Source organism: Camelus bactrianus, chromosome 3 (assembly GCF_048773025.1).
Source record: "Camelus bactrianus isolate YW-2024 breed Bactrian camel chromosome 3, ASM4877302v1, whole genome shotgun sequence".
Lineage (NCBI taxonomy): Eukaryota > Metazoa > Chordata > Mammalia > Artiodactyla > Camelidae > Camelus > Camelus bactrianus.
Genome location: NC_133541.1, coordinates 27,918,993 through 27,991,081, shown reverse-complemented (window position 1 = coordinate 27,991,081; position 72,089 = coordinate 27,918,993). Strand labels below are relative to the sequence as shown.

The 72,089-nt window shown below is 45.8% G+C and overlaps 1 protein-coding gene across 4 annotated transcripts; it reads left to right on the top strand.

Annotated features, from left to right (window-relative positions):
• Window positions 1-27,705: 27,705 nt before the first annotated feature.
• Window positions 27,706-53,674, top strand: GDNF (glial cell derived neurotrophic factor). 4 transcript variants are annotated; one of them, XM_074357243.1, is made up of 3 exons: window positions 27,706-28,167; window positions 32,825-32,923; window positions 50,509-53,674. In XM_074357243.1, the coding sequence occupies exons 2-3, from the start codon at window positions 32,851-32,853 to the stop codon at window positions 50,991-50,993; spliced, it is 558 nt and encodes a 185-aa protein (XP_074213344.1). In that variant the 5' UTR covers window positions 27,706-28,167; window positions 32,825-32,850; the 3' UTR covers window positions 50,994-53,674. The 4 variants fall into 4 exon arrangements, with proteins under 4 accessions (XP_074213344.1, XP_010955355.2, XP_074213341.1 ...); XM_010957053.2 differs by having other exon boundaries at window positions 32,825-33,001; XM_074357240.1 differs by lacking the exon at window positions 27,706-28,167 and adding an exon at window positions 35,095-35,204 and having other exon boundaries at window positions 32,862-33,001.
• The last annotated feature ends 18,415 nt before the right edge of the window (window positions 53,675-72,089 follow it).

The window sequence follows — 72,089 nt, the reverse complement described above, 5'->3', positions numbered from 1 at the left end:
TGTGTGACTCCGGGCAAGGGACTTAACCTCTCTGTGTCTCTGAGAATAGTCCCTACTCCATAAAGTCATGCTGAGGGCTAAATAAGTTAACAGCATAAAACACCTGAACCTGGCACATAGTAGTCACTTCAATAAGTATTATGGTTATTATGATAAAACAGAATGTGAAATATAAAAAAAGACAAGGCTTTTCTTCTCAGGGTCATCATCATAAACACTAAGCAAAATACTGTACAATATGTACATACTGTATATTATATATTAATAACACCCAGTCTCACCAAATATATACAAATATACACACATGCATGCATATAAAAATAAATAAAATCATGCCTTCACCACCCACTGGAATAGATTAGGAAGACAATACTTACCCTAAAAGACCTCAGAAGCTGGTAAATGCCTTGTATTGGCCTTTTTTAGACATCCTAGCCTCCCCTCTCATGGGTCTAACTGCTACCAGTGATGTCTGGCTGTCTCTGAGTGTCTTCTCCCTCTAAGTTGCCCTTCTATTCTCCCATGACTGGGAAATCTGATTACAGCGCTTGCTAAAGCTGTGTCTAAAATAAAAGCACCAAGATCTGAATGAGAGTCTCATAGGCTCCTTCAGGAACTAACTGCAGAGGCTCACATATCTGGGCTTTGTGTCAACTATTCTGATTGACCAGAGAACAACGTTTCACTTGCTTTCTAGATCTTGAACATACATGGTTCAGATCTAAATGAGGTTTTCAGCTATGTTCACAGGGTGTGTGAGCACATCTCAGGGGTCCCCATGGTGGAAACTGGAAAGAGAAAGGTTTATCCAGGAAGGCTCCAAGCCCTCCACTTTCACTTTAACCAGAAAAGCTCTGATGTTTTATAGAGTGGGGTTCTACATACAATGCCATCTGAAAAATGATTCTACTGCTAAATCTATAGATAAAATCGACAGCTACTGTTCTACAGAGTCATATTTGCCTAAAACTGCTCTTAAAAAATAAGATACTAATTTGAAAAAGCAACATGCAAAATGACAATCAACCTCATTAGAGCCATATAAATTCTAATAAAAATAATGAGATATTATTTCCCAATATACTAACTTTTTAAATTAGAATAATAAGGTGCTCACATATAGCAGGCAAGGGTGTATATTGGCATGTTCCTCTGGACAGTAATTTATATACAGTAAGATGTATAAATGAGCCTTTTGAAGAGTTCATGACCATGTATACATAAACATTTCCAAAAGATTATACAGTAATGTGTTAATTTGTTTAAAAAAAATCATTAGTTGCTGTGTAGATAGCTTCAACGTAAAATGTAACAAGATGAGGTCAAATTCAAAATCCATGTCAAAGAAAGAACTTTTCCATCACCCAGGAGGAGGGCTTGCCCTGTGTGGCCTGAGCATCACTGAGTAGGGAGTGTCACAGAGTTGCATCAGCTGCTCCCCACAACCCAAAATACCCCCTCTCTTATTTGTACCCACTCCCAACACTCCTGTATTACTGACCCTTTTAGATAAATTTGCTGAGGCTGGACTGTCCTCTGGGGAAAGAAAGCAAAAAATTCAACTGGCCAACCTTACCCAGAGCACCTTGAAGGACTGGTGTAAGGTAACCCCATGGGGTGGGTCTGCATGGTCACTGTGGACCTGGCAGGGGTGTGACAAAGGACAATGTGAGATGCATGAGGCAACGACAATAAACTTTGGTTATGGGACATTTTCTCAAGAGCCAGTCCTTCTTATAAAGAACTAATCTGGAGTGAAGCGATGAATTATTCCACACAAAATCACCTAATCTTAATTTTCAAATGTTCATGTGTTCTTATAGATCCATGATTCGAAATGCTCCTTTTGCTTTTACTCAGTCCTCTCATAAAAGCAGACTTGCTTTCTTCATTAAGCCCAATTTATTGGCATTCAAAATGTACTGACTTACTGGTATGTGATTGCCCTGATTACACTGGGACTTCCAAAGCCGAGGAACTCTGCTGATGAAAATAACCCCTCCCCAGTATCTCCCTTCTGACTGGGCACCTCTGTGCATTTTATCACAAACTAGAAGGGGCTATCCTCGTTTTTTATCACATTAATCTTGTGGTTTTCACTTTTCTACTGGAAATTCGGTCTCTTCCAGAGGCCCTTTTCTTAAATCGTTTGGGGATAGCCTGAGATACCTCATCCATGAGAAAGCCCAGAGCAGACATGGGAGGAAGGAGAGGAACCAGTGACAATCGCCAACATTTGTTCTGTAATGACAAGCAGCTTGACCCGTCTGCAGACAACATTTGAGTAAATTACTCACTCCTGAAGCTGACGGGAATAATTCTGTCTGAAACAGAAGCCCTCATTATGAGCCGATTTTCTGGGGGAAGAAGGGGAAAGTTAGGGACAGGAAGATGTTAAAATATGGCGATCAAAACCTAACACCACAGAGCCTACAAAACACTCATAGCTACAAATTGGAGTCAGCCCCATTTCCAGTGTGTCACAGAGACATTTCACAGCATTTACACCATCGCCTCCCAGGCACGACTACAGCTTGCTCTGTGCCCTTAGGCAAGTCCTTCCTTGCCTCTGAGTCTCATTTCTCATCCATACAAAGACAGGGCTGGACTAGGGGACTCTCCAATCCATCGTGACCTATCCTCTTCTAGAATCCTGTCCATGGAATTACGCTGATACTCCCTTCGTGCCCATGCTCTGTCTTGGCACCTTCATTCTTTATGACATCACTCTTTCCAAGACTCCTCAAGGAAGTGAACGCTAATTTTTTTAAACACCATGTCCAAAATGCCAAGAGAACCTCTTCAGGGGCGTGTTACGAGTGGTTCATGGAGAACAGTTGGTAAAGGCCTGATGTTGGTTGAATGGACCTTCTAAACTCCATCTATGCAGAATGACCCAGAGCTGCAGGTTGATGTTGCCCCTCGGGGTACATCTGGCAGTGTCAGGAGATACTATTGTCATAACTTATGGGGGCACAGCATCTAGTAGGTAGAAGCCAAAGATGCTGCTAAACGTCCTACAACGTGCAGGACAGCTTCTAACAACAAAGAACCATCCAGCCCAAAGTGTCAGGAATACCGAGCCTGAGAACGCCTGGCCGAGTCCACAGAATAACTGGGAGGGTGCAGCCAGCTGCCCCGGGCTCCCTGGAGTCGAATGTGGGCATCTCTTTCAAATTCCACCTTCATAAATTCACCTTGATAGCTAGAAATTGGCCACTATGGGAGTATTTACACCACAGAAGTTGGCACACTCTACAAATCAAGGCAATTTTATTTCCGAGGGCTCACTGTTAAACATTTACCAACACACTACTAATCAGAACCAACACCTAAAATAACTGATTCAAAACTCGAAAGTGCTTTTAGCAAGAAGGCTGGACTGCAGGAAAACTAAGATGATTCTGCCAATGGGCAAGGAGTCTGATGTCACAGCAGCACCATGACAGTGATGACAAAGAGGGACACTGTGGGCAGATACTTGAAGACTCTCGTGTCTTGTTTTGTTTGCTTACTCATACGTACCCTGCCTTCTTCCAAAGAGCATTTGAGGGGTCATCTTAGGAAATAAACAACAAGCTTGTTTATGAAACTCCTCAGAGGAAAAGCATGAAGGAATAATGATAATTCAACGCATTTAATTTTAAAAACCTGACATATAAAAATAAAGATCAACAATCGACAGGTGCAAAGCCCGAGGAGCAACGCTGAGCAGTCAGCCTTTCGGCACGTGGCCCGGCCACCCGGGAGATGCGCTTCCCAGAAGCGCACGCATCCTGGAAGTCAGCAGAGCTGGAATCCACTACGTCTCCCACAAGGGACTGCGGGGTCAGCTCTTTCCAGGGCTTCACACAGACAATGGACGCCCTACAGAAACTCAAGCCACATTGGAGGGAAACCCTTTCCCCAAGTGTGCTCTTCATTGCTGTCTTGATATTTGCCTCTGGTTGCTATAACAAAATCTGGCCTTGGAATTTTTCTGGGAACAAATAGGAAATACTTGTGGGGGGAAGTTCAAGACCCTACGCACATTTAGGTTTGGTTATAAACACTCATAGTAAAATAAAGCACTGACTCATTAAAACCAAAAAATATTTTTTTAATCCCCATTCAAAAACTTACTCTGTTCCAGAAGTGACCAGCTAGAAAGCTATTTATTCTCGCAGACAAGGTCACCAGCAAAATGAACCAACAGGGTGGAGTACTGACCAGTTGGGGTACTGATCACCCTGTGCCAAGACACACTCTGCTTCTAGTGTGTTTGATTTCTGGAGCTGGAAGGGCTAACCCCAAACAGCAGAAATTTTCCATTTGCTAGAGTTGATTCTTTTGTCCAGTGATTATTTTTCACTGAAGAGAAAACCAGGGCTCCAGCCATGCAAACTCCAGCACCAAGGGTCTGGAAAATCTGACAAGGGCATTGAGGCCTATGACACACCTCAGACCCAGATAGGCTGGGTGTCTCTTTGTTTTTGTCTTTCTTTAAGGTTTCTATATCTGAAATTTTATTCCTGAATCTTCACCTTTCACCTCAGCCTGAATTAATCTCTCAATTCACATCCAGGGACTTGTCTTCAAGAACCAGAAGCAGCTGCCACCCTGACAGAGTGATGTGGAGAGTGGAAAAGCCTCTCCACCCTACATGGGCTTCCCAGTGTCACTGGGGACCAGCTGCTGTCAAACACAAAGGCTACAAGGTGATGCACTGGAGAAACCTCTTACCGATCCTTCAAATGGTCATCTGGCTCCCACCTATTTTTTCCCCATCTTACCCCTCATGCTCCCCAGCAAACCTCCTCCGCTCTCATCAAGCTCATATCTCACTATCTCTTGCATCCACCATAGATGCCTCAGAAATTATGATAAAAATACATTACACGTAGAGCAATTTTCTCTCTCATTATTGCTCAAAAGAGAGAACAGATTTGTTTGGAGGAAATATTCAGGTAAGCCACTCAGGGAGGAGAGGCAAGATCTCAGGGGGTGTTCAATAGCACACAGTGGTCACTGAACTAGTCTTCATAAAGTAAAGAAGGAAAAAGAGACAGGCAATAGGAGGCAGGGCCTGTGTGGGAGGAGACTAAAGAGGCAGTAACTGTAAGAGTAGCTCCTTATCTAGTAGTTACCACTTGCCAGCCACGTTCCAATCGCTTTATATATATCAATTCATTTAACACAACAACTCTCTGAAGGGGTCAGTGATATTATCCCCATTTCACAGACAGGGAAACAAAGGCCCAGGGTGGCTCAGTAAGTTGCTCGAGGTCACCGGCTAGTGAGCGGCAAAGCTAGTGAGCAACGGTCTGCCTCTAGAATCTACACTTTGCACCGGCCTCCTCAGCTCCCTCAGTGGGTAACCCTCTGGGAGTAGCTGAGGAAGGACAAAGCAAAGCCGAAGGCTACAAGGATTTTACCAAATATAGGAAGGCGCCAATGTCAGACACACCGTAATCTTATGGATTGCTACAAAAATGCTGCCACTCATACTATTGTGACGAACCATGAGACAGATCTTGGTTTCAGGGATATCAAATATTCCAACATGAAAAAGGCACATCTTAGAAGTGATGGAATACAGCACTGCGGTGGGCTGTGCCCTGAAACCTCACCTCCACTTTGAAATCCTCAGTGAGTCGACATTCCTCACGGATGCCTTTGTGAGTACAGATTCTTGGGGGGAAGTGGTGGCAGGGGAAAACCTATAGAAGTGCCATTTGTGTGTGTGTGTGTGTGTGCGCACGTGCACTCGTGCACACTCATCCATGCAGGCAAGGATGAACAGGTGCAGGGCAAAGACAATTTTAGCAAGTGCAAAATTCCCCTATACTGAGTTACACAAAGGAAGTGTAGCTTTATTATTTTCTATAATTGACCTACTCTTTCTCCTGATCATTTTACCTTGCTGTACAGAGAAAATTAAACGTCATCCCATCCAATCATTTAAACAGTGTCTCTTGGATATTTCAACCTTGCAGTATTCCTCCCCGACTTTCCCATTCTTCTCAAAGATGGCCTCTCGGGGAAGAGTCTGCTCTACCTGGTGATGGCACGAAAGGGGAGGGAGGTCCTCAGTCCACAGGATTCATATGCGCAGGTCCTCGTACCATCCTCCAGGTCCTCTGGGTCCTCCCTGGAAGGCCTCCATGCTGATGTCTGTGGCTGATCAAGATCTGCAATGAGCTCTCGGTTTGGCCAGGGGCCCACTGACTGAGGTCCACTTAGGTCCTCCTTGAAGTCAAGTACCTCTGAGGTCTGATTATGTGTCTCCATCCTGGGCAGTCCCCAGGGGCAACTCCCTAGTAGGTTCATGAGCAGGGGTTCCTTATGGCACTCATAGAACTTTTGCCCAGTAAGCCAGGGTGTGACTGCAGAATCCTGCCCATCTCAGTGCCCAGCCAGCCACTGCACTGAAGGTGGCATATTAAATAAGCTCTTGCCAGCCTAGGTCTCTTAGTGATTCCCTAAGCGGCACACCTGCTGGTAGTTACCTGTGCCAGAAGATAATAACTACCTGAAGAGGAAACACAAACATTATATAGACCTGCAGTTAGCACTGGCTGAATTAATAAAGATCATCATCGCCTACTGAACACAGTAGCGTGTGTTCCAGTCCTAATTCTGGTCAATACTGAACCATCTGTCTTCCCCTGGGGAGAGAGGGGAACACACACGAGCATGAACGTGTGCTGCTCAGGTCTACCTGACTCCCCCAGGATCAGCTGACCCAGTACAGACACGCATTGCACGTGTACATGTTTCGGGAGTTTACCCAGAACTTTGGGTTGTGATGGCTGGAACAGTGAACAGGCTGGAGAGCTGACCCTGCGGAAATCTCATCCACTTGCAGAAGTCTGGAGTGAAGCCGTCCCATCTCCAGACAGAGGGCCAGGCTGTCTAAACTTCCTCCTCTACAGACTAGAGCAGCTGAACGTGAAGTCTGTCAAGGCCCAGCGAGCAAGGCCAGCGGACCTCAGTCCACAATCCTACTCTCCCTCCTCCCAAACAGCTACCATCTGTCCACCTCGACTGACCCTCCCTCTGTTCAACAAGTGCAGTGCTTGAATTCCATATTTTCTTTTAAAAACAATCCTCAGAAGGGCAAATTAAAAAAAAAAAAAAAACCCAGCATGTGAGACTGGGCTTTAGAAGAGAGACCAGAACAGGGAGGGGCAGAACTGCCCTTAGGCCCAGAAAAAGGGCCCCCCCCCATACTCGGCACTTCTGGTCCTTCACTGACTGTGCCCCATTCCATGGAGACGTGCCCCCTGCAGGGAGCCTGCGTCTCCTTTTCCAGATCATGCCTTGGGTACCAGAGACCCCAGAATTCCCTGCCTGAGTGGCCTCAAGCCCACTTCCACGGCCTTCCGGGGACCGGTTCTCTCAAGGGCAGGCCACACCTCCAGTAATCACACCTCTAAGCCCAAGAAGTGGCCACCGGGTGGCCGAATGCAGGGCTGGAGCAAGGATATGCAGGCCGGATTGCCAGAGGAGGAAGAGATGACGGGGGCAGGGGGGGCAGGCAGCAGGCTTGGGGGCCAGGGGCCCCGACTCCTTGGGCCACCACATTCCCGCATGGCACTCTAGGAGTGCACAGGTTTTAATCCCAGCCTGGACTCTGTGCAGGTATATTTGTTAAGGCAAGAGGATGGAACATTTTTTATTTAACAGCTGGTCAGCTTGATTTATAACTTTTAAATATTTAGACATGGAACATGAGCCTCCATTTTTACACTTGCCAGGGCCCCACAAAAATTAGGGGAGGGCCTGGGGAAGGGAAAATGGTTTTTAAGGGAGGGATGGGAAGACTCTCCGGTTAAAAAAGGACCAAAGTTGTTTCTTTGCTGTATGGTGCTTAAAACAGTGTCTGGCATATAGTAAGGACTCAAAACAGTTGTCGAAAGAGAAAAGAAGAGAGACAGGGGAGAAGGGAAGGAAAGAGAAAGGGGAGGATTTGTGTTAAACCTCTCATGCTTTCAGGAGTTTCTGATACGAAGTCAAAAAAGTCAGAATTCACATCCTATCTCTGGACAAGTTACTCAACATCTTTAATCCTCAGTTTCCTCATCTGGAAAATGGGGAAGCCATGCCTATCGTATGGTGAGAACAGATAAAAAATAAGTAACAATAACTTACAGTATTCTCATTATCTTATCACTTTCATTACATACCCTACCCCTCAATCCCATTTAACTTATAAATCACATTCTGAGGACCAGTTTGTTTCAAACAGTCTCAGGAAGGCTATGGCTACCAATGTGCCTGATGCAGACAGAGAAATATTTCATGAGCCCCATTTCAGCCCACCAACAGCCTCAAATGTCCACCTACCACTGTAGCAGGTACAGCTGGCGTACCACCCACACCCCTGGGCACACACCATTTCAATACTCAGCAGCCTGACATCCAATGGCCCACATCAGCATTGCTTTGCATAAGGGCATCCTCAGGTCCTGCAGACCCCACTTTGCCACTTGAATGGCAGGGTAGAAATGCCAGAGAATTAAGGCAAGAAGCAGCCTTCAACTGATGTCAAATGGGAGTGGGTATAAATACCCCAGCTCTCTCACTCCTAGGGCTAGATAACTCTGAGAGGCATGTTCTATACTGAATCCCAGCAGGATCATGGTCCAGTTACCCTCAGTAATAACTTGCTGGGTAATGAATCCTTTGCTTGCTACACAAGGATGTATGAGTATGACCACGCCAGTTACCATGGCCAGCAAGTGTTCCTTTTAACTGCTCAGCGTTCATACCTACTCGTTAACTATTCTGAAAACCACCTCTTCACATTCAACCAGTAAGTTGCTACCACAAGTGCTTCTTGAGAAATGTCAATGTTCTATAAAACTAGATCCAATAGCAACTTCACCTAGTAAAATAATAAGTATTTATTATTTTCCCCTCCTTCCTATAACGGCATTAAAATTCAATAGTTAAGTGGTAGAGAAGAGACAATAAAAGATCATTCAGCACTTCTACTCACATACGAAAGCCAGCAAATACCAAGGATTTTTTGTTGTGGTTGTGGTTGGAAAATTTCCCACATGTTTAAGTGAGGTCCCATGACCCTACACAGTGTATCAGATAGGGTATCTGCCCTCAAATACTTTTGCACTTGGCAGTGACCTCAGGGTTTAACAAATACGTTGTCTCCATATTTTTATTTATTATCTCATAATCCTTTGAATGGTGACACATTCTGAGATTACAACAAACATATTAAGATCCCAATATGAATATAATGTCACCAAAAAGATGACCTAGATCTAGAGTGAGTGAAAGCCAACCCAAACAGTGGCTAAACTGGGCAGCTGTTTGCAATTAGGTCCAATTAACACATTTTTAAACACAGCATTACTGGGAACCTCTTTGAAGTGCGTTGCTCCCGGAAGGTTCTTTTTCTTGAAAGGGGTTTCCTAATGGGAAGCAGTCAAAATCCACAGCTGAACAACTCAACTTCCTATTTTGACTTACGTGCCACATAGAGTTCACAGTTTCAATTCATTTTCCCCAGTTATGTGTATAAATATTTCAAACATGTAACGAAATGTCTGGGAGAGCATCTTTGCTGAAAAAAAGAACATTTGTAAAGGCAGAGAGAGGAAAGCAAGGAGCTGGGCTCCTCTGCTGTAATTTGCATGCTGTTGAATTGCCAAACTCTACTAGACACGTAAATTGTAAAATCCTATTTATTTATTTATTAAGCACATAAAAGCATTGTCTACTCTGAAATAAAAAGCTCCATGAGAACAAGAACTTTGTCTCGTTTATCACTGCATCCCTGCTACCTAGACTGGCACACAGCCGACCTACAATAGATATTAGTTGAATGAATGAATGAATGAATGAATGTTTACTAAATAACCAAATGCATGAATGAAGTTATGAAATGAATAAATTATACATATATGTTTGGAAAACACAAGTCCCTAAGCCACATATGTGTGTGAGACACCAAAGCTCACACACACTCAGAGGAAGGGAGAGAATTGTCTCAATTCTCCTAATTATTTTGCTGCCTATTGGGGGTAGTTTGGGACTTAAACCTCAGCTCTGCTTTTCACATCTGACAAAAGTGAGGAATGCAAAGTTTGGTGAAAGCATCTAGAATCCTATGTGGGCCCTGGTAAACCCTAAATAAATATGTGAGGACTAATGAGTGAATAATGAGTGTAAAAGCTACATGGTGCTCAGTTCCATGATCCCTGACCAGAAGAGGCTCTGACATCTGTATTTCACTCCTTGAGGATTCCCGAGGTATTATTCACTGACCTTCCTATTCGCAGACACTGGGCCCCACCACATGGGAGAGTTTTGGAAGAAGAGGCCAGACGTCTCCCCTCCCTCCAGTCTATGAGACAAAAGGGTCCGCCGCTTTGTTGCCGGGGCAGCAGGGAGGAGATGCTCCAAGTTAGCGGAAGATCCTGAAACTGGGCTGTCGGTCAAAATGCAGATTCCTGGCTCCTATCCCCATCCACAAAGTTCTGACTCGGTGGATCCGGGATGACCCGGGAATCTGCACAGTAACCACCACCCTGGTGACTCTGATGCAGATGATAAACTGTTGGAGACACAGGCTAAAAGGAAAGCATTCTGGAAGGAGAAAAAGTTTCATCTCTGAGTGCCTCCAGGAAAGTAATTCCCACTTCTGGATGCTTGATGCCATCGTGGAACATCTCTTCCTGGAAAATAAAGCAACTTTTCTCTAAACAAGACTTTAATTTAATTTAAAAGTGAAAGCTATAACACTTTTGTGTTATAAACTATAAACAGAATATAAACTATTCTGTCTTTTCTGTGTGTCTCTCACACACACACACACACACACACACACGCACACACAAGCTGACAATCGAAGGGTTTTGGTGGCTCCCCAAAAGTCTGAAAACTAAAGAAAGAGCCCTTGAGCACAATTTGGGAAGCCATGCACTTCTGGATAGAAGACCCACTTTTTCCTCCAGGGAAAAGCTGAGGTTTGGATATACCACAAACACAAAAAGAAAGAGAACTAGAAAAAGAATAGTTGAAAATGTCGATGCCAAAGAAGCAAGTGGGAGGAGCAGTGGCTCTGACACTGGCCAGGCGACAGCAGCTCAGGACAGAAGGGACGGCTGAACCAGAGCTAGACTCCGTCAGAGCACTGGGCTGACAAGTTCCTGCAACCTGGTAATTTAGGGACTCGTAATGTATCTATCCACACAACAGCTTATTTCCGAGCCAACGGCATACTCCTTGAAGACAACCTGGAAACCTGGAAAAGCCAAGATGAACGGTCTGTTAGCTTAAAGGATCTCAATGGTTTAAATCCTCCATATATCACGCCTGCATGAAAGGCTTCCTCTGTAAACAGAGGAGCAAGACCACACTGCCTTGTATCAAGACTTGCTCAGCCTGCTTAAAAGGGGCATTATTTTCCACTGCACATGTGGTTTCTTCACAATTTCACACACACACATACACATGCAGTCACACAAACACACAACCTATCTGTACACAGGGCACAAGACTCTGGGCAGATTCTTGAGCAATAAAGGGTTTAGCCTTTTCCTACTACCTTGGGAAGCTTAAAGCTACAGATGAGACGATGCTTCTATAGTACCACCTGGTCAGGTTCCGTCTCTCTCTGAGCTGGCCATCAGTCTCTCTCCCCTCCCTACTGCCCCTCACCCTGCAGCCATCAGTCTATTTGTTCTTGAACTTCTCTGAGTAAACAAAGTAGCTTATTTTTTGTTTACTTGCCATTAAATAAGGTTTTTAAAAATTACATGGTAATTGAATATAGGCATTTTATGTCAATTATGCAACACAGGAGATTCAAATCTCTTTCTATTGACTCTCAACCCTTAGGCTCATGGCAAAAGTTTTATGACTGCATGATGGATATGAGTGAGTTACAAATGGAAGAAGAGAGGGAGGAGAAGGTATCACATTCAAAACAGGCTAGGTTATGCTGTGGTAGCAACACTACTAAAATCTCAAAGGCAAAGAATAGGCATCCTTCTCACTCCACTACGTCCCCATCCTAGGCAGCCAGGCACCTGGGAGAGAAAAGGTCTGCACAACCTCATGCCAGCAATGACATGCTTGAGCTAAAGGTGACACAGATCACCTCCACTCGCATCTTATAGCCCAGAGCTAGTCATGTGACCCAACCACTGCCACCCAACCACAAGGGGGCCAGGAAGTGAAATCCAACCCTGTGTCTGGAAGACAAAGAGCCAGAAAGATTTGGGGAACAGCACTAAGGAACACCAAGGCAGAAGGAAGGGAGAAGAAGCCAGCAACTGACTGCTGCTGAGAAAGACATGCTGAGAAATCTTACTTACTGTCATCGACTGTACCCTCGTCCTGACACAACATCTACCACTGCGTATAAAATCCTGCAAAGCAGAGAGGATATCTGCAAACTTATTCCAGCCTTCATTCCAACATTCAAAGAAACAACCACGCACTTCTGTAAGACTGAGGTTTTGGTAGCAGAGAGACGTTGCTTTGTAATTAAAACACAAAAGTGTGTTTTAAAAGTATTTGCCATGAAATAGGCATTCTCATATATTAATTTTGGTAACAAAGTTGGTTGGTTTTTCTGGAAAATTATGTTTTATATGTAAAAAGAACATTTTAAGAGGTTCATTTCCCTTTGACTCTGTAATGCTGCATCTAGAAATTAATCCTTAAGATATAAGCAGAAATGCAGATAAGGATTAAGTAAAAAGCTATTTTCTATAGCATTGTTATTAATGGCCCAAACGGAAAATTCCATAAATGCCCCAGTGAAAGGGGATTGGGCCAATAAATTCTGCAACATCCATTTGCTGGAATACTGTGTAGCTGCTAGATGAAATGGCTCAGCAGGCTGGTGTGTTAATACAGTGGACTACTGACACTAGGAATCACAAATACTAAGGTTATCTAGAAATATGGAAACAACAGCATAAAGTAATAACAGGATAAAATAGAACTCTTAATAATATACACATTAAAATTATATATGGGGAGAGGGGATAGCTCAGTGGTAGAGTGCATGCCTAGCATGCACTAGGTCCTGGGTTCAATCCCCAGTACCTTCAATAAGATAAATAAATTCAATTACCTCCCTACACCAAAATAATAATAATAAAATTAAAAATAATAATAATATATGAAATAAATCAGGTCTGTATTAAATTCAGAAGGGATTTAGGGCATCCACATGATATTTCAGGGATTTGAGTTTTTCTGGTGATTTCAAATTTGTGTTCAGGTATTTTTTGTTCAAGAATTGTTCAGTTGATGAAAGGAGAATAAACAAGGAGGAAGAGGAGAAATGGAAGACAGAGGAGAGGAAAAAGGGGAGAGAGAAGGAAGAAGGGGAGACAGTAGAAATAGAAGGTGCCGGTAGGAAGGGGAGCAGAGGGAGAGGAAGATGATTTAGAAAGCTCACTGCAGCCACCACCAGAGCATCCTGTGTTCTCCACTCCCGCCCCCAGGAAAAAGTGTGGATTTTTGCTGTTCATTAAATACATAGGAGGTATAGAAGAGACCTTCAGTACCACCACATCACACTCAAAGTCACACCTGCTACTTAGGAGAAGGAGTTTTGGCATCTAAACAGTGTGGCCACTTGGAAGGTTCACTAACTACCCAGTGAACTGGCTGAGTGTTTCTGGGGTATGTGGTACTTGGTCTGGCCAAACCCCAGTTGGTAGTGTCAGTGAGGAAGGTTGAGGGACAAGTCTGGGTCTGGTCTTAGTCAGGTTTTTTGAGCTCCATCCTTGAGAATGAAACAGAGGACACAGAAGTTAGTGTTAGAAGAAGTCTTCAAACAAGCCAGAAACTTTTCTCAACTCAGTAGTTGAGAAACAATGAGATACCATCACATACCTATGAGGGTGGCTACAATTAAAGAACGACAATATCAAGTGTTGGTGAGGATGTAGGTCAACTGGAAGTCTGACATTGCCAGTGAGAGTGTAAAATGGTACAACCACTTTGGAAAACTGTTTGCCTGCTTTTAATGTAATTCCACTCCTAAGTACATATTTCAAAGAAATAAATGCAGATGCCCACAAAAAGATCATACAAGAATGTGCATAGTGACATTAGTCATAATGGTTCAGATATGTTCCATCTGTCTCCTTTCTCTTGGATGCCAGATGGCCCAGGACATGGTTTTTTTCATAGTAGAGTCCAGGGGCACAAAGGAAGTGAAGTCCCACTCACAATGGACCCATGGTCACTTTTGTCCTTTTTCTGTTGGCAAAGCAGGACCCACGGCAAAGCACTGACTGAGCATTGACTGCAGGCTCTACTCTTCTCAGGTGTTCTCATCTTCACAACAACGCAGTGAGGTGGGTACAATTATTACCCTTTTTCATAGCTGAAGAAAATGAGACTTAGGGAAGTTCATTTCTCCAAGGTCACAAGGCTGGTAAAGAGCAAGGATCTGAGTGTAACCTCTAAAGCCCCTCACACTGGACCAAGGATTTGAAGACCCCAGATCCAGCCTGTCCTCTGACTTGCACAGCCTGAGTATCCTGTGTTCTCCGCCTGGGGAGTGAGCTGGCATAACAATTTTTAAGTGGCTTCAAAAAGTCACTTAACCTATCTGGCTTTCAATTTCTTCTAATGTAAAATGAGAGTTATATTGGATCTCTAAGCTCATTCCAGGTAGAAATTTAATGCCCAAGTTCTGTGAACTCAGTAGAACATTGACCATTAACCTGACAACAGCTGTAAATGGATAATTTGCTAATCACTAAAATCTGGCCCACAAACTTCCCCTGATTTCAGTACAGGCAACCATTCTTAAAGGTTACAAGGAGATGGTAAAAATCTTTTTATGTAAAACAGATACCAATTTAATTCCCATTTTTTTAACATTGAATTTTGCTTTCTGGCTGATCCTAAAAGCACTGGGGAAAAGTAATTCCTTATAAAATTAGATAAATTCCCTTGTTAATGCAGGATTTTGCTTCAATTTTTAACTGCAAATTGCAGTTCCCATGGAAGCAGTGCTAGGCTGCTGTCACATGGGTTTCACCCTCTGCACCTTCTCCATGGGGGAAAAGCAGAGTGTGGTCCATATCTGGCAGAGCTGCCTCTAGGTGTTCACGCATGCAAATCCCATTCCAGGAAGAGCAAGAGGAAGGGCTGAAATTGTCTCACATCTACTGTTATTTAAAATAACCTCCTAATGTTTTGAGGATTTTTTTAAAATATACTCCTCTGATCTGCCAAATGGACTTACAGACTTAGAAAACTGAGTTGATTTCTACTTGTGTACAACCCTATGATCACTTGTTACTGTATTGTATTATAGAATAGGATGATGAATGGATGGATGGATGACTCAGTGGGTGGATGGATGGACATACTGGACAGATGGACACGCCAACACACATGCTGCACCTCCAGCAGGAATGCTTTTTCCATCCCACTCTACCTCGTTCACCTAATTAACTACTACTCACATGTCGGTTCTCAGATTAAGCATTGCTTCCTCAAAGAAGCCTTCCCTGATCCCCAGTCAAGGTCAAGTTCCTTCATTGTCCTTTCACATGCAGTGTTCCTTTCTTCAGAGCACTCATCTGCATGTAGTTATGCACTGATCAGTATAATAAGATAGATATTTAATGTTGATCTCCCCATCTAGGCTATAAACTCCATGAAAGCAGGGAGCATGTGTGAACATAAAAAAAAAAGTGAACAAATTAGATCAAAGGACAATGGGCTATGAGCTTGGAACTTAATTCTAAAGAGGTTTCCACTGTAATCACAGAATTGCAGTGTTTAAGAAAAGCAGAAACCTTCGAGGTCAAATGGTACTCATAGAACGAAAGAGTCTCAGGGTTTTGAGGGAAGCTTTGTTTCAGCCTTCCACACAATATAGAAATCTCTGCACTGTTTTGAGATTTGACCTGTATGAACAAAGTGTTTAATCTGTATAAGACTTTCTTTTTGGAGTAGGCATTTAATTCCTTGAGAAACATCATTTGTTCTGGTTACTCTGAAATCCTGAGACAATGAATTTAGATCATATCAGTGACAATTTTATTCTAAATGGTTGTTTTACTCATGCTTTTTCAATCAATTAATAATTCTACCTAGCTCAGTGCAAGGCAAAAGGAGAGTGTGTGTGTGTGTGTGTGTGTGTGTGTGCGTGTGCGCATGTGTGTGCGTGCACTCAGATATTAATTATATGGAAATCGTATTTTCACCAACAAAATTATTTAAAGTGCACCAGAGTACTTCACATTTAAAGGATTTCTAAGGTAAATTCTTCTATAAGATGAAGGCTATTTTAAATTTTAGGTTATCTGACCCCTGACTTGTATATTGTGTGAATCAAGATTTTTAATCCAAGCTTTCCAAAAATGAGACACACCTGCAAAGTTACCTCCAGCACTGGATTTTACAATTAAGAGGATCCTCAGGAAAATGATTGGGGAGCATTTTATCATAATACATAATAGATGGGGTTTAAAATTGTCATCTCTAGTATGTTCCAGAAGCCATATGGAGATGACTCTCAGCTTCCTCCTTTCTGCTTCTGTCTCATGTCAGTGATGTGACGATTCCATTCTCAACTCACAGATTGACCCTGCTCCCTAACTACCATGGTCGCCATCTGTAGATGCCTTTGAAGACAAGCTTATATGGCCCCTGGAGGACTCATCTCCGAGTGTTCCCAGGGGATGAGCTCATGGGCTCCCCCAACCTGATGCCAGCCACATAACTGGAACAGGGGAGAAAACAATGTGGTAGACAGTATTAGTTGCTCCCTCACCTTCCTTGCTGGCAGAACCCTGACTGTTTAGGCAGCCCTGTACTCAATTCCCAAAGCAGGAATGATTGGTGGTTGGTCTACAAGCTAAGCACATCAGTCCTCTTCTCCTTTGCCAGTGGCTGGGCTGGGGCTGGACCTGGGAGCCAGTTCTAACCAATGAGATGTGAAGGGAAGGCTACTGGGGAAGTGCTAGGAAAGATTTTCCTCCTTGATCAAAGGAGAAATGGCTGGAAAGAGATGCCCTTCCTCTCCATCCCCTTCTTCCTTCTTGTTTGGAACACTGTCATGGGAAAGCATGACTTCTGGAGTGATGACATCCATCCTGCACTGTGAAGGGAGGTATTACTGACACTTGGACCTGAGCAGAACGTAGAGCGCAAACATCAGGTGTCAAATAACATCTTGGAGCCACTGCACCAATCCTGGGGCCCTGCATGTCCACGTAAGTGAACATTAAGTGTCTTCATGGTTTAAGCCACTATTAATCTAGTTCTCAGCCACTTGTAACCAAATGCATTACTGATACAAATCATAGCATAGTCAATATTTTACATCAGCATGGCTCGTCACATTCTTCAAAATAATTTCACATCCATTACTCACTCAATCCCATCAACAACCCTGGGAAGAAATACTGCAACTACCATTATCCCTCATTTTACAAATACAGAAACTAAAATTTTAAAAGAATTGGTCTTGCATGTAAAAACAAAAAGAACCCAGACTAAAACGGATTCAACACTCTTTGCTTTAGACCAAAGGTTAGCAAACCATGGTCAAGTATACAGCTGGTAAACTAAGAATTTTTTTTTGCATTTTTAAATGGCTGGAAAAATGTGAAAAAAAACATAATATTTCGGGACGTGAAAATTATGTGAAATTCAAATTTTAATACCCATAAGTAAAGACTGGGATACAGGCACGCTCGTCTGTGTATACATCATCGAGGACTGCTTCAGCACTTCAGTTGCAGAGTTGTTGTGTCAGACTCTATGGCCCACAAAGCCTAAAATATTTACTACCTGGCCCTTTACAGAAAAAGCATGCTCGCCCCTGGGTTAGTCCCAACATACCCATTCAAAAAACCTGTTTCAATAAAAACCATGTCAAGAATTTAGGACACCATATTTTACAGTGATCTGAGGTTTAGTTTGCTTTGGTTTGCTGTTTGTCATTTTTTTCATCATCTGAATATAACCTACTGACAGCTTCATAATCCCCAGGCTCCTCAGATAGGAGCAGGGAAACGTCTTGACTAACTGCTAATTAATCAGTCTGGCTTAAATTCTCCCCTCAGTAAACACCAGAACACATCTGTTTAAAACAATGTTTTGATGAAACAGTCCCTCAATCATAAAGAAAAAACTAACATCCCCGTCATGCCAGGCTGCAGGAGTTTTTCTCCTCCGAGAGTGGCCATCACTTCCATCATGTGAGCGTCAATGAATCACGCTAAATCTGGTGTTAAACATACAGAAGTCTTCCTCTATAGAGAGATTATGGGCAACCATGTTATGTAAACCAAGATTATGTAAACCATAACCAGCAGATATCAAACAAACACGTTATATTATTTCTTGTTTTCTTCTTTGGGTCTTTGTAACATAATATTTAATGAATGATATATTTCACTATGTGAGGAAATATACACATAAACATGTGATACAATACCCAGTACATATTTTGTGCTCAAAGATCAGTTGAACCTGAAATTCCATGAATCATGAGGAGGAAAGTTTGTAAACCATTTAATTGTTAAAGCAGATTTTTTTTAAAGTATGCATCTTTAGCACATAAGTGCTAGGAGTTGGCAGTCTACTAAAACCCATCTGAAAATAAATTTTTTCTTGTGGCTTTGGTTTAAACCACTTCATAGAACCCCCAAAACATGCCTTAAAAGACACAATGCCAGCTTTATTCCAGCCAACATGATTATACTAACATGATTTTGCCATGTTTATAAATCTCTGCATTGTTATAAAACAGAGGCAACAGGCTGGTGTGTAAAAGATTCCTTCAAGAGTTTTACATTAAAATTAGACTCGCTCCACTGTCATCATCAAATATAGGACTACAGAATCCCTGGTTCCCTGTCACCCAGAGAACTCAATGTTTTGAGTTTATCTGCTCCCTCTGCTGCCTGGTTCTGTGGTAATTACCAGGCTCCTGGAGTTGAGCTGACAACTCATGTGATAGAAATATACAAGCAAAGAAGTAAACACAAACAGCTGTGTTAATTCCAGCAATGTCAAACTTTAAACAAGCTAAGGGAAAGGTTGCTGAATCAGAAAGGAACAAACCCGGCGGTAACAGCTCTTTCAACTTTCTAACAGAGAACCCAAGGGCTACATCCATTAGGCCCAACCACCCAAAAGTAAAGGGACTGTAAAATGTGCAGACTTTTAAAATATAATGGTTGAAAATGTTCTTTCTTTCCCAGACAAAAGCTTTATTTTAATGACTGCAAGTTCTCTGGAAGAACTGATAAGAATCCAATAATTGTGTTCTCAGGGAAGTGGGTGGCTTAAAGTGGCATGTGAGAAAGAATCAGTTATCAATGAAAATACTTTTGCACCTTTTGACAGGTGTAGCATATGCATGTATAATCTAGTCAAGTAACTGCATTAATTAATTATACACCAAACACGTGTCCTAAATATATTCAAGTTACCAAAAGCATACAATGTAAGTTATGACTTCTAATGAAATTCTTTCCATCATTTAACAAATATCATTTATGTGCTGGATACTAAGGATGCAAAAATAGAAGATGTGGTTCCTACCCCTGCAGAACATTTGGTCTAATGGAGCATGGATATGCATACAAGCAATTGCATACAATAGGTTCAAAGTACAGTAGATACAGAGGAAGGATGCTCAAGAAACACTGGGACATATATTCCCAAATGTATGTTACAGCCTCCTAGAAGTCACGTGGAGACACCACTTAATCCAGGAACATTGTTGTTCTTGTTCAACATTGTGAGTTCCTCTTTTGGAATCAGTTTGCAAGCTGTATCAGTTACCTATTGCCATAACAATGCTGTGTAAAAACTACAAAATCCCAGTAGCATACAACAAGAAGAATTTATTGCCCATCTCTTTGGAGTGATCAGGTGCTGATCTTTACTAGGCTCATTTATATGGGTGGAGGCAGTGCAGGGGGTAGGGGTCAGCTGGCTCTCAGTTGATCTAAACTGACCTTGACTACGACAAATAGAGTGACACTACTCTGTTCCAAGTGTCTCTCACTCTTCATCAGGATAGCCCAAGCATGGTCTCATGGTAATAGCAAAGGTTTGAGAGCATAAATGGAAACATGTTAACCTCTTTGGTCCTAGGCTCAAAAGTGGTACACCTTCACCACCATTGCATTCCACTGGCCAAAACAAGTCATAATGCCAGTTCAGATTCAAGGGATAGGGCCACCTTTATAGTAAGAGCATCTGCAAAGTCACATGACAAAGAGCATGGATACAGAGAAGGGTGAAGAACTGAGACCATCATTGCAAATTACCACCAAGCCATAACAGGAGAGCCATCTCTAAATCACCTTCTCTTGGTTTTAACCCACCTCTATCACTATAATTTATTTCAGATGGTTTGGTCTTTGCCCCCAGATTAAACTCATCCTCAAAATCCAGTTAATTGCCACCACTGAATATGGGGATGTTATCTCATGCCTTTTTTGCCCAAGTGCCAACACAAGGCCTTATGAAAGGAGGAACCCAAATGATATTTGGTGGATGAATGAACAAATACATTCACACGTCATAAAAGTGTTTTGAGCAATAGCTGCATGTTAAGATATGCAGTCTCCTCACATGACCATTCTGAAATGGATGCCACATTCTAATATGTCAGTCCTGTGTTTGTATAAAAAGGTGACCCATTACATTTAGGTCATATACCTACTACTCAACATGGTAAAGCAGATACTTTATTACATTTACCTTACTTTTACCTTCTGTTTTTTATTCAAGATGTCCAAGATGCGCTTCCCAGCCTTTCATCCATCATTTTTCAAATAGTGAAGTCATTCTACAAACACGTTAACCACTAACCTCATGTTGGGTATATTACACACTGATCTGGCATTGGCTAGAGAGCGCCTCTGGGAGGGATAATAATGACCTACCTCACAGGACTGTTCTGTGAGAAGTTACATGATGGATTCCTCGAAAAACAGTCTGCAAATGTGCTTTTTGTAATATTAATTCTTTACGTTTCTAGAGTTGACTTCCTCCCAAAGAACGCCAAGCACTTCACATATGGTCGGCCAGATCCTCTCAGAGTGTAAATTATGCCCCAGGAGTAGAGTGAATTGCTTGGAGGGAGGCGTTAACTCTTTCAGGTCACCAGGGTTCCACTTAGAGCACTGCAGGAGGGCAGTCATTTACCAAATAGCACCCCGGTGCCTGGAAAGTATACGTGCAAAGAAAAAATTATTCCCAGGGGGGTAATTTATGAACTCAGAAAATCTGGTTGAGTATCTCATCTAGTCACACAGCATCCCAGTGAAGGAGAAAACAAGCAAGAAGGGAAAAATAGGTGAGGCTGGAGATGCTAGAAGTTTCCGAAGTTCCTGCAGCTAGTCAGGGGCAGAGCTGCAACTCAAACTGCCTGATCATTGACATGACTTCCTCCGAACTAGGCCTCAGGATTCAGGGCTGCCAAAGTGCAGTTTCTGCTAATGAACCAGGAGGAGGACGAGGCGAGTCAGGTGCCTAGGATGCAAAATGAGAAGCTTCAGCCCCTCACCGTAGACTCAGCCCCTCACCATAGACTGAGCTCTGCTGCTAATTCAACGAGGGATATTTGGGTAGTTGCTTGAAACACCTAAGAAACCACAAAAGTCACACTGACATTTACTACTTACTTCTATTGAATCTGTAAATATTGATGAGGATTCATTAGTTAATTAATTTGTTTTCCCACCCTGAGGGAAAGTGAAGGCAAATGGGGTGGGGGTATGATGGCAGAGGAGAGGGGCCATCTTCTTGTTTTGTTGTGGAAGTTGGAAACAGTCAAATAGTTGGTCTATTTTAGATAAATCTAGAAGATTTATTTTAGAAGAATCTAGATTGAAGTCTGAAAAGAATATGAAAATGAACATATGTATGTATACACATGACTGGGACACTGTGCTGTACACAAGAAATTGACACATTGTAACTGACTGTACTTTAATTTAAAAAATAATAAAAATAAAATATATAACATTAGACTGAAGTCTGTGCTATACAATTAATATATGGCAAAGCGGTCCCTTGGGATGTTTTGGGTTGACAGTCCAAGTGCTGAGTCCTTGTCCCAGAGTCAACCATCCTCTATGGCAGTACCTCTAGTTACCGCCCCGTGATTTTAATCCTTTAGGAAGCCCCCAGAAGCTCTGCAATAAGCACCAGGTGGTCAACAAAGGAACGAGGATGCAGGTGTCTTGTTTCCCTACTCAGATCGCTCTCTCTCTCCACACATCTCTCTGCCCTTGTGCTGAGATCCTGTGTATCCACTGCAGAAATATAATGGCCTTTTCAGGAGAAAAATCTACTTAGCACTGTGCTCTGCCTGGGAGCTCTGCTATGCTCTAAAAGGTAGCAGTCACCAGACATCAACTCCTACCGCCAATGAAGTCCAGTTGTTTTCTCTGTATTTTGACTCATTTCTTGCCTCAACAAAAAATACTAAATCCTAATTTGAAAGATAAATGATACAACACAATCCCTGTGTATCCCCCCATTGCTGCCACTGGAGCACACGTGCACGCACACACACGCCAGGGAAGTCGATTGATCTCATGTTTTCTTGATAATAAGGGTGTGTCATTCACTCAAAGAGTCACCTTGGGTAAGTCATGTAACCACTCTCTGCTCGCAGTTTTCTCTCCCAGTAAAATGAGATTACACTGGAAGCCTCAAGTGCCTTCCAGCTCTGGAATTTCATAATTCTAGAGGTGACGCATTTCCTCAAAGTTATAACTGTAACCCAACTGGAGTCAGCAAACTTCAGCCCTCAGGCCAAATCCTGCCTGCCACTTGCTTTTGTACAATCTGAGAGCTCAGGATAGTTTTCACATTATTAATGGCTGAGGGAAAAAAAATCAAAAGAACAGTATTTCATGACATGTGAAAATTATATAAAATTCAAATCTCAGTGCCCATAAATAAAGCTGTATGGGAACACAGCTGGGCCCATTTATTTATACATTATCTATGGCTGCCTTTGCAACACAAGGGTCGAGTTGAGTTGAAACGGTTGCCTGCAAAGCCTAAGATATTTACTATATGTATAGAAAACGCTTGCCCTTTACAGAAAAAGTTTGCCAACTCCAGGTCTAAGCCACTAGACCATGTTCATAGTAACAAAGTCTGCTGAAACCCTCTTACCTGACTGAAGTTTTATTACTGGAAAAGAGGAGTCCTATAAAGTAACCCTAAGAACCAAAAAGAAAGCTATGCCTAATTAGACAATCTGATCCCTCTAAAAGAAACGGCTGGAAATCATTGATAAATCTACCATGTCAATGTCAGAACTGATTTTTTATGAGAAACAGTTTACTCCAAAGAATTTATCTCTTACTACTACTTTACAAAGAGGCCATTACAGCCATATTTCCCATTCTTTTTTTTTTCTTTTCTCTTTTTTTAAGTGGGCTGAAAAATAACACATTTATCTTTCCTTTATGTGTAATCATATTATTGGTGAAAATGACTGTTAAAGAGTGAGGCAGCATGAAACAAACCCCTGCCCAATAAACTGGTGACTTTGAAAAGGAAATTGCCCTGCTCAAGTGATGGATTCTGTTTCAGCCGTCATGACCCACGTTATGAGGGAGTCCAGGGACCCGGGTCCTGGCCCTTACAGGCAAAGCAGCTGCAAACGTCCACTGGGAGCTCGCCCGCCGAGGGCGTGCAGTAAATGGCCAAAGGCTGACCCGCCACCCCACCGCCACTCCAGGCTGAGCACTCAGCCCTGGGTCTCACCTAGCCTGGAATGCCCCCCATCTCCCCCTCCTCTCTGCTTACCTACCCCTATCAAGGCCCAGTTTGAGTTCCAAATATGGCCATACTCGAGGCCCATAGCCTCAGGACCCCCTGTATTACTTTTTATCAGTTTATGTTTGTGTGTTCTCTTCCCCCGGACTGCAAGATCCTCGGGCACAGAGAGCACCCTCGTTTTGACATCTTTCAGTTAAAGATTTACAATAAGTTATGATTAAGATGACGCGATCGTGTTAAAATGGGAAAATAGTAACATTTTAGATCTTTTCTCGAAGAGAAGATGAGATACTTGAACAATACTTGCTTCCCTCTTACTGATTCTCAGGCAGGGTTTTTCCAGTGAGGCACTGATACCTGGGGACACTGTGGGAATTCTCAGCAGTGTGTTGCTGTTACTTTATCAAGGGGAAATCTACCCATTCAGAGCAAAAGGGGTCCTCTTCTGGACAATAAATGGTTCTTTTCAGAATTTTGTTGAGCTTCAAGTCAAACATAACTTTGTTTCCTTGAGAAAGAAGATGGGGCCACAGAGCTATTGGGGGTCCCTACTTTCAGTATTTGGGGGCTTTGAGATGGGGACACCAGGCCATCTCTTTGTCTCAAGACATCAAATGCTTGCTTCTTGGCAGTCACTTTGGAAGCAGCTTTGCTCTTCATTGTCTGTAAAGGTGAATCTGAGGTTTTTCTCAGTATCAGTTAAAATACTTTTAAATGTTGGGCTTTGCAGCAGGGGATCTTGGAAAATTTTAGTCTTTTTTACCTTTTCTGCTGTCATCTGAATGTTGTAATCATGCAAATAAATGTTCTTTCAAAACTAGAAGTATTTGCTTTAACTCTAAACTAATTTTACATTTTTCCTTTATACTACTGTTTAAGGTAATTAGCAGTATTTCAAAAGGATTTAGTATTTTGGAAGAGTCTTAGTCCTAGAGCCTATCAAAAGGTGTGCCTTTTAGTTTTACTCTCAGAAAGAATCATAAAATGATTGTAATCATTTTTTAAAAAGATTTATTTGATATCTTAGCCCTGGCTACACTTAGAACAACACAGAACAAAATATCAACTCCTGGGCTCCACCACCCAAGAAATTCTCATTTAATTGCCCAGGGATAGTGCCTAGGCATGAGTGTGTGCTTGCAATCCCCTCCAGGGCTTCACTGGCCATGTAAAGATCAGACATGAGCACCTCATACATACCTCGGTTACAGCTTTTATTACTTTGTACTACGCTTATGTGCACTCCTTAGAGATGGCAAGCTTATGTAGAGCCAGGAGTTGTATCTCACTCATCCTTGGGTCTTACAGTAGACAGACATTTGTTAAACCACAAGTGCCTGACATTAACACAACTCTTTCTTGGGGGCTCAAATCCCGCAGAGAGAAAGCAAGGATGAACTCTAGGAAGTTTCTTAAGCAAAGGTGACCAGTCTCTGAACCATGTGACCCAACAAGATGGACATGGGTGATTAGCCCAGGAATAAGCACTTAACCAAGGTCTGCTGAGCTACGGGGTGTCCAGTAATCTAAAAGAGGTCCTGACACAAAAGCTCAATTCAACTCTAGCACCTAGTTAGTCCCCAGCGGGGCCAATTAGATCCTTTCACTAAAGGAGTTTAAATGTTAGATCAACAGAGAGCTGAGCAGTTGGTAGCAAGAGGAGAAGCCAAGAGACACCCGGAGAAAAACAGAGAGAGAAAGAGGAGCTGAATCACCTTGGCGGCTAAGCCTGTTAGAAGGCATCGCAGATGCCTGTGGCTCAGGGGGCAGCGAGATAACCCAGTCACAGAGCCGGATCCTGAATGACCTTCCAGTTCCTGAACTTCAATCCAGTTTTCGTGAGGCCTGGCTGGGTGGCCTTTCCGGAAGGCTTTTCGGAGACACGTGGCTGAGTGGTGGAGATTCCGGTCAGCCTTCCTTCCACAGTGAACTCCCATTACTTAGGGTAAACTCAGTGGTATCTGTTCTCTGCAACCCCCGAAAGCCCAGTCAGCACAACTCCCAGGGTCTAGCACTTTGCCTGGCACATAATGAACGCTAAATCATTGCAGGTGCTTGGACCGATGGGCCATTCCCTGTGAAAAAGCCTTCTAAAAATGAAGAATTCGTTCACAGCTGTGTAGAACACTGATAGGATCGCCGTCAAATTCCAAAAACAATGCTAAACTAGAATAAATCTGTTGAGTTTATTCTGCCCCCCCCATTTCCAAATCTATCTACACTTCTACCATAATCTATCAAAGAAGGAAACGTCAAATTCTGCAGAACTACAGTAAGCATCCTAATTTCAGCTAAGGGACATTTGGATGACTTGATTTTCACTCTGCTTAATATTAAATCACAGTAATGTTAGTAAGAGCAATTTTCCTCCCACACTAGCTTCAGTGACAAACCTCCAAAGTAGCTGATCTTTGACTTTTAAGCAGTTTAATGATATGAGATCTTCCCCCCACATTGCCACACACATTTCCCCTGTCTATTGTCTGTATTAGCTACTTGACGAACACATACTCCCCAACAACCGGATGAGTCATAAAATAAGAGGTACATGGATGTAAACTGAGCCTGTTTATGCTCTCCCTACCCCCAGCTAATAAAATAAAAGAGGTCCCACTGAATTCACGTCCAGTGGCTTCTGGAAAGCAGCTTTCTGCTTAGCAAAGACATATCTTAGTTAGTACATTATTTTAAAGGTAGAGCTAATTTTATGCCCTGTGTGAATGAAACGGATTTCTGGGGAGAGTCATGTGCAGGGTGTGTAAGGACTTGCCCTCCTCACGTCCTCTGCAAAAGGCTCTGGCTCTTCTGGTGGTAAGCAAACCAACAAAAGGAATGCCTACGAGGTCTCACAGAGATCAGAAGTGGGAGCTGGGTCCCTGCTCACGGAAACTCAGCACCCAAGGGAGTGCTTGCTTAGGTCCCCCATCTGCATTTTCAAAACTCTGGATAAAAGCAGATTTAGCCCAGCCTCCACTGACCTGTTCCTGATAAAGTGATCTTACGTCTCTGGAATTGGGATTCTGAATGTATGTGCCTACCCCACGTCTGGTATTATATTACAACAGCATGAAAATGGAGCCTAGGACCGAGGAGCGGGCCAGCCTCAGAAGCCTTCTTCATTGCCTGCCATGTAATACATGATATGCAAAGCCTCTGACTTCAGCCAGCAGATATTTGGAGACCGTGTTGGCCCTAGCATGGGGACTAAACTAATGTGTGTTTAGGTCAGAAAGCGAATCAGAAAAGCCACTGGAGGGCACGTCACGGAGTGAGAGCCCTATAAATTCTTCCCCACGCTCAGCGTCCCCTGGCAAACACTCGGCTTCCCTCCCCGGGCCGCTCCACATCTCTCCTCCGTAGTGCTAGGAGAACTCTGGCCAGCAGCTAGCTGCTCTCCTCGCCACTGCCTTCTGCCCTGCAGCAAAGCGAACGGGCTAGAAGACACCCGAGGAGGGAGGAACGCCTTCGACAGGCGCGAGGAAAGCCCAGTGTAGCCCTGTAGCCCGACAGAGCCCGAGCTCAGAAAGCCAGGCGCCAGGGAGAAGCCGGGCGCGGGCGCCGCGGTCAAGTTGGGATTGCCCCCTCCGGCTGGTCTGCGCCGAGCTCCTCACATTCCTCCGGATCTACCCGGCGAGGAGGAGGCACGAGCCCGGCAGCGTCTCCACACGCTGAGCGCTCTCTCCCTGCACCTCCGGGAGGGGCGCCTCGCGTCACCCACTCGCACCCCGAGCCCCCGCCTCGGGAGCTCGGGCGTCTCCTGGCTGCTCTCCTTTCCCTCCTTCACCGCCGCCTCCCGACCCCTCCCCTCCCCGGGCCCCGCGCCTCCCTTCCCCCATCCCGGCCCCCCGACCCGGGCTCTCAAGGACCAGCCTGCGCTCCTGGCGCCCTCATGTCTTCACGGGACTCTCGGCGCCGGTTGACGTGGTGTCTCGTTCGGATTTCCAGGCAATACCTCAGCTCCGGCGGCAGCATCAGCCCGGCCCGTCTCGTGCTCCCAAGCGCTGCGCCCCGAGAAGGCGCAGAGCGCGGCGGCCGCCACTGAGCAGCCCGGGGAACCCCGCGCCCGCGCAGCCCCGGACAAGAGCGCGGGGCGCGCAGCCGTGTCACCTCCGACCCAAGACAGCGGCGGCTGCTCGGACATCGGCTTCTCGGGGTGCAAGAAGCCGGCGGGGGAGCTGTCGGCATTCCTCGCCCTTCTCGTGGCGGCGGCGGCGGGAGCCTTGGCCGCCGCCTCCTGCGTGCCCTCGCCGCCCCGAGCTGCCCCAGGATTGCGAACTCTTGCCCCTGACCTGTTGGGCGGGGCTCCGCGCTCCTGCCCTCGGCCCGGATGGGTCTTCTGGCTGGGACTTGGGGCTCCTGGAGTTAATGTCCAGCTGGGGGTCTGCGGAGACCAGATCCGAGGTAAGAGGGGGAACGGGCCTGGGTGGAGGAAGCGGGTGGCGCCTGAGTAGCCAGCGGGCGCGGCGAGCTGTGTGGCGTTGGAGACAGGGGGGCGCGGCTGGACCCAAAGCAGGAGACTAGAAAGAGGAGAGACTAGAGGGAACCGAGGTGCGGGAAGGACAGAGGAGAGAGGGAAGAAGTTGAACGCTAGAGAGGCTGGCCTTGCGGAGAGGCAAGCTGCCTATCCACGTGGGCAAAGATCTCTGGCGCCCCTGATGCCTCTGGACCCCCGCACGTCCCACAGGGGCAGTTTCCCTCCCCGACTCGGCGGGGCGCTCTTCCATCAAGCCCCAGAAAGGTGCAGGGCTGGAGTCATCTTTGAACCCACCACGACCAAAATTGGGTCCTCTGTGGACGTGCAGCTGCAGAGATACCATTGTTGGAAGTGTAATCTGTTTTGGTCTGTTCCGAGGGAAAGTGCAGGCCCGGGAAGGGACTGCTGCAAAGGTGCTGAGAACCTAAAAATAGAGTGCTCACCTCCTCCAGGCGCTTCTTGCAAATCTACATTCCTCGCCCTTTTCGGAACCCGATCGCTTGCACTTTCCTAATGCCCACAACCCCAACTAACCATCCCTGTCGAAGTTAAGAGAGGGGCTTCCTGGACAGTCCAGGACTCAGGTCTCCGCCTCAAATAGACTCTTAAACCTCCTCAAGGTTTCCGCTATGCCATCGAAGTGATTATTTTAATGACCTCTTTTCTCCTGTACTCTGTGCCAGCTCCCCAATAACACCCTCTACCACTACCTCGCACCACCTCTGGGCTAATTTCTTTGCCATTTGGTTTCCATCCCCACCCGGTGAAAACGAATCCTTACCGGGGCGGGGAGTAACTTTCGCCGGAACCCCCCAGCCTCCTGGCGGCTCCCTAGTTTCGCTGGTGGCAAACCCGCCCGCCGAGCCGGCAGGCGCGCCCCGGGAGGGGTGGGGGCTGCCCACCCCCATGCTCCCAACATTTTTGCTCATTGGTGGGGAAAAACAACTCTTCCGGGCCCTGCGGCGAGTATGTTACAGCGCACTCGACGACTCCTCAGTATTCAATGAATACACAAATAAGTGTTCCAAGTAAGAGATACTCCTTCCAACCTCATGCACGCACCTCTTCCCGCAAAGCCCTCCAAGTGGGAGCCGCTGGGCTTCCGCTCCACCACGACCAGGTCTCGCCCTCACACTTTCGCCACGTCTTCGCTTTGACAACAGTGAAGTACCATGTGGCCTTTTCAACGAATGTCAGGTGTCTGGGGAGCCCGCAGCGTCCCTAGCCCACTATCCCTAGGGGTTCAGGTGCCCCTAGATCTGGAACCCAGTCTCCGGGCCCTTTAACAAACAGGCTCCTTCCTAGACTGCAGAAAGCGTCCCTCATTTTTTTTTTTTTTTTACCCTGGTCTTGGGCCTAACAGTTAGAATGAGTGCAGGACATGAGGCACAGTTAAGAAAAGCAGTACATCTTTCAGCAATTTCTGTCTCTACCCGAAAAGCAAGCCCCCGAGTTACAGCACACCCTCAAACCCCTACCCCCGCCTCCCTTTTCTCTTCCTGAGACCTGGATCTCGAAGGCAAAGCCCAAACAAATCTCCTAAGCTGCCAGACACGAGAAGGTGTGGGGGCACTGGCGGCAGGAGCACTCACCCGCGGTGAAGCTGTCACAGTGATGCTGGCAATCGGGGGAGGGGGTTAGTTCATAAAGCAGGTCGCTGAGGAACCACATTAAATGAGGTGGGTAGAGAGAAAAGAGGGAGAGAGGATAAAGAAGGGTAGGAGTCAAAAGCCAGGATGTTGGTGGACATTCAGGAGTTGCAAGGATAGCGGGGAGTAATTTGGATATGGGGAAGATTGTAGGGCAACGCTTGTTCATCGGTTTTATACTTAAAATGACAACGCGGCCTCTCGGCCGCGTGGGCGCCACAGGACTCTGGCGGTTTCTGGTGCCCCCTGGTGCTGGAAACCCAGAAGCGCTTCGCGCCGAGCAGCAGCTTCTGCCGCCACCGCGTCACTGCGGCGTTCTTTCTACCCCGGGGCCCGGGGACCACCAAGTGCCGGCGCTCGCGACGCTCCCCTTTTGCGTTGCCGGGGGCGTAGGTCCCCGGCGCAGATGGGGACGAGCCTGTGGGGTACGAAAACGGGTGCGGAGGCACTTGGCGGAGCTGACTTCGGGAGGAGAACTTGGTTACCGCACGAGGCAGCGCGTTCAGCAATGCGCGCGCGTAACCAAGGCGGATGGTTGCGGGAGAAACACTTTGGACCCATGTGCTTTGAGAAAGCGATAAAGAGACAAACAGGGAAGACGCGGGGCGGGAGTGGGGGCGACCCAGTTGGGCTCTGGAGAAAACGTCCCTATAGATCCCTGTGAATGCTCAGCCCCCAGACCTCCTCTCGGTCCTCAGCCCTACAAATACCGGGAACTAAAGAGCCGCTCAGACTAAGCCTGCCCCGGCTGTGCTCAGAGCGAGGTAATGCGCCCTTCCCGTCCCGGGGCCTAGGCCGCACTCCGCGGAGGGCGGGAAAGGGAGCCGGGAGCCTCCGCTGCCGAGGCGGGGAGTTTCCCGATGTTTCCTCTTTTGCCAGCTTCGCCACACTTCTAATTGAGGATCTCCACGTCCAATTCAAAAAGCCCTCCGTTGGCCAAGCAGGAAAAAAAGGAAAAACCCTCTTAATGCGGAAGGGAAATCTGGTGCCTCTGTCTCTTCCTGCTGGCGGGCACAGCGATTTGGATGGCATATTAACCCCGCGCCTCCCTGCCCCTCTGGGCTGCCAGCCAGTTCGCACGCACCCTCGAGTTGGCACCGGGACGAGGGGCGGGCAGCCTCGCGTTCCCCCATCCTCTCTGCTCCCCGCACGCACCCTTTCTCGATCTCTGCTCAAGCGCCTTGCCAGGCTCATTTTGCACGGCCTTGATAAGGTGTTGCTTCTGCCCGTGTGCCCCAACCCTAAGCCTTTCCTTTTCCCCGGGTTTGTAAACCAGCCAGCGCGGCATGGGGAGCCGGGGTTTCTGGGCCCTACAGACTCCCCGAGCCCAGCAGCTCCGTAGAGCGCAGAAGCCCAAGGAATGGAAAATGCAGTCGTCTCTGCAGCGTTGGGAGGTGGAAGTCGAATTAAGCGCTTCCCAGTGTGGCCTACATTGGAAATCCGGGAAGGAGTTCTAGGTGGAGAAAAGGGTGGGGAGCAGTTGCTGGAAGGGAAGTGGGCGCTCCTGGCATCTAATGGAGAGGAAAGGTGCCGAGGTTTTTGCTTTTATCTGGAAACTCTTACACTCCCATGGGTAAAGTTCAAGATGTTCCTAAGAATCCCTGTTCTTTGGAGGAGAGAGGATAATCAACTGCATGAATCTTGTAGTTTCCCACTTGAGAATGCCCCTTGAAAACTGCAACACTGGCATTGGGAAGGCACTGGGTAACACCCGGGTCTCCTCCCTACCTCTTAATTGTGTGAGACTTGGCCCAGAGTTGAGGGTGCCTTTTTCTCGTCCTACCCCGGCTGCGAGGCCCTTCATTCTAGGGGTGTGAGACCTGAGAAACCAGGCGGAGCCTCCTCACTGCGCGAAGCTGAGCCTCCCCGTACGCACCCTTTCTCGATCTCGGCCTTCCGGTGCCCGTGCTCCTCCGCAGAGTCCGGGACAGTGTTAGTCGTCCGGGACTGGCTGAGGCCGGGCGCGCGGAGCGCCAAACTTCTCTACAAGGGGAAGGGATTTAAAGCCAGAATCTCGCAAAACTGCAAAAATAAAAAGAGGATGTTCGGATACACCACGAACATTGTCAAGACAAATGCAATCCCTACCCAACAGCGATACTAAAGCATTTATTTAGCGCTACGTTATGCTCGGCTCGGCCTTTCCATGTTAATATTTATAACCGTAAGAAATGGAGGTAATACGTTAAACCGAGTTGATGCTTTGAGACGTTAAGTAACCTAACGCAGATATTCCCAGACAGGTCCTAAGTCTCCAGGTACCTACTAACTTCTTGTTCCTGCCACAAATTACTTATTTAAGTGAGAGGAATGAAGAATGGGCGGGGCTAATGGTGCCACTGAGCCTGCCCCCGCCTAGCTCAGAGGAGGATCAGGACCCCGGCACTTGATTTTATATCTAAAATAAAAGGCTTGACTCTTGCTTGGGTCCAGGGCTGGTTCCCGGAGCCTGTGGGGGCTACTGGACCGGGCGGGGAGGCTCTGCTGGGGCAGGGCACAGGATGAGAGTTGCCGGGTCGCCCCCCAGGAATGGGGGTGGGATTTCGTGCCAGTACTGGTGTCGTCGTCGCGTTGGCCAGATTTCCTGGTGTCATCGTAATGGTACCGGCAGGGGCAGGGGCAGCGGCCCTGCTGGAACATCCACCCTTGGAATCAGGTGGCGGAAGACAAGGGTAGTTGTGGATTGGACACCGAGAGCAGGGCAGCGCGGGAGGTGCACCCGGGAGGGCGACCGAGCAGGGTGCTTAATTAAAAGGAGGGCGAGGGATGCTTGGGGAACGGCTGGGCTGCAGCGGTCTGGGACGAGGGCGGTGCGGAGTTCGGAGGGGGCCCCCTGCGGGACCCTCGAGGATGAGGCGCCAAGGGCAGCGCGGGGGCTTTTGGCATCCGAGCCTAACATACTCTCTCTGGTTCCCTCCCCCGCCCGCCCGCACAGGTGCCGCGGCCGGACTGGACTCTAAGATGAAGTTATGGGATGTTGTGGCTGTCTGCCTGGTGCTGCTCCACACCGCGTCCGCCTTCCCGCTGCCCGCCGGTAAGAGGCCTCCCGAGGCGCCCTCCGAAGACCGCTCCCTTGGCCGCCGCCGCGCACCCTTCGCTCTGAGCAGTGACTGTAAGAACCGTTCCCTCCCCGAGGGGGTCACCCCACGCGCCGCTCGCACGCACCCCAAGTCCGCCTGGACCGCAGTGTGGCCTCCTGAACTCAGGGCAGAGCCGTGCTGGCACTCGAGCCCCCCACCCCACCCCGCGCCATGCGTAGCTACCTGCTGGTGCCCAAAGGCCCCAACACCTAGTCTGTATATGGCACGTGCTGGTTTTGCCCAGCACGGAGCGTAGCACATTTTTCTGCCCATCGTTTAGCATTCTGATGAACAGATGTTTCCCCACCGCTACCACCACCATAGGAAAAACCACAGTTGTCCCCTTTTCTTTGCTTCCCCATCACACATGTACACCCCGTTTTTTCTTCCAAAGCCCTCTTTATCTGTTTGGGTGTGCCTGGCTCTGCTGAGTTCTGAAAACAGTTGCATTTCCATCCTAAACCGCCCCTGCATAGAAAGAGGCTGAGGTTTCACAAAACCAAGCCAGAATCAGAGAAAACACAGAAGGGCCTTATTTCCAGAACAAGCATCTGGGCAGTGTCAAATCTGTTCAGAAAAGTTCCGGTTCTAGAAAGACAATGGTAAATAGTGCTAGCTGGGACAGGGGGAAAAAGCTGGAGTTCACTCTCCATGTGAGATTGTTAACTTAAAGGCCAGGTTATTCATATTAGAAAACAAGTCTGTGATCTGCCTCTCAAAAATGTCTTTGATGGCAGTTTATGAGGGCATGTCAACTCTGATTTGATATAATTTATCCTCAGAAGTGTATCTATTGCATAAAGCGAAGTATGCTACATCTCAAGTTACAGATTATCAGGGAGGTAAGTGGCTAACAAAGGTAGCAATAGAAAATTTGACACAGCCACAAACTAAAGCAGTAGTGAGCCGGATCCAGGATGTCATCCTGGCTACTCCCCACTCCTCTAGTTATTTTGCATTTAAACCCACTGTGCTCATAGGCACAGTAGAAAGGGTCCCACAAGTCAACTATATGCTAAGAGTCCCTCAAACCCTGTGGCCTTGGGCTAAAAGCAGCCCAGGAAATGTGATGTGTTTATTCTGCGCTAAATTACAACAATAAAAGCATCTTCTTCCGGAAATCCCAAGAAAAAGTGCATTTTTCTAAGGCAAATTAAGGCTTCAAGAGTGACTTAGAACATGGTTGATCCCTGAAATTAAAGTAACTGTTCCAAGAGTTTCTGTCAATTAGTTGTATAAATCTGTTTTTAAGGGCTTTGGTTTGTTGAAATCGAATTTCCATCTTAGTGTATATTAAATGTTTTCCCAATAGAAACTTATATTTTAAGTGCCCCTTTGTGCCATTGTCTTCAAAACAGTACCCATAAGAGCTGAGCCAGTGGCTTTTCATTCATTCAGGCAGCTTAGGCCAGAGGAACAGGAACACAGTGGGAGGTAATAGTTTTCTGGAGAGAAAAATGACTGTGCCTGATTATGATGCTGATTAAATCATGGAGATTTCATTAGCATATTAGTATCCTGTCTACCTAGGCTTATTTAATGCTGGCTCCTGGTTCTGGCTCTGCTTTCAGCTAACTCTGTGGCTTTGGACAAGTTACTTACTCACTATAGAACTCAATGACTAGTTTTCAACTGTACAGTAAAGAGGAGGCCTTTCCACTCCAAAATGCCAATCACTATGAGATTTGCCCCACCCCCGGGCTTCACGCTCCTACCCTAACCATCCTTTGAGAAGAGACTCATAAGAAAAGACCCCTACTCACTGGACTCACCTGGGGAACGTTAACGAACACTGACTTTGGGCTTCATGTCGAGATTCAGATCTAATTGGTTTGGGATGTGCCCTGGCACCGGGGTGGTGGTGGGGTGATGTAGACGGTCCCCAGGTGAATCTAATATGCAGTCAGGGTTGAATCACTATGACCTGATAATACCCTAAGAAAATCTGTGCCTCATATAAGGTACAGTCAGTCACAAAGCCAGCAAGGTAGCATTAATCCTACTGACTGGGGGTGGGGGAGGGGGCATGTTGTGGGGGAAGGGAGATTACTTCCCTTTTCCAAAATGGATGTTCAGTCATCAATGGACAAGATTCTGACTATTCTATTTACATTTGAACCAGCAGAACACACCCGATTCTGTTTTATCTATGGGAAGACCCAATAGATCCTTGAAAGAGAAATGTTCCCAAAGAGAAAGTGAGCTGCATTCTAAGCCAAATTGACTTCTTTCCAGGTATGTTCAATTCGGTAGCAAGCTGTCAGTGCGGGGAAGGCAGAATAATGACAATGTGCAGACTTTGAACACTCAACCAGTGTCAACATGCCCCTGTCACAGTGCTGACATTTATATCCTGCACTGTACACCGTGCAACTGGTTAAGGCTTACATAGAAAAACATTAAGTCACTCATTTCATCTGAAAATAGAAAGTACCATAAATACTGGTCCCTTCTCTTCTCAAATGCTTGTAACCTAGTGACTGAGCAAAAGCTCTTTTGTGCCACCTTGAGTCATTCTGTCCTATTCAAAGGGGGCTGGACTGTACCCTGTCCACACACTCACCCTTGAGGTTGCATGTGTTCTGTTGGTTCTGAGGAAATGAAACAGCCAGAATTCTGTTCCTAGCATTATCACAGGCTGAACTAACCAAATAGAATTCCTAAGTGTCTCTTGCTTGCATAGAGGTTGACTATAAAGTTCATGGACTGTGGCTGCCTCCTGTAGCAACTTTGAACTTGTCTAAGCTCAAGGACTTGTGATTTTTCCTTTTGGGGCACCCGAGACTTTTCTTTTTTGCCATATTTGTTCTTGTATTTTGCTTTTTACCAGTATCTTCTCCAAAGGGCAGTTACATCAGACCTGAGGAATATAGAAGGTGATATCTGCAAATGTCATAGCATTTTAGAACCAAAAGGTAACCCCTGTAGTCCCTAAAGATGTAAAGCAGCTTGTCCAAAGTGCCAGAGTTTCATGATGGCAGAAGACAGTCTGCTGAAGCCGGAACCAGAGTTTCTCCAAATCACTGAAACACAGAGTGTTCGGTTTTGCTACCTAAAGGAAAACACTTTATGTGGGAGGAAGTTTTCACTAATGACTAAAACCGTGTTGCATAAGGTTGTCTGAACTTACTAAAGATTAGTTAATTGTACTCATACACCAGATCTCAGCTATGTGTGGCTGCTCTAAATGTGTTTCACAGGTGAAAGCATAAAGTGCATGTTGCTTCTAAAAATTGTGATCTTAAAGCACATATTCATTCAACAAATAGTTAATGTGTGCCTGTATGTACCAGGCACTGTCCCAGGTGCCCAGGAATCCTTGGCACACAGACAAAAGCCCCTGTCCTTATGAAACATACTATCTAGTAAATGTACAATGTCTGGTTCAATTTGGTAGCATTGTAAACTTAAGCATGAAGAAACTTGGACTAGAAAGGTGAGCTCTTTGTGGGACTGAAAGCCAACTAGAAGAAACACTGAGCATTCTGAGATTATAATTGCAGGTAATCCACAATTTATTTTAATATAATAGGATGATATTTTACCAATTTGGTAGGAAGTCACAAAATTTCGTATAGAAACAATCATGAAAATCAAGCTATCAAGTTCCCAGACTAGCCCACAAAAATCTATGTAAGCCATGATATAACTGAGATATAATTCACAATACTGTTAGGCTAGAGTCTCTTCCCAGGTTGCCAGGTCCCGTAATCTGGAGAAGAGGGCACAGAGCAACAAATCATGGAATTTCAACAGGCAAGAGCTCGAGTTCACACATTCAGATCAGACTAGGGTTTGGATCCTAGCCTTGCCATCAAACCAGCTGTTACTTAACGCTCTTAAACCTCAGTTTCCTCATCTGTAAAACAGGAATAATGTTAATCCTGCCTCACGGGGCTGCTGTGAGAGTTAAATGAGATGAGGCTTTGTAGAGCCCATGCTTGCCCCGTATCAGCTATTGTACTTGCCACCCTCCTCCTCCTGACAGCCCCTCCCCATGAATGCCTGTTCTCCCGCCTCAGGCTTTCACTTCAGCCTCTGCCAAGACAGCGCTCTAAATGGTGGAATTTCAAGCAGCACAACAAAGTACAGAGAGTGAAAGAAATGCAGGCCTTGCGGGGAGGCTATTTTGAGCCCCACAGTCAGTCAGTTGGTCAGCACGTAGGCAGGCCAGCCTTGCCTGGGATTATTCTGCACACACACACACACACACCCCACCCCACCCCACCCCCCGTCAACTGCCCCTGGCTCTTCCCAGGTTTCACAGCCCCTCCGCTTTCCCATTCTCTGAGCCCACATAGTTCCTATGGAATTTTCCCCACCAGATTCCCATGGTTGTGTTGGGGAGACCCTCTTCCCCCATGGGGAGAAGGGAGCCCAGGCAGACTCAGATCCTTGTTTGTAAGAGATGACGGGGCTGTGAGTTGCAGGCTACCTGTATTGAGTTAGAGTGTTTCTGTTTTAAGTGATCCTAACTGGGTATTTAATTTCAGATGTTTCACAAACCCAGCAAAAAGTTGTTAGTGAATTTAGGGAACTTTCCACCCATCGTTATCCAGCTAGGAAAGCTTCTAGTGCAATAACCTAGTTAAATGTTAAGCTTTCAAATCTAATGTTATGGAATGTAGAGTTCAGAATAAGTAAGCACCATCCATCTACTGCTCCTTATTATTTTAGAGGCTCTATGAATAGGCAATATTGTAGTAAAGCTCCTAAGCTGGGAAGGCGCTCTGCCACTTGAGATGAGGCTCTTGGAATCAAGAAATTGCATGTCAGACTTTTAGGAGGCACTGATTCCTCACTTGAGATCTGAGACCAACATCTCACTCTGGCCCCAGTCTGAAGACCTATTTCAAACTGTTGCTGTTTAGAGAACTCTATTTCAGGCTTCATTTGAATTGGCCAGTCTTAGGACCTTAGGCTGATCCAACAGCCGGAGAATTATTCTCAAAAGATTCTATGTCCACTGATATGAAAATAAAAGTTATCTGGCATTTCCCCCTCCTAATGTCATTTTCATCTCTGTTTCTTTAGCACTTAATGGTCCATAGCCCCTTTATTCAATTAAAACACTTTTTTTTAATTAGTCCCTTGAGCTCAATCAGGAAGCAAGCATTAAATATCTTGCATGCACTAGGTGTTGTGTGGGCATCTGAGAGGCAAAATTGTGAACTTAAATAGCTGATGATCTGGTTGTAAACTATGGATAGGCAGATGGGTGGGCGGACTGTCAGTCAGACAGATAGCTGTGTCTATCAGGGGGTTTACATTAACTGCGGTTATGGTAAGAATTTCTGGCAATGAAGTCACTGGGATTTGGAGATCATAGCGGGAAAGAATTCAGGGGAGAGGGAGGATTTGAGCTGGTACTTGAAAGATGGGTATTAGGAAAGGAAGGGAAAAGGAAAAGGGTACATTCCAGACCAAGGAGAAGCACGATGTGGGGAAGGGGCAGGTGGTGGATACAAGAAGGAGGCCAGCCTGGTCGCCAAGTACTGGGAACAGGTGGCGGGAAGTGGTGTGAAATTTAGGATATCTCTGTAGGTGATACCCAGATTATAAGATGCTGTAAAATCCAGGAAAAGAAGGTGCTTACTCCGTTTTTGATAGCAGCGGGGTGCCACTGGAGTGGCTGAGGCAGGCAGGGATCTCGCTGAAAAGCCTTCTTACTGCAAAAAATACCCAGGCTTCATGAGTCGGGGCTGGAACATAGGCATATTTTTCATTTTGAAGGCTTGTGCCTTTATTTCTAAAAGGCTTCTCGGCATAGGCACAATTGAATCAACCTGTTAATCCTCCAATAAGTGAACAGCTACAAATAAAAACCGGTTAGTATCATAGCACCTCTTAGCTCTCCACGTGGTAACCCAGTTTTTTCTTGTCCTGAAAATTGAGTAAGTCTGAGAGCTGCAGGACAGGAGGAGTGTTAATCTTTCCATTGTACCAGGGAAGCAATGAGACCTAGAGATTTACTCAAGGTCACAAGTCTAGTAAATGCTGAAGCCAGAATTCAAACTTCAGACTTCTAGCCCCAAAGCCAATCATTTTGGCTTAACACAGACTGTGCTCTCATATTAGTAGCTTAAGAAAACACAAGCATCGGCTTGCTAAAAATATACTCACTAACTGAAACACAGACCTCTAGGAAAATTGAAGAGCAACCCAGTAAAAAGGAGCAAGGAATATTGTAGTTCCTTTCTTATAGAGCCCTTTCTTTGGTTCCTACTGGGCCATCATGAGCCTGGGCTCATATTATTAGTGGCTACTTCAGAGTCCAAGTCAGGGTGTTTGAGGGAGAGAAACATGTATTTCTCTGCATGCTCCTGTAATACTGATGCATTTTGCAATGAGAGAAGTCTCCCGAACTCCTCAGGACAAAGTGAGGTCTCCTCAAATGCTTGATGGGCTGGCAGCCTGCCAGAGGCCTTCGGAAAGGTACTGGCTCTCAGACCCTCCTGTTACGCCATGGGGAGTGCACGTGGGAAGCCATGGGTGACTGCCCCGTGGGCCAGAGTGCTCACCTCTGTGGAAATAGGATTAGGTTTGGGTCACTTTTGGCAATCAGCTAGTCAGCTCAGTAGAGGCGAAACCTACTCTTGTACAATTTTGTAAGATAACTGAGATAGAAAGGCATGGTTTTAAAAGTCTTCAAACATTTTTGCTTTCAAACCTACAAAATAATGTCGAAAAACTATTGCACACTTCTAAGGTGACATCTGCAATTTCTCTAATCACATGTTTAAATAGTTGCAACAGATGTAATTTCCAGCCCATTTGGGAACTATATCTGCACTTCAAATATACTTTTGGCAAAAACCTTGGAGCTGCAAATCTAGCTGATTTGAGTTGTGGAAAACCATCAAATGAATCAGCTCAAACCAATTGATATTTTGATCAGAAAAGGTCCAACCTCATCTTCACTTCAAATACACAGGTTAGTATGCATTCATGGCAACCATTATACTCCTGGGTTCTAATTGTAAGATGAATAGATGGATGGGTGGATGGACAGACAGGTAGATAAAGCACCATGCCTTGCCATGAGTGCCTGGCCAGAATAAAGCACGGAACCATCCACTTTGATACTTCTTGGTTTATTCACATGGGACTTTTCCTCAGCATTTATAGTACCCTTTCACCAAGATTGACCTCTTGTTAGCATTTTGCTTCATTTTTTTTTCCCTAAACCATTTGAGAGTTGGTTGCAAGCATAACAATAAATAGTTCAGCATGTACCTTCTAGAAGCAAGGACATTATCTTATATAACCACAATTCAGTTACCAGTCTCAGGAAATTTAACATTTATGCAATACTGTTATCCAATAGATAGTCCATATTCAAATTTCCCCAGTTGTGGCAATAACACCCTTCGTGGATTTATTTTTTCTTAATCAAGGGTCACAAATTGCATTTGATTGTCATCTCTCTATTCTCCTATAACGTAGAACTAGCTCCCACGCCTTTTTTCCCCCATGATATTGACATTTTTGGAAAGTCTAGGCTATCTTGCCTGCTGTTCTGCAGACTGCCCTTCAGTCTGGATTTGTGTGATTGTGTGTGACTAGATTCAGGTACACATCCTTGGAATACTAAGTTCATGATGACGTGTGCTTGCGTCTCGAGCCACTGGTAACAGTTTGTTCCAAGGAGCCATGTATGCCTGAGTTGTCCTTATGTGGCACCTGCAAGTCTCTGTCTCCCGAACAGTGCCTCAGGTAAAATGAGTGAGATGGGCGCGAAGTACGTCTCTCTCGGGAAGGTATAAGGGTGACTGTGGTGGGAGAACCAGCCGCAGGAGTGTTCATGGGCAGACCAGTTTCAGGACACAGCACTTGTGGAAGTTGAAGATCTGGACACTGATTCTCTTAAAACTACCCATAGACCCTGCAGAAGGAAACCTGCCACCATTTGCCACTATGTGCCATAGTGGACACATGATATTGTGTGTGGGCTGTGGAATCAGTTCACATTGGTGTGGTTAATTTGGGGGATTTCTAGGAACAGAGATGAGCCAGCACAAACTCCCAAGACAGGCCTGCTCCTTCTGCCCACAGGCAGGGGCCTTCAGGGCCTTCTCCTCTGTGGAACATTCTAGACTAGCATGGAGCCAGTGTCTGCATCACCTCTAGGGTAATCGTGCTGTGTCCAGAGCCAGCAGAGTTGATCTTCACGCTGCTGCCGGCAATGTCATGTCAGTGAAGAATGATCACCAACAGGAAAACCATGCGGACTTACTTTGGGTACCACTTGTTCAATACTTTCAGGCACTGAGCTGAAAACTTCTCTTCTACTGCCGTGAAGGTGTAACTAGCCCCATTTTGAGGGGAGCCTGGGGCGGCCCAGGGTTAAGCAACTTGGCCAGACTCTGGACCCAGGAAAATCTGAGCCCAACACTCATCCTCGTGATCACAACCACTCCCTGCCAGCCTACAACACCCCTGCGGGACTCTTCTGGCTAGGTCAGAAAGTCAGCAAGGAGAAAAGTCAGGCGTATGCAGCTGTTTTTGAGTGATATAGCTGATTACCTGAAGAGTCTCTGAGGTTCCAGTAAATTCATTCACTGAGGGCTAGAAAGCCCCTCCTCGCATCTGACCACAGGAATCCATCAAACAGGCTCAAATGATACAGAGCACTTTTCTTTCACCCCTTTTGCTCTCTTTTCATCTTCTTAGTCCCTCTTCTTCTTGCCTAAGTCTCTCAGGCCCTTCGAGTTCCTTCTACCTACTGCTCAGTTGGCTGCACCCTGGGAAGGGCCAGGGGAAGTTGAATGCAGAACCTGGGGGAGTTCTGGGCCCTCTCAGGCTGCAGGGGGGGCTTGTGGGAAGGAAGAAGCTCCTTTGTTTTCCAGGTAACTTTAGGGTTTCCCCTCAGAAACTACCTGCCTCTGACAAGGGATTATTTTCCCAAGTGGCTTTTTGTGAGCTTAATTTTACTGGGTAACCTTCTCGCCCTTCCCTGTTAAGTGTTTATAAGGGCAGTGGCAGGGCTCCGGGGGTGCACTCTTTGGTGTGAGGTGTTTACAGCTGGCTGTGCAGAGCTTTTAGCTCACACCAGGTGTTCATGGATTAGCTAACAAATGGACACCCTATTGGGTGTTTTCCTGACTTAAAAGCAGAAGAACGGACATCTTCCCCTCAGGGGAGCCATTCTGTATTACTGTAAAATTATTAGTCTAACTATAATCAAAGTATGGACCACGTAGGTGGAAATCAGAGCAGGGCAATTAGAATCTGAGTAAATGGCTATAGCCTGTCTTTCCTGGGTGAGGGTTTTTGGCTATTTCTATTCATGGAGTAATTTCCATTACAGTGGTGACAAGTTTTCTGAGTTAAATTGTAGGATAAATATCCAAGATAATGGTATAGCTAAGTGTGTGCAATGTCGGTCAAAGTAGGTGCAGATGGTAAATAGAATAGCATTATGTGGGCCAAGTGGCCCATAAAAATATACCCAAGGCTCCTTTCTTCTGTACTGTGAACTGGTTTGTCTTTTCTTCCACCTTGAGAGGATCCAGAAATGCTTTTTTAAAACAACAAAACACTGGTGTTTTTATAGCACAAATACTTTTCAAATAAACCCGTGTCATGTTTTATTGCCAGCAAACTGCTGGTCATGGATAATGCTCTGGTAGCTCTGGCAGTGGTCACAGTGACTTAGTAAATTGCCTCAGGTGGTGACTATTCACGGGAGATTGGATGCTGTGGACCCTTCTTGAATTTAACCCAAGAGCCATGTCTGACCTGGGTGGTCTATCTAATGCTAGATGAATAGTGGGTCCAAAATAGGAAAGCAGGGGCGCTCATTACCTAACGTGAGATGCAGCAACATTCCAGTGGTTAGGGGCCCATGGGCCTTTCTTTTATGTATAATTAGTTGAAATAAATGGCAAAATCAACACTTTTAAATAGTAGCAGATGACAGAACTTTGCCTTTTTCAGGGAACTGGAACATTCTCCTGGACTAACACAGCACATTTCAGAGGTCAATGAAGGTCAAATGAAAACAAGGGTCGACAGCTTCCAAGACCAGCCGTGGGGTCCTCTCCGTCCATTTGGTAGCAGTTGCCGTGGGTGATTCTAGCCTTGGAGTCCTAAGCTGGGTGTGGCTTAAACCTGCTTGAAGCAGCAAAACCAGAAATGAATACAATAGAGATTTTGAGAAAATGGTAGGTTTGGTGTTTGACGTTTGGGTGATGGAGACTGAAGGGACTGGTATTGTAGGTCCTCTCTGAGGTCATTGGCTCCATCTCTGCCTTTACAGGAGAAGATTGGGGTGTAAGGATGCCTCCCACTAGTACCTGGGTGTTCTGAGACTCATATACAGGGTGCTTTCTACACGTCTTCTCACCTCTCCTAAACAGGACATTGGAAGATGATGAGTTGAAGGACACTTGGTTATTTCAGTCGTAACCAAGATGTTGAACCAAAGGGCAAACTGAAAACATTGAGAACTGCTTGAACCTAGAAGACCTCTTACGGGGTCTCCTGGGCCCCCGATGGTGGTGGCTGAGCAGAGCACTGCTGGGGCATCAGCAGGAGGCAGTCCCCTCCCTGATGGGGGTGACTGGAAACTAACATCCAGCAGCCCCTTCCCATCTTAGGGTCTTAGCACTGGGGAGGGCACCAGAGAGGGGCTTGCTGACCTCAGAAGGGTTAAGTGACTAGTCCAAGGTCACGAGGCTGGGCAGGGGCTGACCCTGGACTGGAATCCCAGGCTCTGTCCTTTCCAGCTCTGCAGTGAGATTTTGTCACTTGGTGCCAGCATGAGTTTGAGGAGCTTCCGGAGACGGGGCCTGTGTGTCTGAATCTGCCACCGCCCTTGGCTGCCAGTTTTCCGGTTTTAGCTGGGAAATTGCCAGGTCTGCCTTAGAGTGACATGCAAGACCCAGGACGTGGGAGAGATGCCCCTGAACGGCATGCTTTTCCCTTTTGGGAGACAATTTATTGTATTCTGAGGCCTGTCGCAGCCTGACTTTAGAACCTACTTAGAGCACCTCCGTTCATGCTGAACTTCCCAACATAAAGTGTGTTTCTTCCTGTTGTCAGCGTGGTAAATGTGTGCAGGTGAAATCAGCACATCTTGCACTGGTTCCAGGGTGAGTTACCACACGCCCGAGACTTAAACTGCACGATAGCAGAATTTTTACTTTAAAACAGATAGGCAGCTTGGAACAGTACAATGAGTTATAGCTTTGAGACCAAGCCAACTAAGTCCACAGTTATGAGCCACGTGGCCCTGGGCAGAAATTTGTCTTCTCTGAGCCTCAGTTTCCCAATATATAGAGATAATATGCGATCCCAACTCTAGCCTTGCAGGGATGTTGTTGGGTTTAAAGTTAATGTGGGAGAGTCAGCACCCATCCCACCTTTGTATTTATTGGTAATGCTGTCAAGTGCATCAAGGAAGCTGTCGTTTAAAATAGAGGGTGATGAAATTTTGTAATGTGAGGAATTTTAAAGGTAAGACTCCATTATGTAGTTTTTATACTATTTCAATTTTATTGAAAGAAAATCATACTTGTACCTTGTTGAAAAGTAGAAACAACTTATTCTAAAAAATGACATTAGCTGGGAGTTTTCTTAAGAGGTTATATAAATCTTAGACTGATCTTTTCATATAAATATGCATGCATATGTTTGTATATATGTGTATATGTATGTATGTGCATGTGTGTATACACGCACACACACAGAGAACTTCTATTTTTCATATACTTGGTCTGCAGAACAGTTGGTCCTTTACCTGGGGTAAGGGTAGCAAAGAATATCAGGTTAAATGGCCCCACCCCCAGGGGTTTCCACTGCCTCTTTGCAGACAACCTTTCAGGAGATGCTCCCCCTGTGAGGCAGGGCTGCCCAGCCCCACAGCGGCCCCAAGTACAGCATCCCCTGGCTTCACACCCAGGGTCTAGCCCACCCCAGAACTAGGCACTACCTGCAGTGAGGGCATCCTGGCTGCTGGTTCTCCATGCAGCTCACCTGTGTGGCCTTGGCTGAGGCTGTAGTTCACCCCTGTAGACCCCAGCTTATTAACCCTTGCCCTTCCAGTGCACAGAAGCTGGACACTGTGCACTGAAGGACAGAGACTGGTCCTCCCCAGAGCAAGAAACACCTGGGCCTTCTCTCCAGGGCTCCTGCATCCTTGAGGCTGGAAGACAGCTCCTGTAGGAGAGGGCCACTGTGGGTCTGAGGGTCCAGCTCCTTCTCTCCGGGCCTCTCAGAGCCCACTCCCACTCTGGGAAAGGGGTCACCCCCTCACTGCTTTGCACACAACCTTGGACTGCCCCCATCTTGGGCCCACAGCTTGAAGGCAGGCTGAAAACCAGCTTAGGCCACCCAGCTAGGCCGGGGTGAGGAGGGGGACAACCCAATACGAGTATAAAATGACCCCTTTGATTAAAATATAATTAACTTGTACTGTTTTTAAGAGAAATCTAACATTTAGGAGAATACTTTGTCTACTACGTGCCAGCTTAGCCAAGATAACGTTTTGAATTATGTGCCTTTTGATTCGGCTGTTACAGGGTACAGGAGTACTCCGAGTTCTCACCATAGTTCCTGTAAAAACTCAGTTACCTTTACAAGATAGTCAATATCCCAGGCCTTTGTTCCTGAGGTAACATTACTATTTTTTGCCCATAATTGAGGGAGGCAAAGTCTCTGCAGTGAACGGTTTGGTTTGTTCCCAGAGTCTGGCCCAGCACAAGGTTTCGTTTGTTTAAATAACACTGTTTATACAAAGGACACATCAAAGCTAAAATATTTTACATAGAATAATGCCAAAATATTTGGTTGGACCCGGTAGGATGACTTAAATGCATTTGAGCATTTTGACTTTTCAAAACCTTTAGCTTTGAGATGTCCATGTTTTCCCAGATATATCCTCCAAGTGGGTCTGGGAAATGAGCACATGTTTGACTTTTTTCTTTTTTTTTAATATGATGCTCCTCTTTTGTGGTTTGCAAGTATTTTACTATCAAAGATAATGCTAATGAGGGCCATTTGTGTAGCTGACATTCTGCCAAGCCCTTTATAGGATGAAGAAGAAAGTGATAGGCCATTAAGTCTTAATTTGGGGAACTAATCCAAACCCAGACTCAAACCCCCTTCTTTCCCCTCACTCAGTGAACTCCAGGAAGACAGAGGCAGCTGTGGGCTCCTTGTTTCCTCTCGGGGAGTTTACTTGCCTGGGCAGGATTTGAGGCCTCTACAGAAATGTTAAGGATGGGCTCAGTGAGGTGTGTGGCACTCACTGCACCCCCCAACCCCCGATGCCTAGTTTTGACAAATTGAGGTCTCTCTACGAATGAACTCAGTCAGCAGCAAAAAGGCTGGAATTAGGAATTTAGTTGGAAGAGACAGGTCTATTTGCTCTGTGGTTTGGAAAATATAGTGTTGTCCTTTTCTGGTTTCCAAGATTTATATCCATGTAAAAATTTTAGCATAAATATTTATTTTTCACTCTATTTTTCAAGAAAGGGGGGGGGCAACCTTCAGTTCAATAAGAATCATCTATGTCCTGAACTTGAAGCTTAAGTATTTCCACCGTAACATCAAGGTACGAGGGAGATTTCCCATCCAAAGGAGAAGTTCTCATTAGCCACACTCTTTAGTTGAACACAGCGAACATGGATTGACTGCTTCCCTGGGTGCCAGGAAGCCTTTTAATTCAGGCTAATGACCCGTTCACCACCCCACCCAAAAGCATAAGTGGTTGGTGCATTCACACTGCTACACGCATCAGCCTGAAAAGGGCAAGTGGAGTTTAAAATAAAGGAGAAAAGGTTCTCATAACAAAGTATAAATATGCCCCCAAGCATTATTAGAGACTGCTTATACTAAAAATTCATTCGCTAGTTATCTGGAATTCAAATTTAACTAGGTATTCTGTATTTTATCTGGCAAGCAAAGTCAGTGGACAGAGCCATGAGGTCAAAATGTCTTTAAAAAAAAAAAGGAGGGACAGTGTTTTTCTGGAACTTTGAAAGTGTCAGGCAATAAGTAAGAACATTATAAATGCTGATTCAAATCATTATAATTCTAGTAATATAAATTTATGTAATTTATCATGTTCTATAATGAGTCTCTAAACCAGTGTTAAGTGGAACTTTTATAACTCGAATGTTTTCCCATTCATTTATGTTAAAATTTTAGTAATATTTCATCCTCATTTCTGATTAATCTGCAGTTGATTCGTAATCAATTTTAACTCTCCATGTTCCCAGGTTCTTAAGTTAATGATCTATTCAGGAGTTCCTGACTAGAGCCCAGGATCCCATCATGTGAATCCTTTTGTAGAACAAAGAGTCTTTTTTGAAATCTGAAGACTTTTTTTGTATTCTGATTAATCACCACTGCTAAGCAGTTTTAGGAGTCAGACTTCTGTGCAAACATGGTTTTTTAAAAACTGAGCATACCTGATTTCCTCTTTTATAGCTTATTATTGGGGAAAAAAAGTCACAAATAGTATAAGCAGCTCATTTTTCAAAATAAGTAGTTCATTTCTTTAACTCAGAGTGATATAAAGGTTTTTGTTTGTTTTGTTTTAAAGAAAGAACGGCGGGAGGGAGGGAGGGTGGGGACTTCCTAAGGAAGTCCAATTAGAAAGTGGTTTGGAGAAGATGACAAATTTGGAGTACATGCCCTCTCCTCCGGTCCTCCTTGAGAAAATGTTACTCCCAGGGAGCCAGAGCCCCTCCGACGACTTGGGAGGAGGTGGGCTTTGAGAGCTGACACTTCAAAGCTGCAGGAAGCCGGCACGGGAGGCAGTAGGAGACGGTCACTCAGCTCGCAGGTGGACGGTGACTGTACCGCTCTGGGCACTGCGGCTTCTCGTGCAATGCAGGCTGTTTATTTTGTGTGTTTCATCTCATCACAGTGCGGTTCTCAGCTGGAGGGCAAGTGTCCCCTTGAAAACTCAAGGACTCTTTCTCTCTCCCCTCTTAAAGTGACCTAATTCGTTCAAAAACCATTGAGGGCCTCCAGGGACCAGATCCTCCTGTAAGCACTTGGGATCCACTGCAGGCAAACCAAGGAAAGGTCATGGCCTCCCGGAGACAGCATTTGCTCAGACAGAAGACAAATAACTAACGTGAGAAATAAGTTATGCGGTATGTTGGAAGGTAGCAAGTATTATGCTGGGGAGGGAAGAGCAGGGAAGGAGGGTCTGGATTGGGGCTCAGGGAGGGACTGCGCTTTAAACAGGGAGGTCAAGGTAGGACTTGGAGGTGGTGACATTTGAGAAAAGACTGGAAGGGGATGTGGGAGTGAGCCACCGGGTGCCCTGCAGGAACAGTGTTCCAGACAGAGAGGGAATAGCCAGCACAAAGGCCCCGAGTCCCCACTTGTGTCTGACCCATGCGATTCTACACCGATGACAATTTTGCCCCCAGGGGACATTTGGCAATGTCTGGAGACACTGTAGTTTGTCACTACTGGGACGAGAGGTAGGGGAATATTACTGGCATCTCCTGGGTAGAGGCCAGGGGTGCAATGAAACATCCTAGAATGCTTCCACGACCAACAATGTTCCCACCCAAAATATTAGTAGTGCTGAGTCTGAGAAATTCTGTGTTTGAGGAACAGTAAGGAGACCAGGGAAGCTGGAGGGGAGGCCGTGAGGAGGAGAGAAGTCAAATACGAGGTCAGTAGTAACAAAGGCTAAGACAGAGGCAGAGGCCAGCTCAGGGGGTCCTTAGGCCAGTGTGGACTTTGGCTTTTACTCCAAGAGAAATGGGGCACCATTGGAGGGTTTGGAGCAGAGGATGGACATAAGCTGCATTTACAGTTTCAGGAGTGTCGCTCTGGCTGCCCGCTGGAAAACAGACCAAGCGAGGGCAAGGCTGGAATGTGGAGGGCTCAGGCTGTTGTGGTTACCCAGGCAGGAGGTGCGGGGCTCAGACCAGGCAGACGCAGCTTGGAGACTCTGTGCAGCAGAGCCACGCAATGCCAGATTTTAGATTTAGGGCAACAAGGTGATCTGGAAATTCCACACCATCCCCACTCTTTTTACTACTGTATGGCATATATTTTATATGTATTATATATTCTCTAGATAGACAGATAGATATGTATTATATATTATCTACAGATAGATAGGTAATAGATGGATAGATGTGGTTAAGCTGCCTTCGCTGGGTTATGTCTCACACAACAGGATACCTGATACCTGTTTTAACAATCAGTTCATAACAAAACAATTTGATGTGGGTTAGGCACAATGTAATCCTGCTTTAAGATGGTCTTGGCAAAAAAATATTCAGTCTTGCTAACAATTCTTTTGTAGTATATTTTTCTAAGCCACGTATAACCCTAAACATACTAAATTACCTGAAAATGGGATGAGGGGAGCATAAAAGTTCTAGTACCTAATAAACAGGCATTTGAATTGCTTTCCTCTTTTAGAAATGTATTCAGTTGTTCAAATAGGTTCTCTCCTCTTACTTGATCAGCCAACGCAAATGCTTGGAACACAGCAGAAGATGCCGAAAGATCGCTAATCCATGCGTTTGCCCGAAGGTCTCAAATGTCATAGAGGTGGCACATCAATCATTCCTCCATGTGAGCTCCCTCAGGTGCACATCTCTTGTCCTTTCTGCAGCCAAAGCCAGTGAGTCATGTGACAGCCTGCAGCAGAGGCTGGACCCCACCCCATCTGACCACAAACAGCATTTCGTTCCATGTATTGCTTTGATACATTTAAATGTCACCTTATGGGCAGACCATATATTTTTTAAGTCATGCATCCAAGAAAGTGGTAAATTAGTAGAAAAAGTAGGCTGTTTTTTCAGTCTCAACTTTTATTTTTTCAGGAAGCTTTAAAATATAGTTGAGTTCAGGAGCTTCTCATGTGATCATGGGTCTCGCCCCACTCAGCTGTGCAGAGGCATTGAGTCGGGGTGGATTTTAGGGAAGAGCACTCGGCATTCCAGGCGAAGTGGAAATATATTCCAATCCTGATCCAAGATTAGTCCTTTTATCATCCTCTCAGAGAGGGTTTCTCAAAGTGTAGTCCGTGGACTGCCTACCACAGAGTTCCTCCAGAGCTTGTTAAAAATGCAGATTTCTTGGTCCTTTCCCATGCCCCCGCCAAGGGTAGGGCCAGGACTCTGCATTTCCATAAGCCTCCCAGCACAGCATCATCCACACTCACGGCTGAGAACCATGGCTCTCGGTTATGTTATTAGACAAGAAAAACAACCCTCCATCAGCAACCTCAGTGTAGACTTGTTGAAATTGGCAGATGTTATTCAAATGCAAAATTCACTTCTAAGGATCTGTTTTCTACAAGGAAGTGTGTCACACACACCCACGTAATTTCCTCTTTCAACCGAACAATCTTCCTTCCACAGTCTTGGTGGGGGCCTTTTGGTCTGTGACCTTGGGGGCTTACAGTGGTCCCTGAGCTCGGTCCCTGAGCTGGTAGATTCGCCGTGGGTCCCAGCTTGGCCGCCTCTAGGAGAGACTTTGATCTTGAAGACTCCTTGGAACAGCCCTTGTTGTTGTCTCACGTGACCTCTTCTGTTTTCTTGTTGTGCAGCAAATATGCCAGAGGATTATCCCGATCAGTTTGATGATGTCATGGATTTTATTCAAGCCACCATCAGGAGATTGAAAAGATCACCAGATAAACAAATGGCCGTCCTTCCGCGGAGAGACCGGCACCGGCAGGCCACGGCGGCTGGCCTGGAGACATCCAGGGGGAAAGCTCGGCGGGGCCAGAGGGGCCGAAATCGGGGGTGTGTCTTGACTGCCGTCCATTTAAATGTCACTGATTTGGGTTTGGGCTACGAAACCAAGGAGGAACTCATTTTCAGGTACTGCAGCGGCTCCTGTGATGCAGCCGAGACAATGTATGACAAAATATTAAAAAATTTATCCAAAAATAGAAGGCTGGTGAGTGACAAAGTCGGGCAGGCATGTTGCAGACCCATCGCCTTTGATGACGACCTGTCCTTTTTAGATGATAACCTGGTTTACCATATTCTAAGAAAGCATTCCGCTAAAAGGTGTGGATGTATCTGACTCTGGCTCCAGAGACCGCTGTGTATTGCATTCCTGCTACAGTGCAAAGAAAGGGACCAAGGTTCCCAGAAAATGTTTGCCCAGAAGGGAAGATGAGGACCAAGGAGGTGGAGGAGGAGGAGGAAGGCAGCCGTTGTGGGAGCCTGGTAGAGAGAGATCCAGCTACAGAAAACCGGACGGGAGAGAGGAATCAGCCGTCCACCTTCTCCCGGACAGCAGCCGACGGCGGCAGCAGCTCAGGGCTGGTGTCCTGGTTGGGTGTTGCCATCTTTCCATCTGATACAGTCCACTGGCACTGGTCACAGGCGCAGTTGCGGATGCACATGAAACCAAACCAGTGTGTCTCCTGTGGTTTGTTTTCACATGTCAGGAGTCACCAGGGAAACAGTCCTCCTGGTGTCATTCCTTGTCGTTACGTTTTACTGCTGAAAGCAAGAAAGGTTTATTTTTCTGTCACTCAATGGAGACATACCCCGGAAAGGAGGGAAAAGAAGAAGAAAAAAAAAAAACAAAACAAAAAAAAACAAAGACACAAGAGATAAAGTAACCTTTGATTTTGAAGGTTCAGGCCTGAGGTTTACTACAACCAGCGATTTGAGGAACGGTGGGTGATTGATCTTGAACATGATGTGTGGGGTGGGAAGAAGTTGGCTAGGAACCAAAAAGGCTGTCCTCATGACTAAAACCAAACCTGAAGGTATTTCCTTTCTGTCCTTGGAAACAGGAAACCAGTTGTGGTTTTCGGCAGCATTCTTGCAGGAGAGCGTGCAGGGAAGGCCCCCAGCTGCACCGAGGCGGGGAGGCCCGCCGGGTCTGTTGGTTTACAGAGAGACAGATGTTACATACACCCCAGCTCCGTTATGCGTGGTCACCAGTGACCAGAGAAGCTACTCGATGCAATGCATCCGTTTCAGATACAGAAATATAGAGAAGATATTTATTGAGATTTAAGTTATTGTTATTTATTACCATTCACTAATGCATTTCTCTTTCTTCCCTTATTTATTAAAGTTTCTTTTCAAAGGTGCCAAAGTATATGTGCTCGCAAAATGCAAAGAAAGGTGACAAAGGAAATTTTAATTGGGAACAAGGGTCCATGCTTTTCAAAGTATTAAAAAGTTTTGCGCTAGGCAAAAATCACTTACTTTACCTTTTTAAGAGAAGCCCTCCTGTGATTTCCCCAGATTTCAGCATCTTACCTGTTTTTCTATTGTAGAAAAGAAACACATCAGAAGGGGCGTTTCTGACAGGCCCCCTTTTCGGGAGCCGTGCGCAGAGACAATGGCACTCGGCTCTGTTTCTTCACCGCTCCATCTCTGAACAGATCTGCCGTGTGCTTCACTCCCAGTTGTGTTTGAGTGCTCCCTCCCTCCTCATGTGTCTGTCTGCGATATGCATAACCATATATAGCAAAGGTTAAAGTCCCTTCAGTAGGTAGTCCTGGGTCCGTGTTGACCTCAAAGTAATGATCATGCCAGGTAGCCGGGGTGCTGCCCTGATGGTGGAGACTCTTCCTCCATCCTTCCATCCGCCATCTTCCTGAGAAACGCGCTCGGGGCTCAGTGCAGCCAAGGAGCGCGGCGGGCCTTACAGAAGTGGGGTTGACCGGGTTGCTAGAAAAGCCACCAGTCACTGGCCGCGTACACCCGACCCCTCTCTCGGAGGAAGGTGGCCCAGAAGGGTGGACAAGGAAGGGTGGACAAGGGAAGACAAGGAAGGGTGGACAAGGGGTGTGTGTGCCTGCCCAGCCTCGGCACACACACCCCTCAGAGTGCGCCCCCTGGATGCTAAAAGCCTTCCACGGGGTACGAGCGTAGGGTGAGAACAACCATCCCAGCGCCCCAGGTCAGGGATGTGTCCCACAGCTGACCCATGCGCAGGGCCCTGGGCCCTACTGTAGAGCTTGTCACACATCCCATAAAAGGGATTTTTATCAACGAGATCATCTATCACTACCTTAGTGGCTATTAGCCCCAAAGTATGACGGATTTAGTGATTTAGTCTACTGGCCTCTCTCAAATAATCATGTTAATTTTACAAAGTAACCAAGCAGCAGCAGTTACCAGACATCCCTCCCCCGCCACCCAAAGGACCCAAGTTGTCCATCATTCTGCCCCCTCTGCCCTTTCTGCTCCCCTCACATGACTCAGAAATGGAGGAAAAGGGCCTCCCTCCTGCCCCATCTTGGGGCCCAAGCAGGGACCTTGCTGAGGAGCAGCCTGCTTAAAGTAGGGACAGACCCCACTCACCAGTCACTCGTGAAGTGCAGTCTGATGCAGCCCCAGGGTCCCCTGTCCAAACCAGAGTGTCCTGGCCGATTTGGTATCTGGTGTCCCCAGTGGTCAGCCTCAGCCCCAGCTCCGCGTGGAGAGTCTCTGCCCACAGGGGCAGTAGGAGTCAATGGGTGCTGACAGCTTGTTCCCAGCATCACCTACACACCATAAGCAGGTTTTAACAGAAGCCAAATTGCTCCACCAAATCCATAAAAGGGTAAAGTTTGTGATTTTTCTTTATCATTGCGATTATCATCTGATCCAGGAAGGAGTGCACTTCTTAAGAAGTTCTGACTTCTCTGATCTGTCTCGGTCGTTTGTGTTATACAACCAAAGTTCTCTACAGACTTTATTTTTGTACAATATTATTTTGTAACTTTTTACAAATAAAAACTCATTTCTATCGCCCTCTGTACTTCTGTGCTTCCTCACGGGCCGGTGGACCACGACTGGCCCAGGCTGGAAGGCCGTCCCCTTTGCCACCGCTTAACCCGCTGGTTGGTCAATGGTCTTGTCCATCAACTCTCCACAACCAATCACCACCCAAGTGGGGGAAAACGTGCAAAGTTGTTCTTCATTTATTAATTTAACAAATATTTAGGGCGTGCAACACTGTGCCAGGCACTGTCCAAGGCACTGGGGATCCAACAGTGGCCAAAAAAAAAAAAAAAAAAAATACAAAACTCTGCTCAATGTTGTGAAGTTGATATTTTATTTGAGGGGAACAGACATACTCAAAAAGGTAAAAATATATAGGGATCCAGATGTTGACAAATGAGTCACCATTTATAAAGAATATGAATAGGATATCATAATAGAAACTAACAGGGGCCTACTTTAACTAGAGGTGACATTGAGGCAGGACTTAAGAGTTAGGAGTGTCCTGGCAAAACCCCGAGGCAGGCAAGTGCTTGGACCGGGCCACCGCTTTGCACAACCCTGGGTGACGCCGTTCACGTGGGCTCTCCGTGGCAATGTAGCAGAATCCCTGGAATTGTGCAAATGGTGGCCTTGAGCTTAGTTGTTCTGGTGGTAAGAAAAACACTGAGGAGAGGAAATGCCACGGCCCTGGGCCGGGGTGAGGAGGGCGTGCTTCCTCCTCAAATGACACACACCCGTGCTGTGTCACTGGCGGCCTTGTGACTATTAAAAGGTGGCCTTGTGAAGCATTTCAAACCCAAAACAAAACTCTGACTCTCCTAAGACTCTCCTGAGTGGCCACCAGCCGAGGCTTGCCAGCCAACCTCAGTCAGTGCAGGGCCTGAAATGCCCTCCCCTTCCCAACGCTCACCATCCCCCAGGGAGAGTCACTGGTACCCACTCTGGGCATTTGGAGTCCTTCTGCCTGAGCAGTGCTGAGGCCAGCATGCTTTCTGTAAGCCAGATTCTGGTTCAAAGCTGATGACTTGGAGAGGAATGCAAACTCTTACTCACCTCTACTCCCTTTACAGAGCCCAACGTGTTTTCCCTGGGTGACAAACCAGGTGAGATACTCCTAAAAAAAAAGAATGAGATGGCTCTCTGATTAAATAAGTTTGGAAAACACTGAGTTAAATAACATCGAAGTTATTGAAGTTAAATTAAACAGAGAAGTGTAGAACGTATCGGAACCTTTATTAGACTAGCGAACATTGTGACCGTCCAGGAGGAGCAGAGCATGGAGCATTCCCCAGATGGATGGGCCATGAAACCGCCCATGATTTTGTTTTCTTTCATAACACCATGATCGTCCCTTGAAACTACCTTGGGCCATGTTGTCTGCTCCTGTGAGCATCAGGTGAGCAGAGAGGGGGACTAGAGACTGGTGAAGAGGCAGAGTCTACTAGGCAGCTCCCCCAGACACACACACACACACACAGTCTGGACATTTGGGCATTGTGGCTTCTTGTTCGGCGTGATTAACCAGTGATCAACTTTGGAAATTTCATTCAACCGAGAAAGGGAAAGTGTGTTGAAAGCTGGGAAATTCTTAGCAGCAATAAGACAAGGAACTTTCACCATGCTCACTGCAAAGCCTCACCCAGCTCAAGCTGTTTAGAACCACCAGTGCTCTGGCTGGCCTATAGTCTTGAGGGGCTGACCCCCTCATGGTTTTCCTCAGAGGAATGCTGCATTCACAGAATTCTTGCTGCTCATGAGAGTGGTGTGAGGGCCCAGAGTCAGGAGCCCGGACACCAGGCTCTGATGGTCTCAGGGAGCTTGTGCCCACCATCACCTCGGGCCAGTTTTCTTCTGTGTGTCAGATGCCGAAGTGACAGTTTAAAAGAACTTTTACAAGAATCAATCCACTTCCAAGTAAATATGGAAAATCAGTCTCAAAATCAGAAAGCCCCTTCCCCTTCACACACAGGGACCCTCTTGGGCCACGGCTGATTTGCTCTCTGACCCCAGAATCACGGGGAGGAGGGAGCCTGAGACTTCACACCGTCCACCTTTGCTTCTCGGTGCCCAGTGGCAGGGAGGGGACATAAGCGTCAGCCACGGGCCTCGGGCTTTCTTCCATCGGGTAATGAAATGTCTGAGCCCAAAGTGTCTTGTTGGGACACATCTGTGTTAAGAAAAGTGTTACTGTAATCCCAGGCAATAGTTAACTTGACTCCTGTCTCCTCGCACAACATCCTGAATGAAATCAAAACCAGATGCTGCCAAGTCATCCCTGAAAATAAATAGAGAGCTCGGGAAATAAGAAGAAAGCACCCACTTACTCATACGTGACAACTAATACGCGGCCACGTCCCAGCCCCATGGCAGGTGAGGATAATGATGTCAGAGTGCAGACGGGCGGGAGGGTGTGCAGTGACAGGTGCGTAGAGAGTGCTAGAACGCCTCCACGAGCAGCAGGTGGGAAAGGAACCTGAAAAAAAGTGAGTCAGGGCCAACCACAGAACAGGGTTCCCAGGTCATTTGAATTTCAGCTAAACAAGCATCATTTCTTAGTATAACTATGTCCAGGGCAATGTTCGGGACATGCTCTATTTGGGATGTATGTCTACTAGAATGATTACTTGTTGTTTACCTGAAGTTCAACTGAGCATCCTGTATTTTAATTTGCTAAATCTGGCAAGAGAAAATGACATGCAAGCTGGGCCTTGAGTATCTGTCAGGTAGATGAGAGTACATGTTACATATCAAACAAGGCCCTGAGAAGGCCTGCAGAGGAAAAACCTGCTTAATTTTGTTTAACCCAGCATTTCACATCTAATTTGAACAAGGAGCATCTGTTGACATCTCATACAAGTGTATGGCTGGACACAACTTGGGAAACTCTATTTTAGAACAAAAAGACTGGATCACTAATGGAAGAACCGCAGACATCAGAAGGTATATGTCTGGACAGGGGTGGATCTTTCCAGCCCACCATCAGTATAGAGGAACACTTGGCCCAAAGGACCCGACAAATTACCACCCTGTTTTCTTACATGCAACCACTGGACTGGCCCAATGAAGCAGCCAAACTCAGCCGTGTTCTCATTTCTTCCTGAGAGGTAACCAACCCTCCCCACCATCCTCTCTCTCCACCTGCCCTCTACCCTAACCCACCTGGCCAACCCTGCCAGAGTTCACAATTGCTGGGCTGGAAGACACTCCAAGGGATTCTAATCTATGACACATACACGCACAGAAAAACCAGCTATCCTGGTCTCCAACACTGCTGCTCACCAAATAATGACAGATCCCTTCCACTCCTGGCTATGTGGTTAGATTACACAGTTGGGTTCTCTTGTGATTGACTGAGGCCAGTGATTGGCCAGAGAGCATGAGCAGAAGAGACATGTGTTTCTTCTGAGCCTAACATTGAATTGCCATTGTGAGAACCTCAACAGTTTCTTTCTCGATAGGACGGCAACCAGAAACATTTAAGATGGTGGCTGCTCTGTCAACTTGGAGTGACTCTGAAGAACAGAGCCACTCTGCCCCACCCACAGCAGACATGGCCTGTGAATGGGCAATAACCCGGTATTATTCAAGCCATGGAAATTTGGAGGTTATTTGTTACTGCAGCATATCTTAACCTATCCTAACAGATACAAGCTTTTGTTATGATGAGGCACGTCATGAGTCACGAAGAGAAAGACAGAAGTCAGCAGAGGAGCAGGAGTCAAGGCTCAAAGTGAAAAGGGAGTGGTAGGCAATACAGCTGGAGAAGTAACCAAGGGTCGGAGCATGTAGAATCCCCTGGGGCCATCATTGGGATTTAGGATTTTATTCTGAATCGGGCAGAAAGCCATCAGCAGGTTTTAAGAAGAGGAGTGACAGGATCTGGCTTGTAATGTTAAAGGATTGTTCTTGCTGCTTTCCTGAGTTACAGACTGGAGCAGCCAGGACACCAGCCAGGCTGCTGCAGGAATCCACATGGGTGATGGGGGGGACTTGGAGGAGGGTTAGCCACAGCAGTGCGGGTGGGACTTACTCAAGACTGGGTGTGAGGAAGACGAGAGAGAAGAGGACTGAGGTGTGGACAGAATGGCTGAAACCAAAGCAGTGGCATCTCCAAGAAGGCCAAGCTGCACTTGTCTCGTGGTGGTGGTGGGGGGATGCTGGGTGGAGTCCCATTCGTGAACTTTTCTGCTCGGAAGGCCCTGAAGTTAGAAGGGAGACGCTCCTCCTGCCATCCTCACTCCGGGTAAGGCGGGAGCCAGAGCAGGGGCAGGGTTCCGAGGGAGTCTGCCAGGCCCCAAGGTCTGGAATGCCATTAAAAGTGTGCATGCCAGGCCGACTGGCTCACATTCAGGATGAATCTGCCACTGCTCCCTCTGACAATGTTTAGCATGAAATAAAAAGTATGGCTTTCAAATGATACGACAAGGAAGATTCTTGAGCAAATATGGCCAAAGCCTCTCTCGGCAGAATGTTCTCAGAGGCTGGGATTCCATCCGCCTCCAGCCTTCTTTTTCCGTCTGGTCCTTCCCAGCCCTGCACTGAGGTTCAGCTGCGGTCGCATTGGCCTCCTCACCAGTCCCCTGCCTCCCAACTCTTCCCCTCCAACTGTACTCGCTGTTGCCAAATCACCTTCATCACCTCCCTCCTCTACTCAAAATCCCTCTCTCGCTTCCCACTGCCAATCAGACCCCTCAGACTGCCAATCAGAGCCTCCACAATTTGTTTTGAACAAATCTTTTCTCTAGGTCCCCCACCACCACCACCCAGAACCTTCCTTTTCAATGTTGGACCCTTGCCCAAGCCTTTTCCTCTGCCAGGAACAATGTCCCTCATCTCATCCATGCTCCAAATTCCTCCCAGCTGGTATTCATCACTCCCTTCGCTGTGGTCCTCCAGCCAAGCTCTTCATGCATGGATCAGGCTGATGGCATGGGCCCCTTTTCTTGGGGATATTTGTTCCTGGGTCTTATATTCTGTGCTAGGTTGAGGGCTCCTGGCATGCTGGGGCCACGTCTGGCTCTTCTTTGAATCCTGAAGGGTACGCCCTCATGTGCAGTAGATGCTCAAAAAGCATCTGCATTTGTTAGGACTTGGAGTTACAAGTAGCAGAAACTCCACCCAAGCTGCCTTAAACAATGAAAGGAAACCAATTGGCTCATGCAACTGAAAAGTCCTAGGGTGGATCTAGCTTTTCCTGAAGCTAGATCCAGGTGATCAACTGACATCATGAGGAACAGGCCCCTCATCTCTCCCACTTCACTGTCTTCCACTGTGTTGGCCTTGTTCTCAGTCTGTTTTTCCCCCACATGGTGGCAAAGATGTCCAGTGGAAGCTACAGGCTTCAAGCCTACTCTCTTACATACCCAGTGATAATTCCACCAAGGATCCTGGAAGAGATTCTGATTGGCCAACTAGAGCCAGATGCCAATTTCTCAGTCAATTACTATGGCCAGAGGGATGGCTAATTCTGTCCTGGCATAGGACATGTGCCCACCTCTGATGCCAGCAGGTGGGCCAGCTCCACTAAACCACATGGACTCAGAACACTGGAGGGGAGATTCTGCAAAGGAAACTTGGGTACTGTGATCTAAAGAAGGGGTGATGGATGCTGGGCAGACACAAACAACAGATGTCCATGACAGAGTCATTTCTATGACGGCACATTCCGGGAAAACAATCTGGCACCTCTTTTGTCAGACTCATTTTGACAGCCATCTGCTCAAAAAAATTAATGTTCCTATCTTGGCTCACTCATTTGGCCAAAACAGCAAGTTCTCATAACAATTCAAACAGAACAGCAGGGAGTAGGGGATACTAGTTAGGGCATAACTGAGAGAAACACAGAGATTGGCATTCAGTTTTGTTTTGTTTTGTTTTGTTTACAAAAAAATTAAAGGAATATTGGATGGATGGATGGATGAAGGAATGTTTTATTTATTTGATTGTGCCATTTATCAGATTCAAACCCTGTTGTAGTGGATCCCATTAGAAAGACAATCCAAAGAAGGTTCAGTTAAAAGAATACAAGATTATACTGTATAGCACAGAGAAATATACACAAAATCTTATGGCAGCTCACAGAGAAAAAAATGTGACAATGAATATATATATGTTCATGTATAACTGAAAAATTGTGCTTAACACTGGAATTTGACACAACATTGTAAAATGATTATAAACCAATAAAAATGTTTAAAAAAAAAAAACCTTGAAACAGCAATAAAAAAAAAAAAAGAAAAGAAAACCCTATTGCAATGATTTAAATAGGGTTTACTTATCTCACACAATTAAGCACTTAGGAATACATACACAGTGGGTGCCACAGGGATAACTTTTGTAGGTAGATCCAAGAGTCGATGTTAAAATTAGTGGGCATATATTTGAAGAGAAAAAGATATTTGCATAATCTCAAAGTATCTCTCTCAAAATAGTTATCAATTACAAAGGGGGAAATAGTAATTTTCCAGTAGAGAAAACTTAGCAGAAACCACCTCAACCAGGTGATAAAGGCTAAGATCATCAGTAATAAGGCATGTTGATATCACATCTCCTGATATAATGATGCTCTGAGAAGAACACAAAATCCTTCTTGTGTAATTTTTTGCCAAAAATGCAAAACCTCAGTCTAGCCTTGAGAAAGCACCAAACTCAAACTGAAGGGCGTGTTACAAAATAGCTGACCAGCATTATTCAAAAGTGTCAAGTGTAGGAGGAACAAGAAAAGACAGAAGAATTATTCCCAGGTTGGAGAAGACTAAGGGGACATGACAGCTACATCAAGGTGGGATGTTGGATTGGATCCTGGAACAGGGGAAGAATATTAATAGGAAAACTGGGGAAATCTCTCTCAATAAGATCTGTAGTTTGGTTAATAGTATTGTACCAAAGTCAATTTCCTGGTTTTGATCACTCCACATGGTTACAGAAGATGTTAACATTAGGGAAAGCTGGGTGAAGGGTATATGGGAGCTCTCCTCTTATTATTTTGACAACTTTTCCATCTAAAATTATTTCAAAATTTAAAAGGAAAAGGCAAAACATTGTGTTGTTTCTTAGTAAACATATAAACCGGTTGCCACCTCAGTGCAAAAGTCCATGGGATTTGGTACCCAAATCATAGTTTCAGACAGATGATCTGAGAGCTTGGAGAAAGGAGGGAGCAGTATGGCCTTGATACTTCTGATGGCTCTAGGAAGAGCTTCAAGCAAGCTGTGTGGCTTCAGCTAGACCGTGAAAGCGTAAGCCAATGGGTAAAAGAACTTCCATAGGGGACCCCAGCTGAGCAAAGATACAGAAGTGTAAATAAATAAACATGGCATGTTCTGAAGTCTACCCAACTCATTCTCAGGCAGAGAAAGGGATTATGGACTCTCATATGGTGTAGCATTCTGGAATTCCAGGCTGGGTGTGGAAGTGCAGAGGACATGGGATTGGCCTGTGGGACAATCCATGAGATTGATTGTGGGACATGGAATAATGGAGAAATAAAGGCAGCATCTCAGGAGAAATTAGTTTTGCAAGAATATGTACTAGAAAAATTTCTGTACGCAAAAATAAGAATGAAGTCTGAAACTAAAAGCCAGAAGCACACACGTTAAGAGAGAGCTTTTAAGGGCACCAAGCTGATTTAGATCAGGATATTCTGAAGTGAATGTTTATTTATTTAGAGGAGCAATGAGTGATATGGGGTCAGCTTAGAAGTTGTGTTTATCTCAGTCTATGTCAGTCAGACCTCCTCCAACTTCAATATGTATACAAAGCACCCAGAGACCTTGTTAAAATGTGGATTCTGATTCAGGAGGTCTGGGATGGAGCCTGAGATTCTGCATGTTTAACAAGCTCCCAGGTGATGCTTGTGCTGTTGGTCCTCAAACTATGCTGTGGGTAGCAGCAATGAAGACCATGGGAGATGTCTACAGAGGAAAGACACAGTGAAGATAGTACTTTAAGAATATTGATCTAGGATACAACAGAACAAGATAGCAAGCCCAGAAATAAACCCACACACTTATGGTCAATTAATCTACGACAAAGGAGGCAAGGATATACGATGGAGAAAAGACAGTCTCTTCAATAAGTGGCTCTGGGAAGACTGGACAGCTATCTACCTGTAAAAGACTGAAATTAGAATATTCTCTAACACCATATACAAAAAGAAACTCAAAATGGATCAAAGACCTAAATGTAAGACTGGATACTGTAAACTCCTAGAGGAAAACATAGGCAGAACACCCTTTGACATAAATTGTAGCAATATTTTTTTGGATCCATCTCCTAGAGTAATGTAAATAAAAACAAAAATAAACAAATAGGACCTAAATAAACTTAAAAGCTTTTGCACAGAAAAGGAAACCATAAACAAAATGAAAAGACAACCTACGGAATGGGAGAAAATATTTGCAAACAATATTTGCAAACTGACAAGGGAATAATTTCCAAAATATACAAGCAGTTCATACAGCTCAATATCAAAAAAACAAACAACCCAAATTAAAAACTGGGCAGAAGATCTAAATAGACATTTCTCCAAAGAAGACATACAGATGGCCAAAAGGCACATGAAAAGATGCTCAACATCACTAATCATTCAAGAAATGCAAATCAAAACTACAATGAGGTACCACCTCACACCAGTCAGAATGGCCATCATGAAAAGTCTACAAATAATAAACGCTGGAGAGGGTGTGGAGAAAAGAGAACCCTCCTACACTAGTGGTAGGAATGTAAATTGGTACAGCCACTTGGAGAATATCATAGAGATTCCTTAAAAAACTAAAAATAGATTTACCATATGATCCAGCAATCCTACTCCTGGGCATATATCCAGAGGAAACTAATTCAAAAAGATATATGCACCCTAATGTTCACAGCAGCACTATTTACAAAAACCACTGACAGATGAACAGATAAAGAAAATGTAGTGTGTGTGTGTACATATGTGTTACATGTATGAATGTGTGTTTCATACATACAATGAAATACTACTGAGCAATAAAAAGAAATGAAATAATGCCATCTGCAGCAACATGGATGGATCTGGATATTATTATACTAAGTGAAATAAGCCAGAAAGAGACAGAAAAATACCATACGTTATCACTTACATGTGGAATCTAAAAAAATGACACAAATGCACTGATTTACAAAACAGAAATGAGATTCATAAAAAACAAACTTACGGTTACCAGAGGGCGGGGGGAAGGAGGGAGGGAGGGATAAACTGGGAGTTTGGGATTTGCAGATACTAACTACTATGTACAGGATAGATAAACAACAAGGTCCTACTGTATAGCACAGGGAACTATAATAGCTCATAACAACCTATAATGAAAAAGACATGAAAAAAAATGTGTATACTTGTATGTATAACTGAATCACTATGCTATACACCAGAAACATAACATTGTAAATCAACTATGTTTCAATTTTAAAATATTAAAAATTTAAAAATAGAAAAAAATTTTAAAGAATATTGATCTAGGATTATTCTCAACAAGACTGGCCTTAGTGTGAGGGTAAATAGTCACAAGCAGAGTTAACACTGGAAACTGAAGAATTTATATGAAAAGCCCTATCAGGCAGGTAACATTGGCTTGAAGAGCAGAAGGTATCCGCTCCCCAAGAACAGAGAACCCAGAGATGAAACTGCAGTTCATCTATAACACTGACTGTTGCAAACAGTCCACTAAGCACAGCCCTAAACACAGCTGGATGGCCCAGGGCCTCCCAGGAGCAGCAGAGACCTGGTCAAGTGTAGGCTCCCTGATCCCAGGCTCACGGCCACCGATGCCTGGGGCCTGGCCCGTGTGCATGGGAAGTCCGGTAAGCAGAGCTCTTCCTGGTTCTTTCCTCCTTCATCGCGTATCAAGTCTCCCTCACCCTCTTTCATCCCTGTCCAGCTCAGACATACCATTACCCAGGAAGACACCTACCAGGCTTCCCACATGCAAAAATGCAAACGCTGGGAGGAAAGAAAAAAGAGATGAACTTTGACCTCTCCTAGGGACTTATTCATTCCTCTTCTAGAGAATGGATGTGAGTTCTACCTCCTGTCCCCACCAGGCAAGTCAGGAAGGCCATTTGTAACCATCAACCAGGAAGGCATTTTCATTTTCTGTGGGCATCTGGAAGGCAGGCCTCCTCCCTAAATGGTGAGATTCTTTTCTACCAAATGAGCAGAGAGTGAGCACTTCCTGCCTGAGCTGTGTGGTGACCAAGGCACAGCCTCTGCCCTCAAGATGCTTCCAATCTACTGGGAAAGAAGAATAAGGTCAAAGTGAGGGAGGAACCAAAGGCTGCAGGAACCCGAGGGAAACAATGTCTGATAGAGTCTAGGAAATGGAGAGCTGGGAGATATGCCCTGAGTAAGGGAGTCTGCAGTCGCCTCTCACAGCCCCACCTTCTGCCCAGCAAAACAACATAGCGTCAGCCATCTCCACATGTGCTGTCAAGACCTGGGCTGGGGCACTCCCCCTGCTATTAGGTGCAGTCTGCTGAATCCCACAGACTGTTTCAGCCTCACCTGACACACATTCCCCACAATTGGAGTCTTTCCTTACAGCTGCCTTATTTCTCCCGAGACTTCTAAATCATCCCACAAAATCCTCCCAGATCTCTTAGCCCAGCGTCTCACGGTCCATTCACTTCCCTGGCTTCAGGACCCTCCCCAGAGCATGGATCACACACCCTGGTGGCCATCGACCCTTGCAACCCCTCCTTTTCCTCCCCTCTGCCCCTTTCTGTCCAGCGCTGACAGGAATCCCTGCATCCCACCCACCATCTTCCGTAGTGTTTGCTTGGTCCTCTTCTCACACTACCTGTTGTTTGGGAACATGTTCCCTCTTTTTCATCCAAATCCTAGTATTTCAGGTCTGTGTTCACAGCCACTACCTTGGAACAAACTGTTAGAAGGTGATTTTCTATAAGCCCAAACTCATCCCTTAGGAAGCTGCTGGATAATGGCTTTGAGATCCATCCAGGTTGTAACATGTGTCAGAACTTTATTCCTTTTCATGGCTGAATAATATTCCTTTGTATTACATACCACAATTTGTTTATCCATTCATCTGTCAACAGACATTTAGGTTGTTTCTGCTTTTGGGTTATTACAAATAATTCTGCTATAAACATTTGTGTACAAGTCTCTGTGTGGGTATGTGCTTTCATTTCTCTTGGGTATATGCATAGGAGTGGAATTGCTGGGTCATGTGGCGACTCGATGTTTATGTGAGAAACCACCACACTGTTTTCCATAGCGGCTACACCACTTCCCTCTCCCTTGTTACCATCATCATTATCATTAACCACAGCAGCTGATATTTACTGGGTGCACAATGGGCCAGACTATGTTTCAAAACAGCTTGAAATTGATATTGAAAGAAAGCAGAACATGTCCCCCCAAAATATGCATCTTTGACATAAAAATTATTTGGAGCTAAAGGCAATTAAGAAGTAACAAACTCAGAAAAATTTCCCACTTTTCTGCCTAAAGGCAGGGTATAAATTCTCCTTTTACTGGAAACAGATTCTTATCAGCTCAGAGAGCACCCAGAGGAATCTGCAAACAAACTTCACTCCATTAGTTCCTTTCCATATATTTACCTTTCCACAGTTTGCTGCCCTTGGAATCCTAAAATTGCTTTCCCTTGTCCCATCATTTCTCCCTAGATTTATTGTTCTTTGTTGAAGATACTAGATAAGCCAAAATTCTAAGCCACCACTTTGAGTTACTTTTTATTCAGGTTTCTCCCGCGTGATGTGCACTGCATGCATTTGTAAACTGTTTGTTTTTCTCTTGTTAATCTTTTTGGTGAAGGGTCCCAACTGAAAACCTAAGATGGGTAGAGGTGAAGTTTTGCCTTCTTTGCAATATCAGCATTGCCTTCCTTTTACAGACGAGAAAACTATGGCACAGTGACTTGCCCAGGTCACACAGGTTGGATGTGGGGGAGCCTGGCACGGAACACTTCAAGCACATCAAAGGCCAGTGGCAGCTGGGGTACAGAGGAGGGAGAGATCTATGATAGCTCCAGTAAGGAAGGGGCCTTAAGCTAAGGCTTGAAAGATGACTGTTTCTGCCAGATGAGGGGAAAGGACGCACGGTCTCAGGGGAGCAGCAGAGAACTGAGTGAGCACGGCACTAATCTTGGCTTGGTGGTGACGGATCATAAGGGCAGGGTGGCAGTTATTTTTACCACTGTGTCTCCAGCACCTACATGGTACCTGGCACAAGGTAGGTTCGTGATAAACGTGTATTGAGTGAAGAGGTTAGGGTAGTGAAGGAAAAGAGAAAATTGGAGAGACAACAGAGAAAAGGGAAGGAGAGAGAGAGTTAAGGGTTACCTGTACCCATGTGAGCACTGATGCCACAGGGTGGGTGAGATCTCAGGAATGTGGGTAGAAGCAGGTGAATAGGGATCTGGAGACAGACACAGTGGAGACACTGTATCATACTGACCCAAAACCGCTGTGCCTTCCCCAATCCACTTAGATAATTACTACTTGTTTTCTTGTTCTCAACAATTTAACTAAGCTGAGCCAGTCAGAATAGTCCAGAGACCACCTTCCTTTCCCACCCCCACACGTCGTAACATCATTTACTTTCTTTTCCTTCACGAGAAGATATTTCAAGGAATATGTCCCTGTCTCAATTTCTTTGCCATCCTGAATATCTCATTTATTAACTTGAATTCACCATTTTCAATCTTGGAAAAATATTTGACTATACATCTCTTTGGAGAAGAGAAATCTTTTCTCCTTAGAAAAAAGGATGTGCCCTTCAAAACAGGGTTTGGTGGCAACAGGAGCAGAGCTCTCATGGATGCAGATGTGGGCAGTGTCCTCCCAAAGGGACAGGAGCCCTGGCTTGGGGACTTGATGCCCTTGGGCCTTGGTGGCAGGGCTGACTCAGATGCTTTCTCCCTCCCCCATTGACATTCAATTCCTCTGACTCGACTCGGTTATACGGCTGCCTGATAAAGGAGAGAACCAGCTTGCTACGCCAATGTGGACCTTGCCATGGTGATTTCGTGCTGGAAATTAACTAATCCAGTGTCTTGGATTAGTTTAAGTGCCCGTGGACTTACCCTTGATCTGTGGACAAAATGCAGTGACAGAGCCTGTGGGCTGAGGCACAGCCCTTGAACCTGGTGAATTCCCCAGGGCCATGACTTCTGTCTGAGAAGCTGCTGGGGAACAGACCTCCCTCCCCAGAAATGAATGATCTGGGCTCTTTTTTTTTTTAAATTGAGTCTCTCTACTCTGATCACCTGCCACCTCCTTCCACAACCCCTCTTTCTTACTCCTGAGACTGCCATGAAATTTTAATTTAAATGTTGATCATGGAAGGCCCCTCTCAATGTATACTTTCTAATTTAACCATTGGGGATGGTGTTCTAGACATCAACTTTTAGACTGTGAAAAAAAGGTACTCCTAAATGACAGTGTTCACAGTTCAATTAAGTTCCTTAAAGCACCATTTCTGGATACATTTTGTGAAGTCACAGCCTAGAAAAACAAAAACTCCCAAATGGCTTTAAGAATAAAACCATTTTCCGATTGTCAATCAGATTAATTCATAAACATTTTCTCCCGTTTGTTTTTTTAACTTTCCCCTTCCAGGGGCAGAGATAGGAAATGTAATTTGTGCGGAAATGTGTTGATGGTGCTGCTGGAGGCCAGGGGGCTGCTGGGATGCTGTCTGCCCCCTGCTCGACACCCTCAACTCCACCCCCTCCACCCCAGGGAGCAAGCATGCACTCACACAACAGGTGTGACCCATGGGGACTCACGTGAAATCAGGACGCAGCCAACAAGACTGCAGCTCACATACATACAATCTGCATCAGCCTACAAACCTGCTCCCCTTGTAACCACACCTCCGGGGTTCATTTTGCCCTTCTGACAACTCCCTATAACTCTTCCATCCAAAAGATGGCCTTTCCCAACATTTTTCTTCTCAACTTTGTTGCTCCAGGCTGCCTTGGATGTTAGGATAAATAGTGTTTAGAATGCCTTCTGTTTTCTCTGTCTTATAAGCACGACCTCATTTAATCCTGAACAGAGCTAGGGAGGGAGACGCAACCAGTACCCGCATTTTACAACTGGACACCTATGGCTCAGAGAGGTGCCTATTAAGCTGGTTAGGACCACCTGGTTGGAAGGAGCAGAGCCAGGGCTTGAACCCGGATGAGGCTGACTCTACAGAGCCTATACTCTCTTCCAGTCACGTCCTCTGACTACACTGTGTCACCTGACAGATGGAAGGGTGGGTCATGGGCATCACAGCCACTAGATGAGCAAGAGGACAAAGCAGAACTTTGCTTTGCTCCCACTTGTGGCTCCCTGGCCGATGCATTTCTTACCAGAAATGGAATTGCCCAAGTATTTATTTGTAAGAGGTGCAGAGCAATACAATGGTGAAAACATGTGCCCAAGAAGCAGAAGCTCAGGGAGCCAGTCAGACTTTTGCACTTGTAAGTTGGGTTGACCGTGGGTGTAGATATAAATCACCTAGACACTCTGTTCTTGCTTCCTCATCTGTGTAATGAGGATGAACAATGCCTGCCCTGCCTTCTTCTCAAGGCTGCTATGAGGATCAATGGGGCAATAGCAATGAAAATGATAAAATAAATTCTATAAATTATGTATAAATACATATTTTCATATGGGTGTATTAATGTCTGATGAAAGAACATTTTAGAGTCATTGAATCCATTCCTTAGCTCTGCTCTTGGGCACAGCATTCAATCTCTCTTGGCCTCAGGTTCCCCATTTGTAAAATGTGACCATAGGGTTCGTTGAACCCTAAGCCTCTTTCTAGCTCTGACATTCAGCAGGCCGATAACTCCTCCTGATTCCTCCCGTGGTTCCCACCCAGATCCTGGTGACCAAGAAAACCCAGAGATGGGGTTTCCTCGCACAGAGCCATCTGCCCTCTCAACCAAGGGGAGGCTGGAGATTAAATAGCAAACGTGCCCCGAGGAATGTTCAACAGCAGAAAATGGCAGCATAAAGTGCTGAGAGGGGGAGCAAGATTTATCCCCTCCACAATGTTTTATCAGTGACTGTTATGTGCCACCTAGTGTACTGGAAATAAGATGGGATTCAAGAAACAGCCCAGAGAGGGAGACAGGCTTTAAATAAATATTTTCCCAGGTAATTATTTAACTGGAGTTGCGACATAGTCTAGGAAGACGATGTTTATCGGGAGATTATATAATGGGGGTGGGGATGTCTCAGGAGGATTTCCTAAGGAAGCAGCATTTCAAACTCGTTCTTGAAGGAGCCTCTGGAGTTGGCAGGGCATGGCAGGGGATTAAGAAGGTGGAGAGACTGTGCTAGGCAGAAGGAACATCCAGTGCAGAGGTCTTTTAACGAGGAGAGTTCTTGATGCAGTTGAGTTGCTGCAGATAAGCTGATTTGGCTGAAATGCTGGGAGTGAGGGGAAGGGTGGCAGGACATGCATAAGCTCTGAGATACAGACAAGGACAGATCCTGCAGGGTCTTGGAGGTCAAGAGGAGGAACTGGGGCTTTATCCTAAGAGCTCAGAGATGCCACTAGAAGGTTTTTCAGCTAGAGGCTATGTTCCAGGTGACTGTCCAGAAAGATCACTCTGGAAGCAGCAAATCTATTAGTGGGATACAGGAGTGCATGCGACAAACCAGCCAAGACGCTAGTGCAATGGTCTAAGGTGAAAGAGGACAGCAGCTGGGCCCAGGACGGTGGCCACAGAGACAAAGAAACGTGGAAGGAGTTGAGAGATACGTTAAGAGGCAGGATGCTCAGGGTATGGCCATTGATTGGGTGGGGGTGGGGGGGAGGGAAGTAACTTGCACACTACACATTATAACCCACTGGAGTTACTGGTACCATGAACCCCAATTTCCAGATGAACAAAGGAAGTCTCTGAGAGTTTGAGGGGCTTATCCAGATTAAAGAGCTAGAAAGTGAGGTTCCCAGAACTCTCGGCTCTTAAGTCATAATTATTTCAGGTATGTAAAGGTTCTCATCCCAAGTGATTCATCCTAAGTGCTATCATTACTTCACGGGAAACTCAGTGAAGGTCTGATTTCACGTGCACTGAATTCTAACCACACTCCAGCGAAGGCCATATGATAAGCAGGGACTCGAGTGGGCAAGTGACATCATGACCCAAATAGAGTCGCTATTCAAGTGTGTGCCGTGGCCTCCTTACACCATCACCTAATTATAGCCCCTGAGGAAGTGCTGTACAATAACACACTGTGCAGAGGCCAATGGGTGACTGTCTGTGGGCCAGACGGTCCTGTGAATCTGAGTTGATATTTGGAAGACAATGTGAAAAACAAGCTCAGTGAGGTTTTTGCGGTGGGGTTTTTGGCCCATCAAGTCATAAATCTTTCAGGTCCAAGAGAAAGGCCTGTTCAGCTTGTGAGTTGAACAGGCTCTTCCAAACTCCGGAATGAGCACAATTGAAAGTATGCCGACCTTGGAGCCTTCTCTCCTCCCATCCCAAAGAAAGGGAACAAAGAGGTCACAAAGTTCTCATCAACGTGTGTGCATCCGACACGGGGCAAGTCACTCACACACCACGGCACCCCTCACTGCACGGGCCCAGCACGGGTTGGCCAAGACAAACATTGACTGCTTTCCAAATATTCTGGCTTTAATGACCATAGTTAAGTAACTTCCCCCAAAGCCCCATAATGACAAGCGACAGAGTCTGGAAACTGAGTCTCTCGGAGCACGGGGTCCCGCCACCTTGGAACCCTTCTGAGCCCCGGGTTCCCCAAGCGTGCAGTGAGGACCGGCTCTGCCTCCAGGCACCAGCAAAGCGCCTCCCGCCAGCCTCGGCTCCGCTGGAGAGCAACAGATTAGCTCCACCAGTTCCAACACAGCGGCACCAGCGTACACAGAGCGTTCCAAATGGAATCAAAATGAATATAGTTTGTATACTGATTTGTCCAGACTGACATCTGAGGGTCAAGCATATCTTGGAGAGATTATTTACATCAAGCAACAACCAGTTTCCACCTCTTAAACCCTTCAGTGACTATAATTCAAGGTCTTATCACGCTTTGGATCCTTGAAAGCAGCGTGGCTGTGGGAAATGCACACAGCACAGTCAGTGTTGCTCCCCACCTCGCCTGGATTTTGCCTGCCTTTGGTTGACAAACATTTATTCCACTTACTGAGTTAAGACGTGGAGCCAGATGCTGGCTCTACAAACAAGCGGAAGGGCTGGTCGTTGGTGTCACGTGGTCCACCTTCTAGCGTGGAGGGAGGCCTGTGAGCCATGGTTACGATGCGATGTAATAACAGCTATAAAAGCAGTAGATTCCAGCTGGTGGTGGGAGAGGACCTGGGGAGCTACTGCCTCTGCTTCAGGGGGAGGGGAATTCAAGAAAGCCTGCCTCTCCCACAATTCCACCATCTCAGGAAAGCTGCGAGGGAGGTTCCAATAACTTAGCCAATTAGCTGTTAGTGAGAAGAGGGTTTATCTGGGTGATCGTGGGGAGGGAGTGCTGTAGAACAGGGGGAAGGGGCACCAACCAACCGAAACCCACCATGATTTAGTCCCACGAGCTCCATTTCGAGGGGACACAGTGGGGAGGCACAGAGACCTCCTCACAGCTGACAGAGACAGACGGCAGGCTGGCCCACCTGCTCTCCTCCCCTCACTCCTCTCCGTGTATCACTTTCTTCCAACCTGTCCTTAGCCTCTGACACCCAGAACGTTTTATCCAGTTAGGCGGACTGGCCACCAGCTCCCCTCCCTCGTGTAACCGAATACCTTACCCTGAAGATACTCAGACTCCTGGCCTCCGCTCAACCCTCCGGTTGACAGCGTGGCCGCACAGCCAGCCAGCGGGCCCAGTGCCCCACCAGTTTCTAATTAAAACGGAACACGTGTTTCTCTAGACGCAGAACAATTTCTTGGAGGAGGAACAACAGGTTCCTCTAACGTTGGCCTTCAGGTCTCCCAGGGATGGGCTGTTTGAGAAGGAAAGGCCAACAGGCTGGATTTAGAAAGTACATGCAGGTGTATTATTATTTTCTTTTTTCTAGCCATGGTGCTACCTGATGCTGCCTGTAAAGAACTTAAGTATGTCTCTGGAATGGCATTCAATTGCTGAAAAAAAATCACATTATGTGTTAAAGCTGCAAAAATAAAACAGAATTTCCTGTTTTCCCGTAGGTTATAAAAATTTACCTAATCCTCTCCAGATTGATCAGGGCTAAGCACTTCACTATGGAATTGTAAACACTTCCAAAAATAAAACAGCTTTTATAATTAAAAGCTAACCACAAAATTAACCCAAACTCCAAAGCCATCTGTGATGGAGAGAGAGGAATGGAAAGCTGGCAGGATCCAGCCCAGAGGCTGCAGACCTTGTCACCTAAAGGCAGGGGTGATAGTCAAAGTATTTAACAGTCATCATGGCTGAGGGCAAGGATAGT

Coding starts and splice junctions, on each gene's coding strand:
- GDNF (XM_010957053.2), top strand. CDS start 32,851: ATGAAGTTATGGGATGTTGTGGCTGTCTGCCTGGTGCTGCTCCACACC. Junction 33,002..50,508: donor CTTCGCTCTGAGCAGTGACT/GTAAGAACCGTT, acceptor CTTGTTGTGCAG/CAAATATGCCAGAGGATTAT.